Source organism: Aptenodytes forsteri, unplaced genomic scaffold, assembly GCF_000699145.1.
Source record: "Aptenodytes forsteri isolate BGI_AS27 unplaced genomic scaffold, ASM69914v1 Scaffold321, whole genome shotgun sequence".
Classification (NCBI taxonomy): domain Eukaryota; kingdom Metazoa; phylum Chordata; class Aves; order Sphenisciformes; family Spheniscidae; genus Aptenodytes; species Aptenodytes forsteri.
The window spans coordinates 1411221-1482439 of record NW_008795030.1 but is presented as its reverse complement, the minus strand read 5'-3'; the positions used below and the strand labels follow the sequence as shown (position 1 = coordinate 1482439).

General features: G+C 44.9%; 1 protein-coding gene across 1 annotated transcript; it reads left to right on the top strand.

The window, feature by feature from the left end:
* The first annotated feature begins 19906 nt into the window (after positions 1–19906).
* MAN1C1 (mannosidase alpha class 1C member 1) lies at positions 19907–62992 on the top strand. The gene is made up of 11 exons (XM_009276222.2): positions 19907–20003; positions 42759–42874; positions 45086–45166; positions 47385–47479; positions 51873–51996; positions 54512–54605; positions 57950–58065; positions 58219–58438; positions 60609–60781; positions 61618–61733; positions 62393–62992. Exons 1-11 carry the CDS (start codon positions 19907–19909, stop codon positions 62508–62510), a joined length of 1350 nt encoding a protein of 449 aa, XP_009274497.1. The 3' UTR covers positions 62511–62992.
* Positions 62993–71219: the final 8227 nt, after the last annotated feature.

Genomic DNA, 71219 nt, shown 5'->3' with positions numbered 1-71219 from the left:
GAGGAGGCGTGAGGCTGACTGTCCCTGTAAATCGTTTTGTCGCTTACTCCGGGTGAGCCTGGGTAGCACCATCGGCGGGGTTACAGGGGTGTAACGGAGGGGAGAATTTGGCCTGGTGCCTACAGTTTGTGCATAAAAGCCTGGCAGCCTCGCGAACGTTGCAGAGCAATCTGTGACCTAGTTAACCAAAAGCTATAGATTCTGTGTAGTATCCGATTGTGTGTTTGTCGTATCTTTTGCTGTGATGAATAACCAGCTTGGAGTGAATTTTGGTCTAGTAAGAGGTGCCAACAAGTAAAATGCCCAGATTTCATTAAGCAGAGGATAAATTTTGTGGGTTTGTTCTCTCACAGAGGTGTAGGCATTCAGTAAAATGCCCAGATTTCATTAAGCAGAGTATAAATTTCGTGGGTTTGTTCTCTCACAGAGGTGTAGCAAAGATGCTGCCCCAGGTTGAACAGAGAAGAAAGTCAAAGAATTAACACACCGAGGGCTTTCGTCTGCTGTAACCTGCATTTTAAAAACAGTTTTTTAAAGCTCCCCTCCTGATATCTCTCTGTCATTAAAACAAAAGCTACACCGCTGGTAAAATTCCAACTTCTCTGCCGGGCGACCAGACACAACACACCCAGGGGTGCTGGGTTTCTTTATGATCCCAGGCGTGATTGAGCCATCCTTTCGTTCTGCATCTCAGCTGCAGGGTATTCGGAATATTCCAGTACCTGTCCCTCTCGTGCGCTTGGAGTTGCGGAGCGTGTGTTTGAATATGCTGCAGACTCCTGCTTTCAAGGTATGCTAGGATAGCACGACATACCCATGAAAAACCCAGCTTCCACTCTGTACAAAGAAATCAAATTGGGAACCAAATTTATGAAAGCTAGTGGAATTCAGTCCTTTATTTGTAGTTAATTATTTTTTGAATGTAGGATTATTGCAAGTTATATGGATTCAGCCCCATCTGTTTATAACAGCCATAATCAGTGCTGGGTAGCAGAGTTAGATTTTTCAAGGATGAGAATCCATAAATACTAGTTTTACGCTGACAGCTAATTACTCTTCAAACAGAGCCCTTATTCCTTAAAAGTGTCTGCACTTATATTTATTCAGAAAGAGAGAGAGAGAAACAAATATGGTGCTGAGATATGAGACTGAACGTGCAAAACAAGGGATGGTGGTGCAGCTTGCAGAAGAGATGAGGTGTGTCCTTCTTTTGCGAATCAAAAAGACATGAGGAAAGCAAACCGAGAGAGGTTAAAAGACAAGTGCTGTATAAAAAGAAACATGGGTAAAAAAAAAAAAAATTGCAAGGAATAAATAAGTCAAGTCATGATACAGCGTTTGGGTTAGCAAATATTCTTCACATGATGTGAGAGATGCCAGCAGGGGCAGGTAGTGGGTTTGCTGGCTGTTTTAAGGTGTTGTGTGCAGAAGCAGCAAGTAGCTTTTCTCTCCTTCCAGAGCTGTAAGCCCTGTAATTTGCTAAAATGTGTTCCAAACTGTCCTGATACTTCCTCCCCCCCCCCTTAGACCATTCTTACAGGTCAGCACCTATATAACAGGGAGGATGGGTATGGATGGGATTTGTTGATATTTTTTTTTCCCCCCATCTGTCTGCCAGAGCCTAGATGAAAGCCAGGAGAAAGAACTGGTGCGTGATCAAAGACTGGGGCCGATGCCCAACCTAGAGACTTGGAACTTTCTATTTTCTCGTAGGACCCTTCAGTCTGAGCAGGGGTCCGAGCAGGCGTCTGCTCCTTCCCACCCAGCCTCTAAGCTGCTTGATGTTCCAGCCAAAGAAGAGGGTGTGTCGTTAGTTTCTTGGATGTTATGTGTGGAAAGTGTCGACTAATGTAGTCCTGCTAGACTTTTCCTGCTTAAAAGACAGTGTTGTCCAGAGTGTGAAACCCACCACTGTGGTGTCTCCCAGTTTACTGCTGTTTGGGAAAGCTCTGAGCAGTGCTAGGGGCGCCGGAGCTGTTTGCAGATTGAGGAGTCTGGCCGGGGGTATATCTGCCTCACTCGTGTGCTTTGAATGCTGCGTTTCCTAGTAGTGCAGAAAGGAAAAGAGGTGGATTAGCAAGTTGAAATGGCATGTAGAAGTCTGCTAAAAGAAGTAAGTACTGCAGTGAGCAGAGCTGACGTGTGCATGCAGATATTTTGCTTTGCGCTGGTGGGTAACTTTAGCAGAGTGGCAGACTTCTTCGGTTCGACTTACCTTTTAAAGGCAAGTCCAGAGTCAATAAACAGGTTTTTTTTCCTGAGAAGGAAAAAAGAGAGCACCTGTATTGCACAGAGTGCTTACTGCAGAAGGTCATTGGTCACCTGGAGAATTGCCTAGGATGTACTGCTGTGTGTTACTGTGGGCAGCTGAGTACTGTGGGCACTCTGACCTTTTGAAGAAAACTGCAATAAAACCAAATAACAATCTCCCTGTGCTACAGGTCAGGAAATTTAAAAGAGCCCGGGATTATTCATCTCTTAAACTGACCTCTGAAAAACGTATTAGTTCTGTAATTGATCAGTCATGGATGGCTTCAGGGAATAGCTAATTTTTCACATGTGCCAAATACTAATCACTGATGTTCAAAAAACAAAAAAAAAAAAAAGGAGGAAAAGTGGTTGTGGTCGGAAAGTGACTGCAGAAACGCCACAGTGGGATTCCATATTTATTTGCGCTCGACAATTTCCAGATCAAATTGGCTCAGTGAAAAGTCAAAATTATTTCCCTCCAACTGCCGCTACTGCAAACTCAGCCTCAGATCTGGGAAAATCAGACCGTGTGGTTTCTGCCTTTTGCATCATAACCAGTAATAAAGATTTTGCTGTTGGAGCTGAGCTGACAGTTTTGCTGATGATGGATAAAGCGAAACAGGCTGCTTCTTGCTGTACTGTTGCAGCGTTGGCTTCATGGATCTCATAGGTGGGGAAGCGATGGGGAGAGAGAACAGCATTTCTCTAAAGTATTTTTGTACCAACTCTACTAATGCCGTCCAGTGCTTAAGGACAACCACCGTAACCGGCTAGACCAGAAAGTGTCCATCAATGAAATTAAACTAGCTAGCTTACTTCCAGTCATGAGATGTGAGGAAAAATGTGAACAGTGGAAGAGATTTACTGGTTTTTCTTTTCCTCTTTGGGTACAAAAGGCAAGTTTCCTTGCCCGATGTCTGAGAATACCTAATACCTTAACCTGACAGTGTCCTTTGTCCCTTTCAAATAAGGGAATATGTCAAATTCAGGCAGGCTTTTAGTCCTCTGCTGGGGTTGTACCCTTGGGTTTGACACATGCATTCATTTCTTCCAGATTATAATACCAAAGCCTGTTTGTTTTACAGTGCAGTTCTCTTCATCCTGGCTTTTCTTCCTGTCTCCACCTTCATTTGCCTCACCTTGCTGTCTGCTGTCCTCTTTTAACACAGCTCTAAAAATGTATTTGCTTTTGAAAATCAGACCCCAGGGGGAAGAAGGCCATCAGAGTCCGTGTACACAGTTATCCTGCATCACTCTGCAGATTAGTAGGCGCCTATTAAGGTAGATCAGTCTTTTAAACACAAATATCTTGACAGTTTGTCACTAAAAGATAATTGGCAAGAAACAGGAATGTTATCAGGAGCTCAACTTTTGCGGAAAGTTACTTGGTGTTGGTTGCTGAGTTGCCGTTGTGTGATTTTTTGACTGTCCTGACCAGTGATCCCTTCCGCAATGAAAAAGCCCGTGTTGTTGGGGCAGAGCTGTGGAAGTGCTGCTTGTTCTCCTTCTGAATTTGTGCCGCAGCCCTGACCCCTGGTGGGAGAAGTGTCTGGTCAGACGCTCGTTCCGTCTCGCGCACCTTCGTGGAGGCAAGCCGTGGGTATTCTCAGGGGATTTTACACGGGTGCATAAGCACCGGGAACTGGGTTGTGATCACCAATTTATTGAAAGCAGGGCTCAGAACAGTTCTCGGTTTGAGTTACGATTGGCCTGTTGGTACAATGCTGTGAATCACATTATCGGTCGTCCCTGAGCCATCTCATTTCTGAAGCCAGCAGTAAAAAGGTTTCTTCCATTTGGAGAAAATGCCTTTTCTTTCTGTAATCTGGGGATGAACAGTACTACAAGTAAATAACGTAATCTGTCAGTGGCTTCAGTACGTGAGTTGCACCACGCACAGTTCTAGATGGAAGTGCACCTCCTCACGCACATCTTTCTCACTGAGACCCATGAAAAACATCTAATCCTTTGTGCTGGTCAAATGTAAATCCGGTGACTTCCAACAGACTTTAGATGCTGGGGCTAAAGACGACTGTTCTCAGTAAAATACTTACTATAATGGACTAGAATGATGATCTCAAACCAGTCAGGTATACTGCCATCAGATCATAATTCTTTCTCTGGGGTAGAAATACCTTTGCAATGAGAGAATTTCTCTGCAGTTTGAAACACTGGCTGGCTCCAGGCTTGCTGGAATTTTCCTTTGCTCCATGCTCCTTCTCATGCATTTATTTACTGAACCTGTGAAAAAGGGTACTATACTATAAATCCCACAAATGGTGCATACAGTGTATTTTTTGCTTCACTAGCCTCCGGTGGATTCAGGCAAGCAAAATTTAGACCTAACCTGTCTCAGCCTCTTTTGGCTGTAGGGTATACTTTTAATTGACTAAAAATATATTTGTTCTGTTGGCATAATGCATGAGTATAGAAAATACTTCACATGCTGTGGTGCGTGCTACCGCGCTGCTTGCCTTAGAGATGCCAGTGATACCTTAGTGCACACTATTACTGATATTACTCGAGCTGAGGGCATTTTGGAATTTGGAAGTAGTGTGCAATTTGAAGACACTTGTTCTTATCTACAAAATCTAGCACTGAAAGCACTTGTTCCACAACAACTAAATTTGGTGCGAGACTAGTTTATAAACTGTCACTTAAAGACAATGCACTATTCGCACAACAGCAAAATTGTTGGAGTGTGGACCTCTCCAGGCAGACTACAGATAATGACTGAATACAAGTGCTGGACATGGTGAAACGAGTTTCCAGGACACACACAAGCGTGTTGTGCAGAATGACCTACACCTTGCTGAATTACTTCAGTAAATACACATAAGCTCTTTGAAAGTTCTCAAAGACAAGGGGTTTAGGGCAGCAGGGCTGGAGCCTGGCTACAGCCTGTCGGTGACATCCTGCTGTAACCACATTCGTGTACCTTCAGGGAGCAGGACCGAATGTGGCCGTGGTCTAAGCGGGGGGGTCGTGTAGCTGGGGGGCTGTGCTAGGTGAGGTGGCCTACTGTGCCCTACTGTGTGGTACCAGGGGTGGGCCAAGCTCCTGTCACCCCCCCCTTCTGCCATCAGTCTGGGGACTGTGTATATGCAGTTGTGCATTATTTACTAAAAGGCAGTCACCTCTAAGATTCCATCTTTCCAGCCAAAATATTTATAGACTCCTGATTAACTTTTTAATCAACGATTAAATCTACCCCTTAATGGGAGAAAGATTTTTGTGTATAGTGTTCTTTCCTTTGGATCTGTATGCAAGGCTTTACCAGATGATGTTAATCAATCATGTTTGTTTTGCTCTATTAGTCTATTATTGTTTAGATTGTTTATCATTTTGTTTTGATGTTTTTGAATATGTTTTTCAACATTTAAAACAATTCAGGGCTTAGATGGGAGACTGAGAGGGGGAAAGGAGAATGTATCTTAGATCAGTCTGTCATTTAGTTCTGAATATAAAACTGACATGAAGCTGTCAAAAGGAGAAAGCAGGAAAGAGTATTCACGTCAGTGGTGGGAAAAGGAAATCTTGTGCTTGGAGCATTTTAATTTTTATACTTAGGAAAGAGACTAAATTTACATTCCCCCAAAAAAAGTACTTTTCACTGAATGCCGTGAATGGATTTGGCATGAGGAGCGAACACGCTCCCATGATTGCTGTCTTTACTGCGTATCCCCTTGGCGCTTCAGTTCATCATATGACACAATATTTTGGAAGGGCTCCAGAGAAGCTGTCATGTGCAGTGGTGTCAGTGATCCGTGCATAATGCAAGTGTATTGTGCATGATGGACCCAAACCATTGGAGGAAAGAGAGCACAGTGGGAACACTGAAGGACTGGATAATAAACGTCCTCTATTTATGGGACAGGGATGTTACTCATTTGTACTCTTACTAAAGGGGGCAGAGCATCTCCTGTTAATTAGAACAGGACACTTGGTCCTGTGTTCTGTTCCTGATGGCAGATTCATCATGTCGCTGTAAGGATCCAGTATGCACCTCTGTAAAATGGGCATAATTTTTTTTATCCCTAATCCGGTGAGCTAATATGAGGCAAAACTGTTTTCTCTCAGGCACTTCGGCATTCCCTGGGAGGACACTGCAGTGTAAGTAATGGTGAGAGGTTGGACTAAACTGAAGTGATTTTAGTGCTTCCCTTTTGCATCTCATTATCTTGACAGCAGAGATGCAGAGCCCCTTGTGCATGTATCTGCTGCGTACTAGAATCAAAGGAGAGACCTCGACGGTGTTTAAAAAGGGAAAGTGTGCTCTTAACGCTTGCTTCTTCCCTTAGCAGAAAGGTAATGGAGCCTGGAGCCTGGCTTTCTAGGAATGAGTCCTGTGTGCTGAAACCCCCATATGTCCTTAGATCCCCCTCACGCAGTTTGTGACTTCCCCCATCCCTTCGTTTGTAGTTCCTTCTGTGTCGCCCACCCCTGCCCAACAGTACCTGTTGCTCTTCCCAGTGTTCCCCCTCGGCTGTGTGGGCCAGAGGCAATGATCCAGCTGCGGGTGCTTGGTACCCATAGCTGCCCGCTGCTCAGCGGGCTGTGGCTGAACAGAGCAAGAGCTTGTGCTGCTCGCCTGCCTTTAGTGGGGCACTCTGTGGGTCTGTCCTCCAGTCTGCTGGCAATTTGCACTGAACCTTAGTTTCTTTGTGACCTTTACCCTCTGTCAAACCTGATTGAAGTTTTCCAGCTCAGAAGTTACTGGGGAGGATGGGCAGACGACAGCTGAGCTGAAAACAGTTCTCGGGCTTATTTGAGCTAATCGTTCTGATGGTTGTGATTGAGTGGGAGCCAGGAACTCATTAGTTCTAATCTGGCCTCCAACACTACTATTGCACGGCCATAGAGCTGCTGTTATATTTCTCTCATAGTTTATTAGTGGGTAGAACGATATCCTAAGAGTAAGGCTGCAAAGAATAATGAATGCAAGAGATTTAGAAATTCTGCAGCATCTCGTTGTGCCAACAGCACTTGCACAGGATGATGATATACAGTGAAGCTGTATGTTCAGTACATCCTAGAGAATGTCTCTTCTCTAAGAGCTGGTACTTGCTTCAGAGGAAGTCAGCGACAGAACTCCCACTGATTTATGGAGCAAGATGGCTCTGAAGACTGTCTGTACTGAGAATTGGAACCATGTTAGTAACGTCCGAGCAAACCGTGTTTAAAACAGGGTTCTTGCTCTAATTGTGTTAACGTGATTTCCCTGGGCAGTAAAGAAAGTGCATAACCATGTACTTTGCAAAGTAACAAAAGATAATTATAATGTAATCACATTTCATCCATCCTGAAACCCTCCTGCTGTCTGGGTTAGCCAGCCCAGCTCACAAATAAAATGCTTCCAGTGGAAATGTGGATGTGGCTCTTCCATCTGAGCCTCCGTTTTCCATCTGGAGTTATCTAGGAAGGACACATATTTTTGTTGGTAGTTCCGCATTGTGCTAGATGAACCCAAACAAATCCTTGGCTGATGTCTGGTGCTGTTTTGGTTTTCTTGAAGGCCTTCCCCCAGTACTGATACCATGTTAGGATTCCTCAGTCCTGAAACATCATGGTTGTATTTGATTATCTCATCCATCAGACATTTGTTCTGCGTGTTCGTGAGCCCTCCAACAACCAGAACATTGTCGCTGCTGGGTGTGGATCTGCCCACTCTCATCAGTGGCAGCACAGTAGAATAAGTCAAAAGATTGATTTTTTGAAAGGCAACTCCTTGGCTGGTGTAGGATAAAGCAGTAGACAGCTGTCTTCTGGTTCTTTCATTTCTGGATTTCAAAGACCTGAGGAAATAAAATTGAGTTGAACATTAGGGTGAAATTTGGTAAGTGGAACAGAGTGGAAGCTTTTTGCTTAGGTCTTGAAAGGAAGCACGGCCAGAGCAGTACTGTGGGAGCCACTTCTGCATTGGCAGGGACATGGAGTCTGTGACCTAGGAGGTGCCTTCTGTCTCTAATTTCGATGAATCTTTATGGTCCTTTTCTTTAGTTTATTATCCAGATGTCCTAACTTTCCATTTCTTGCTTTATTCTTTCAGCAGTTCATTAATCTTCGTTGTATGATGACTGTCTAGTGCAGTGCTGGAATGATGCCTGGGCCAAGCCCTGGTCCATCTCATGATGGGAGGTCAGGCTAAATGAAAGCAAGTCCCCTTCATCCTGCCAGCTGAATTCTAAGTGTTCTAACATCCACTCCACCAACTTCATTTCTGTTAAAGATCCAGTATTTGCAACCTGATTTGTATGATTTATTGTTGACTGAGGGACTCTTCGAAGAGTTTATCAGCCTCTGGCTAATAAATTTGCTACTGTGGTCCAAGAATTTCTTGTAACACTTTTGTAAGGTGACAACTCTGACATGAGGCTCTAGGAAGGCTGTGAGCAAGTTTCTTGTGTCTGTTATTAGCTATTACCTTTGATAAATTATTGGACTAATCTCTGCTGACTACTTAATGCTTGAGAATTGCTCTGCTCCTCTCTTCAGAAGTTCAAATCACAAGTAACTCTTGAAAGGGGAGAGGACAGCAACACTCCAATCTGTCCCTCCAAGCAAGGACTACAAAGACAGATGGGCAGCAGGTGAACCAGCAAGAAATCATTAAACTAAACTCATCCTCCCAGATCTCTCCTGTTAAGCCATCCAAGTGTGAGATAAAGCACGAGGTGTGCTGGCAGTTCTCGACTTCCCTCTTTTCTCCTGTTCCAGCATTTGGACTGAGACAAAGACAGTTTCCAAACAGATGTTTCTTCTGCTCCCTAAGTCTGTTCTCACTGTGCAAAACAGGAGCGATGCAGGGTAACTCTTGGCCTGTATTTACATCTCCTCTCCTCTTCCCTCCCTCCCTCGCCCTCCCCCCCTTCAGTTATCCCATCTGCTTATGACTGCTTTTTGGACCCTTGAGCCATCCATGTGTCAAAAGCAATTCACGCTTTGCCGGTGCTGGGAGGAAAGAAGCAGATCGGATGCATGGTCCTGAAATGGAAAGAGTGAGACGTGTATATTGAGCCGCTGAGTGAACCTGTGACCGTGCTAAGTTTTTCTTCCAATGTGAAAGGACTCCTTTCATATCTTACAGTGTGGGTCCTATTCAGAGCTGTGATTCCCTTTTCCAGATTCAAGGGCCTAACAGAGGCCTGTTCAGTCTGTTTAGGTTGTCATTAGCCAAGATTGTACCTCGAGCCATGGTGTGAATCAGTTCAGTTTATCCACCTGGCTCCCTGTGCTGACTTAGCAGCTCCGAGTCACTCATGTTCCAAAGCATCTTGCGGTGTCCCAGGCTGAGAAATCTCTTCTTCCCAAAAGAGAATGTGGCTGATTGTAAGGGTGGTCTTCACTTTTTATATCTGAAAACCCTTTGGAAGTGTTTCTTTGGCTGAACTAGAGCTCTTCAGCTGTCCAGCTTGGGCTGCTGGCTTCAGAGCCTTACACAGAACGCCGGCCTTCTGGTGCATCATGATTTCCATAACCATGCTTCATGGTGACTGTCAGGATATTTCTGCTCTGGGCAAGGAAGGCTTTATTTACTTGCCTCAGGACAGCTCCGTGACAGATTTACGCACAGAGACTTTGGCCCCTGTTTAGTTTTTCACTTCCATACCCACAGAGCATTCCTGCTATGGTCCCGCATCCAAGGCTCAGGAGTACAAGGCCTCATGTCTTCTCTGTTTTGTTTCTTTTCATAATTGATCTGTTTGACGTCTGTCCCACAGGCTGCCACACAGGTAGGCCTAATAGGAAAAAAAAGCCTCTGGAACCTTTTATTCTTATTATTTTCCTTGAAAAAGAAAAGAAAAATATCCCCACACTTTTTTGTTTTTTCCTTTGTCTGCCCATTTTTGGTTAGTTATCGCTACAGCTTCTTTTAGAGCATCCCCTTGGGCTCCGGCTCTCCAGGAATGAGAATCCTTTGCAGACAGTATCTTCAGGGAAAAAGAAAATGACTTACCTTGTCACAATGCAGGTCTGGAAAAACAATCTTTCTCAGTGTTTGTGTTTCCATCCACCTTCCCTTTTAACGTGGGGGTATTATGGTGAGGAGCTGATGGATTCTGGCCTGGGTGTTTAACTGATCGTCGTACATCATTCACCTGGAATGGTGGTCACTTTTAAGGAGAATTTGTAGTCTTTGTGTGTAATTAGGGATTTAGGAAGACCGTGTGCTGTACATGCTTGAAGGGACGTAGTTGAAATGTAAGAGCTCTCAAGGCAGCCTGTAGGTATGTCACAGTGCCCAAAATCTTAAGAGCTAGGGGAATTTCCTGCATGATTTATGCTGCAAGCACAAAGCTCAGGAGGGGGACTCTGAGGTGACATTTGAAGAAGCACAATTACTAGGTAAGTAATTTTTTCCACTTTCTTTCCTCAAAGCATGCTGGAATAAAATAGTAGTCACTAAGGAAAGCCATTACCAGACTGTCCAACCTAGAGTTAAAAGGACTTGAAAAATCCAAATAATAGTGTCACACAGTGTATTGCTTGCTTTCTGCGTCCGCCTGCCATCCTTTGTGCATGCAACCCCTGGCAGTAGCTGTAGAAAGAGTTGTTGCGTGTTTGACAGACATCTCCTAATATGCAACTTTGTTAGCAAAAGTAATCTTGTGAAGTGAACCATTACATTAGAAGGTAAAGGTAATGATTTGTGACACCGCAGTAGTGTTGGGGAAAATACTTGCTTGATATGCCTCTTTGTGCGTGAAAGTCTGTATATATGTGTTTGGATATATGGTACCTTTTCACGTCCAAAGTGCAGCACATATAATAATTCCTGAAACTAGCATCATGGTAAAGTATAGCACAGTGTGATGTAGTTCATAGGTATATTTTAATACTTTTAAGTATCTAATATTCTAATATTAGAATATTATTATCTAGTATTCCCATATTTTACGAAAAGATTGATTTCCTATCTTCCGTTGTTACTTGAACACATTCTGATATCTTCTACTTTGAAAGCACTTTTAAGTACTACAGATATATATACCCACAGCTTAAATTTCCGTTTAAGAAAGCAGTTTTGGGTGGGAAATCTGAATGCATGGAAGCAGTAAACCAGAGCTAAGTTCAAATTCTGCACAGTATCAAAAAAACCTCCAATGTTTTGTAAGGACCTTAAATTTCTTTTCTGATTTCCTCATACTTACAAGACGTTGCTCAAAGAGCTACCTCTGCCTTCGTTCTGTGGTAATAACAAGGGAGATCATAATTATTCCCATGGTTTTAAGCTCATCTTTCTTGAAGTGTCCTCTCTTCAATTTTTAATCGTTCCTGTATCTCGCTAGTCGCTTTCTGTATGTTTGCTGGCACATCATCTTCACTTTCATCTGCATCACACAAGCTATAGTTTGATTTGCTCTTCGACACTGACCCCAATTTTTTTGCAGCATGCCAAATTGCCTTTTGAGTATCCATCTATGGAAGAAATCATCCCCCAAATTTAATAGGGTCGGTTCCTCTGGCTAAGACTGCCGGGTGCAAACTGGTCATCATGGATTGCCTTTTTGTGCAAGTTCTCTAAACCTCATGACAGCAAGTGTTTGAACAGCAGTTAGAGGTAACAAGCTTAGGACCAGAAGAATCTTCATTGTTTTTATTGCTGGACTTGTACAGCATCAGCTTCGGTCGTGCTCTGGAATATCATGTGTTTGATCAGTTATAGAGGCTCGGAGGAAATACGAAGCTGACACCATTAGGGTGGCTGAGAACACAAATACCTTTTATTTCTATTAGAATTTTCCACAAGCTTTGATTCTGGGAAGCAAAGGAGATGAGACTACAGCTTTTTCTTGTCTCTCTATTAAATCACCCTGTGCTTTGGTCTAGACTTGCAAATTTGTTCTCAAAACCATTGTCCTCTTACAGGCTAGCATCTCATTAAGAAACTAACTGCAAAATCAACTGCTCTTGCTGACATGTTTCCTGATTTAGATGCAGCTGGATCCAGCTGGGTCTTAATGTCTGAGATAGTCCTATCGAAGGACTTTTTTTTTTTCTTCTTCCCTCCCCTCTTGACACGGTTAAATCTAGTTGCATTAGGAATTTAATTAGGAGTTAGTTTAATTGTGTTTTGAGCTGTTCTTCCTCCCATTCAGCTTTCCTAGTAGGGGCTGTGAATCAGGAAGACTCTTGAGTTCTATTTCTGTCCTTGTCACTAACACTAACAACCTTGGACTACTCCGTGCTGGTTTTTTGTTTGTTTTTTTTTTTTTCTTTTCCCCCAGTGCAAATCAGGCTTCTAGTCCTGCTTTTTTCCTGATTGTGGTGGGTGAGAGTGCTTACCTCTGCAGATCTGAGCTGAATAGTTCTCCTTTACTCAGCTGGACTGTCTGTCTGGGAACAGCAAGCAGAAGTTGAAACTTTTTTTTCTATTGCAGCTTGTTGGAAGGTGCCTTGTGGCTGTGTGATGGAAGGTGATTTCTTCTGACTTTCATAAAGAATTCCTCCATCGCTTCCAGTGATGGAGATCAGTTTTCTGAGCAATGGTCTGCTGTGTCTTTGGCTATTGCGCAAGCGAGAGTGAGCTGTGATAGTAACTGATGTCATAAAAAAAAATACCCATGCAAGTTTGAAAACAAGCTGCCAAGACTTTGCCAGAAAAATCTGAAGCAAAGCCCCACTCACCTGTTGCTTGAATTATTGTTATATGTACTTCTAGATAAAGCGACACGTAGCAAGTAATTCACAGTATCTACCTACCATCTAACACTAAACAATCAGCTGACATATTTACAGTCAGTAGGCTGACAAGGTTTCAAATTTTGTTTTAGAACCCGTTATAAAGAGCCGGAGCGCATGGGAGGAGTTGTGTACTCGGGCTGGTGCTTCGGGCATGGAAACAGGAGCCTTTATGTTGCGTTTAAGGAAAAATTGGATGGAACAGTGGCAAAGGCAGCTGTCAAAGAGCTGAGGCTTTCCTGAGCTTTGGGCATCGTTCCAAAGGGTGTGTTTGCAGAAATTTGCTTTTGAGGAAATGGCTTTGCGGCAGGAATCAGTCTTGTGTTATCTGGGAGGCTAATCAACCTCCTGCCCCGTTACGGTTGTGCATATAATCCCAGTGTTCGCTCCCACAGATCACCTCTTTGACTAAGAGGTATGTTACCGTGTTGATGCAGCTGCAGCAGAGTAATTTATACTCTCCTGAGTCAGGGACCTTGCCCAGGTACATGCACTTCTCGCTGCCATATTAAGTCATCACTGACGCCAGGTGCATGTAGACAGGCATCGAGTTTTGACCCTGAATCTGCCACTGCCATCTCGCGCAAAATGATTCTGGGTCTGCAAGATCATTGGGCGAAAGAATATTGAGCACAAATTCACCGAGTGAACTCAGTCCCACACCGTTTAATACACTTTGGTTATTTCTAAAAGCCTGGTGCTCTTAGAAGAAAAGGATGAGGTCTGCGTTATAGATGGGCGAGCTGAGGCACACAGTAGTGGAAGTTGCCCAGCGGGTGTATGAGAAGGGTCAGGAATGGAAAGCAGAGAGGAAATACCGGTCCTGTTGGAGTCCATGAGATTGTGTTCACTTGGTTTTGCCAGGGCTTTCATTTGGTAGTAACAGACTCAGGTTTTACATGCAGTCACCCCTTTCCCATCAGTTAAAAGAAGAATGATACTTTATAAAGTTAGAGAAATGAGGTGACGTTAGATTAACACTTACCAAGGTGAGACTGTAATGGTTATCAGTTGTTTTGAAGGCCTGTTAAATGAAAATCTCTGCAATTCATTTAACGTTTTATTCAAAGACAGACACTAACATGGACGCTATAAAACAGGCAGGTTAGCTAGCGTGTCTCTAAATTGCTCAAGTTCCTGTTGGGATCTATTGGATTTACTGTAATCTTTAATTATAAAATGTAATTACTTTAGAATGGATTATCAATGTTGGTGTCCGTTTCTGTGGGTTGCTTGGTAACGTCTTTCATGTGCTGAAGCACTATCTGTTCGGTGAGTAACAGGCTTTTAAACCCATGAAGTAAAAGCCTGTAGATATTAGTGTCTGCCTAAATGGAACTTTTCAATCAACTGGACTTAACATGCAGCTTTTTTGTTGTTGTTTTGCTATTACGTAAAAACATTTCTAAGGGCAATGTCTCAGAGAACATTGTCATAGCCTGAGAAGTTGCTCAGCTTTATATTAAAGATTTTCAACTAAATTCTAGCCTTGTTATAACATTCTGCCATGGTGTTTGTATGGATATTTATATCTCTGTGTGATAATATTAAAAACACCAACAGATAATAAACATCGTACTGTTTCATTACCTTTCCCGCAGTCAATCCTGAATTATACAAGTGTATGCAAGTCTGATTAGAAAAAAATACCATCCATTATTCCAAATATAAATGGCTTATCCTGATGTGTTCAGGCAGACTTTCTTCTGTCTGCAAGACTGACAGTTGGTTCCTTTTTTCTCTGCATCCTGTCATCTGGCAAATCATTTTTTACATAGCTGGGGAAAATACGTGGCATTATATTGCAGGTTAAAAATCCAAACTAGAACAGGGCTATTTTGGGGTAGCAAGAAGGTTAGACATGGGAAAGAACAGGTCCTAGTTTTGAAACTGATATGACAACTAATCTTCCTCCGACTGCAGAGAAAGGAAGAGAAACCTATCTGGTAATTTGAGGTGGGAAAAACCAAGTAAGAAATACAATAGGGAAAGAAATATTTAAAATTACGCCCACCCACCCCCTTTTTTTTGCTTTTGTTTGGGGGGTTTTTTTTGAAAACCCAAACTGGGAATTTCTTAGATAGCTTAATAGTTAAATATTTGAAGGTGAGTTGAAGAAAGGAGGCAAAAGAGCCACAAAAGTGGTTATCTTGTGAAGATAATGGCTTTGTGTAATGTTCCTTGGAAGTTCTTGAAGGGGGCTGATTGGTTGGTATATTTAGATTTCATCTTTTAAGCTTTTACTAATTATCCCAGCCTAGATGGATAAAACTAATCAAATAGCTGTTTGGGAATGCTCTGCATTTTGAAATCTTCCCTGGTAACAAAAGGAGGGCAAGTGATAGTGGGGGGGGATTTTTTTCTTTTTTCTCTCATCTCTCTGCTTTTTGCAAGCACATAAACCCAGGGATTTTCAGTGGTTTAGTTATTACATATATTAAAGAACATCAGATCTGCACATCTCTTCAGAGTGAAAACTCTTCCTTGGTCAAGTTTTTATCCTGAGCCCTGTTTCTTCCTTATCTGGATCACAGAACTTGCTAAATGCCTTTTTGTTCTCAATTCTTCCCAACTGCCTTTCCAGTGGAGTCTGATTTTTTTCCATAACCTCAGGTTCCCTGAAAATCAGTAAAGTGGCGGCACTCTGAAAATCAAGACTGTAGTACACGTGGGCAGAAATTGTAAATCCCAACGGTTCACTATCTCCCGCGTTACAGCCTGGGTGGCGTCATAAAAGCACTGCCGGACCAGGGAGCAGAGGTGCCCTCCTGTAGTATGTCATGTAGTGTGTGCAGAGAGGGAGGGTCATCAACTTTGTTGACGCTTTTATTTACTGAGTCTGGAGTGGTGATTTTTATCGTGGTGTTTGGCATATTTGATGTCAGAAAATGTAAGAATTCTTGCTGAGTTAAGACATGTCAAGGGCAAACAAATGAGAGAATGGGCAAAGCTGTGGTAGCAGTGTAGGTGCTGTTGTGTGCTTCTTAGGCTTAGCAGATGGAGAAGTTTGGGGTATCAGTGAAAGCGTTAAATACTTGTATGATTTCCTGCTGCAGTATTTGAAGGGACACAAGCACTTAGTGTTTGGCCCAGTATTTTAAAGGAGAGTATTTATAAAGCTGACTTCCAAATAAAAACATTTCCATGCACTGAATAAAAAAAACCGCACTGAAAGCAATTTTAACCCAGCCTTGTTCCGCAGTGTTTTTGTGCGATCTAAATACTGCGGTGTTGTGAACCTGCAAAGTTGTAGACAAAGACCCTGAACCAGCAAACAGCTCGGTGCAGGACTTTGCACTCAGCGCCTGGCCCTGCGTGACCGCAGGCTGCTGCCCGTATGAAAAACACGTGGGCTTGAGAGAGGGGTCTTTTTTTGGGTTTGGATGGAGCAAAGCGCAAGAAAAGGTAATGGCCTAAATGATGAAAGCGATAATGCGGGTTTTCAGAATTCAGTTTAGTTACTTGTAGCTGATTTGAATATATAATCGTCTAGCTGGGTAGCTGAAACCCTCGAAAGTAAAAAAAGTGACTTACAGATTATAGAAAAGAGAAAGCAATCTGACAAACTTGATTAGGAATTTGGAAGTCTCTCCTATAAATCAGCTGAAAGCCAGGGTGATTAGAATTTCATGGCCAAATAGATAATTGTCTGTTAGATGGCAGACGGCACACTGGTAAGAACAAAATCTAAAATTATGGATCTATTTCCATAATTTTGGGGGTTCTGGTGCCATTTTTCAAATCTAAAATGGCGTAATGTTAATGCTGACATATTGTGATCTGTCATGACTGGAATGGCATAAAATATTCAGTTCTAACCCTGGCGTCTCATCAGAAAGCGGACTTAAACACCTTACTATGCGAATTGCCGTTTTGCACCTCTCGGCTCCCTCCCCTTTTGTTTCAACCCAGTGTTTGGAACCTCTGTCGGAGACAGCTCCTGAAAGCTCCATCTCAGTCCTCCGTACGGTATATAAATGTGGAGTCCCCACTTTTAGAAACTTGATGAATCTCTTCAGTGGTTTGGAAGTTGTACTGCTAAATTTGGATTGGAAAGACAGCTGCAGAAAGCCAGAGTGGGCAGAATGGTGCAGATGCTTTTGGCTTTTAAACTTTTCCAGTTGCTGCTTTTGGACCCATCGTTAGAGAGAAGAAAGCGTGATCTTGGAAAATGAAAGGGTACCGCATGATGCATCTTGCCTCCCAAATATAGAGGGTTTAAAAGCAGTGAGCAAAATTTTGTTCACGTAAAGGAAAACTGACAACCCTTTAGTATGACGAGGCAGCATGTCCAATCTCATCCGTCCTCTGTCTGCCTGATTATCAGCTCAGGACAGAACAGAGAAGGAGAGTTTAAGACACTGCAGCCAGCACAGCCCAAGAAATCATTTTGTAGTGGAACTTTTTGCAACACCGTGACAAATGCAGCTTAAATGGTTGAATAGGCAAATTAAGAATAAACATATTTATTTGAATAGCACTTGGGAGTCCTGTATGAAGTGAGTCACTTTGGGGTGTCTGTCGGCAGGTCTCATGCAGTCCCTCCTCATGTGAGAAGGCAGAAGGAGAGGAGGAGATATATCCTTGTAGGATATAAGCGGCTGTTGAAAGGAAACCCAGGGTAGTTTTCTTGCCTGTGATGGAGGTGTCAGCGAACTCTGGATCCCAGACAGCCATCTGCACCAGTGTGGCAGAGATGCCTAGGTTTGTCACATGCTTTGAAGAAGAAACTTCGGACCTTCTGGAATGGAGGGGTTAAAAATTTGAGGGAAGGAAATAACTTTAAAATTCATACTCAGCTTAAAATGAGGCTGATTCAGAATTACAACGTTAGGAGTTTTATGCAACAAAATAGAGTCATTTCCACATCCTCTCCATGTCCAGGCTCTCTATGTGCCAGAAGGGTGGGTCCTCCTTCCTCAGCTCTTGATTTAGAAGAGAAATGAACCGAATGGATTGTCTAGCTGTTTCCTTTCTGGTGCACGAGCCCTGTCGCTCGCTGTGGGAAAGCTGTCTTCATGGAAGCACCATCTTTCCTGCAGTAAGTTTCAGGATCAAGCTCTGAGACATAAAAGCATTCGCTCGGTACTGTCAGAGAGAGTCTAGAGTTCCTCAAAGATTTGCCCTGTTACGTTAATGAAGAATGAGAACTTCCCATTTAGAATAATAGTGCCACTGGAAAAAAACCCAGAGATCTAGTGAAAATAAAATGAAGACCCTGAGTCATATGCTTGAGGCACGTTTGAGTGAATTTTGTGCAGGGTTTCTCCCCCCCCCGCCCCCAGTCATTATTTAGTTTCCTCGGAGCAGAGCGCTCCAGTGACTAATTCATCCCACACTGAGTTTTTAAAACCCAAGTTGACTTTATTTGTCCAACATTCCTTCTCCTGGTGGTGTTAGAGTCTGAATGTTATCAATCAGTTCAGCAAATGTTTATCCTCGTCCATATGACCAGCTCTGTGAAACTTTACTTTGGAAGCTTGACGTTTAAAAAGTAGAGGGGGTGGAAATCTGGTGATGTGGCTTTTTGTGTGTGTGCTAATTAAGGAGGATACTGCCAGAGGCTTGCAATGTTGGGTTTGTGAAACACACAGCTGGAGGGAAGGACAAAAGTAAGAACTGAAATGACAGTAGGAATTTCGTACCAAAGTAACCTGCATATTCTGATCCTGAAATAGAGCAGTAGATGCTGTTGCAGACACTAGACAGGGGCACTCTGTGGAGGAATGATTTGTTTTAAACTGTCATTTTCTCTCAAATGTCTTGTTTGAGTGAAGCACTTTGAAGACTTTGAAGATCTTTGTTGAGCGGCGGTGGAGAATATTGTTGATTCTCTGAAGCCGCCGCCTTCCCCTTTGTTATCTGACTTTTTTCCAAGGATTGAATCAAAGAATGTGCAGGTCACTGCGATGCTGGGGCTGAAACTGCTCAGAGCCAGGCTGTGTGGATTATAAAAGGGAGCTTTATTTAAAGCACTCCTTAGTAGCTGACAAGTCCTAGTCTCTCCTAGCTGCAGAGAGGACACTTGTAGGTTTAATTTTTCCTAACAGCTGGAGCCAAAGGGGCAGGAGGACAGAAAAAGCTGTGCTGGTGGGTGTGTGTGTGTGTTGGAACTCGCACAAACCCGCTGCCTTGCAGCCCTCAGGGAAAGGTTAATGTGCTGAGCCCAGGCAGGACAGTTCAAATGTCCCAAAAGGAATTGTTTGAGTTGGAAGGGGTTTCTCGGAAATCACCCAGCCCATCTGTAGGACTCTCTTAAGAAAGCACTTTGAGTTTTGATACGAAGATATCAAAATGTCATGGATCTCCCTTTCTCCTTTATGAAGGTATTCTGTTAATAAATAGAAAGAAAACTTCTGTGCGGTCCTTAAACAAAGACCAATTTCTTCCTTTTCTCACCGCAGTATTAAGTGCGTTGTGTACCTCTGTGGTTGCTGCTTTGCCAAAGTATGTGTAACTGCTGCAAGGTGGGCAGATGGTGGGTGGTTTAGCAGTTGGATCAAGTTTCATTATTGCTATCATAAAGAAAAGCGAAAACTCAGAAGGTAACATCCCTATACTTAGGAATATATCAGCTTTGGCCTTACATTTTTAGCCCATTTTAATTACCATTCTGAAATACTGATACTCCTCGAAAAAGGTGAGGAATTCAGAGATGGAGGCATCTTTCTAAAATTCCCACTTGGTTTGCACAGCCCAGGGGAAAAGTGGACTCTCAGTGTGTTGGATACTGTGATACTTCTGAAACATGTCAGCCCCAAGTTCTGCACCAGGAGTGATGAGCTTGAGACTTTAGCAAACTGCTGAATGCAGCCCCATTCATAATGTTCAGTGCGAATTAAGATTTTATAATTAATGGGCCATTGGTTGCCGGGTTTAGCAGTGAATGGGAAACTCCCATTCGTTCCCAGAGCTGAAGTTCAGAAAACTTTTGGTTCTGTTAAGCGCTTTCATTCAATTTTTCTTTTTACAGATGATGAAATTCGCTTGGGATAACTACAAACAATATGCACTTGGAAAAAATGAACTGCGACCGCTGACTAAGAACGGCCACATCGGTAACATGTTTGGTGAGTTCTGAATCAATTTTAGTGCAATTTTGTTGCATTTTTTTTAAAGGTCATGTGTCCATGTCAGTTCCTTTCTCTGCAATGCAGTGAGGTATCTGTAACAGCTTTGATCTCTTTTCTCTTTCCATTTTTATGAAGTGAGACTTTCAGCACAGCTCCTAGGGGTTGCCTACTGATATTCCATTGCTGGCAATCTCATTCCTACAGGCATCTCTCAATGCCCAGCCTGTATCACCTCTGTGTACAGATCTAGCACCAAACGTGTCTGAGAACAATGCTAAAACCAACCAGTGTCTTTATTAAAACATGAAGTCAGTCCAAACCTGACAATGCTGTTATTTGTCTAAGCTTGTAGACGTCAGGACCTGACCAAACTGAGCATTTTCTCTCTCGTTTCTCCACTGTTGAGCAAGATGTGAATTCCATGAAATATTGAGTGAGTGAATCAATATTAAAGGCTCTTTATACTATGTGCTTACTGGCTTGTATAATTTTACTCTTTAGCAGATTACCTTTTTTCATGTGAGTCACTTACATAATTTCAATGCTATTTCCCTGCTTGTTCTGGTGGGATACTTGTTGACTTTCTGGGATATAAATTGCCTTTTTCCTCATTTGCACTCAAAGCATTTCCCTGCTCTGCTCACTCTGCCCTAGCTTGGCCTTGCCTGCACAGGTTGTGCCATGGTGAGAAGGTGCAGAAGATGGAGGAAAGCCAGCAGAACCTGCTTTAGCAGCCCTTTCCTACCCCTCCTTCGGGAAGACTTGCTGTACAGAGGTCTCTCGGCTTCTTTCCACAGGACTCTGTTTTGCAGAGATTATCTCCCAGAGTCCCTTGCCCAGATTAGGGTGGAATAGAGTTCTTCAGTGGGCAAATTATCTGTGAGCTTTATTTCCTCAGGGCAAAGGGATTGGACTAATACAGCATGAAGAAACACTCCCATTCCTGTTTTTTGCACTCTCTAAGTGTCCCAGTCCTCCTCTACATCAGATACATGACATGGGTGTGATCTTTCAGACAGTAGATGTGGAGATCTTCTGCTTTGTGTGGAGAGGCCTCCTACGCAGGCCTTGTTAGCTTTGGGGAGCTGTGAGAGGTATGTGAAAGTGAAGGTTTGAAGGTGGAAATAGCATCATGTGTCTTCTAGGATGGCCAAAACCTTGAAGAGCAGCAGCCCTGTTTGGCCTCTGGACTGCAAGGGCAGATGGCCCTGACGGAGGCGGCAGAGGAAGGGCTGGCCTTTAGTTTAGCCACAGCACGGGGAGAAACCTCTGTGTTCTGCTTGTGGTACCACCATCAAGTCCTTTTATTGCCGCAGATGAGGCACTTGTCTCTTTAGTTCCTGCAGAAGTACCAGGAGCGTTAGCTCACATCTGGTTGTGCAATACTGTAAGTTGCATGGAAGCTGCGTTAGCGATGGCTGGGCTATCTGGAGGAAGCAGTTTTGGAAGTGTGCCTTGCACTAGCACAGGCTGTGTATGACCAGCCACTGCTCTTGCCCAGTCTCACTTTGTCAGGAGCAGTGATTTGGGTTTGTTTGTTCTTTGCCTTCCTCTTTCGCCGCCCCAAGAATACCCAGGTTTCTTACTTGAGAATTTGCATTAACTTCAGCACTAAGTTAAGCATTTTGCAACTTTTCCATTCTGGCAAGCTTGTCAAAATTCCTCAAGGAGTGTGCCTGTAAACAGACAAAAATATTGAAAAGCTTCTAAATGCATTTATCATGCTAAAACAATTGGCAGTACTTAGTGTGTTTGTAGCGTGCCTGTGAGCACTCTCAAGGAAAATGCTTTGGAGCACAAGGATTTGCAGACAATTGCAGAAAAGAAGCTACATGGTACATTTCAGCCTCTTAATAGGCTTTTCCTCCTTTTAACTGTGGCTGGTAAAGAATAGAAGCATTAGGCAATCCATTGCTGCAGCCCTCTGTCCCTCTTGTCTTCAGAGACTTTTAGGAATTAGAACAGGGCACTGTTCGCCCTCTTCATTGTTGTCCATTCCCCCTCCTGTCACATCATGCATCTTTTTATTCCAAACTACAGATGTAATGGAGGCAAATCGGGTACTCTCCAGGCTGGAGGTGTCAATATTAAGCCGAGATTTCTCTGCAGCTGCTTCCATGTGGGAGGGAAGAAATCTCTTTCAGGCTATTTTCAAGTATGTTTGTGTGCATGAGAAGCAATCGAGTTCTTGAAGGGTGATACATTTTCCTGTTGTGGATGTGATGCTCACTTGTAGCCTAGCCTTCAGTTTAGCAGCCTCACCCTGGGGGAAGCAGGGGAGCTGCTCTTTATCAAATATTCTCTCTAATCAAAGTAGAAATACAAAGTAAACATTCACCTTCTGCTCCTACATAGCATTCTGCTTCTCTTAACAGCCATGAGCTACCATCCCTCCCCAGTGTCTGCCCCGATGGCAGGAAAATCACAGGCAGAAAAACTCTTGTATCTCCACCCTAGTTCATCTCCTTTCTCCTCTGCCTTGGAAGGTGGCAGCTCGCATCTGGGAGAGTGTCTGTACAGTTTCCATACTTCTTCATACGCAGAGATCAGACTTGCCCGCTACCCAAGTAAGTGCTAGGCTGCTACACACACTGGAAGGCAGCGTTCCCACCCACTTGGACTTTGGTCTGGTGACTTGGTCTTACGTTCCTGCTTGTGATTGATGCTCTCCAGATCCTACTCCTAGGGCATCAATTTCATCAAGATTCTCCTGTGTTCTGGACGTAGCTTATTTGTACAGAAGTCCTCTGCTTGCTGTCATTTATAATCATTGCAACTTGAAAGCCTTTTCCTTAAACCCACTAGCTGTGGTTCTTTCATAAGCATTATTTATTCATCTGTGATGCTTGTGATAAGGTGTGCCATGCTAAACATCCCATCCCATGCCCTCCAGTGGGGTAAACATGTTTTAGACTTGCAGCCATTTCAGATGTGTGATGATTTCCCTGGAAATTATGCCATGGAAATGGGCAAAGCACACTACTAGGGTGGAAGGATGATCTCTGTTAGAATAAAACCTGCACCACAAGGTTCTAACGTGAATGACTGCGCAACTGCGGGGTTTTCAGAATTATCTGCAAAATTTCTCTCTGCACTTAAGCTAACTCAAGAAGACCTGCAGAGCATCTGGCCACTGTTAGAATCAGGCCCAAAACATGCTTGTTTAGGAGAACTATTTAAGAAAAATGGCGCAGCTGGGATTGTGGCTAAGGGTGAAGGCTAGAGATCTTCAGGTATGTATTCTGTTCCCAGTGCTGACCTAGTTATTTTAACCCTTCTTAACCCAGCATCTCAGCATTCCTGTCTTTGGTGTTGTGAGCATTAAATTAATTGATGTTTGCAAAGCACGTTGAATTCCTTGGAGTGAGGCTGCTGGAGAGGGCAACCGTATTATGTAGCGCAGCACTTGAAATGCACCTGTCACTGTGATACCCAGCATTAGATAGCTGAATTATTATTCAGCCCACTCCCTGGGTCTGTCATAGCCACTTATTTTTCTGACAAAATGTTTTTAAAATCCTGTTAGCTTTACAGAGTTTCTCTAGCTATGGGAGAGTGAGCTGGCATCTATTTCTGCTCATGCATCAGCTGAATTGTCAGTTACATTTTGATTGCACAGTCTTTTAACAATGATAAGGTAAGAAGCCCGATTTTCAGATATCTCTTGAAGTGTGCAGTGCTGGCAGCAGAAGAATCCTTCTTTGACTTATAACCTGAGCCAATTTGCTCTGAAATCAGTGACAACAAGTAAATACGGAACCTTGCTGTGCTGTTGCACAGTCATTTTTCACCACCTAACTGCACATTAGTATGTTAATTTTAGTAAAAATATAGCAATCCTTAACTAGTTTTCCCCCCTTTTTTCCTCTCTCCCCACTTGAAACCACACCTAAAATTGTGAATTGCCATGTCACAGCCATCGCTTCTCTCAGCATATGCTGCATTTGTGCGTCACTGTGAGGCTCTGTAGCTTTATCTGATGTGAATCCATGTGACAACTGTCACATCTAGGACACAGCCAGGTCACCAGAACTGGATGGCAAAGATCTGACAGCAGCTGGATCTGAAAGATACAAGGCGTTTAGTGTTTGTCCTGGTGTAGGGCCCTCCATGTTGTTCCACTTCTGATTGCTTGGTGACAGAGTACACAGGGCTATCTGCACAGGCTGGATAAATTGGTGGCTGCTTAGGCTGTGTTTGTGTACTCAGCTCAGACCTTGGCCTGAACTGTCCTGACTGTTTGTTTTTAAGACAGGAGGTCATTGGTCTCAGTTGCCTGGAAATAGTGCTATTTTGGCTTTCCAGGATAAAAAAAGGGTTTGAAGTGGCTGGGGAAGAAAAGCAGTGGCCACAGGAATATATACAGAGAGGCCTCTAAAAAGTACCAACTTGATTTTCCTGAGATTCAGAAACCTTCAGGTTTTTTCTCCCTGGCAAATGCAGTGCAATCCTACCGGACTTTCTCACTGCACTGTGACCTGCCCAGTCTCTGATCTGGATGGAGATTCAAGTAACGTCTCTCCACTGGACTTACACCACCAAGCTCCTTTCACAGGAACTTTTGGCAGCAGCTAGAGTGCTCTTTGACCGCCACCTCAGGTGCTGGGCCCAATTGGACACAAAAGGCTCCACGTCCCAGAATTAGTCCCTTCAACCATCCAGTCTTGCCTGTTGAGCCAAACATTTTCCAAATAGCTGCTTCCTTCATCAGTGATTTAGGTAGGAAACCATGAAGCAGGCACGAAATGTGCCCACCTCAGTTAGAAGCAACAGGAGTTGATGTATGAATATTTAACATGGGAAAGGTAATTGGATGAAAATACTAATTTAGCAGCATTCTAACTAACAGAAGAGAAATAGTAACCTCCAATTGTGCAATCACTTGATGCTGCTTTTCTGTTCTGCCTATGAGTCTCTTTCCCTGTGATCACAAAATTACAAAACCTTGGAGTGTCCTTTTATGTGATTAAAATAATAATAATAACAACTGCTCTCTGAATTTGTATGCTGGATTATTCCTGCTGCCTATTGCATATGACACTACATGGTTGGCCCCATGGGCTCTTTAAAGAAAAAAATATATTGTAATGAAGGTGTTGCTGGAACACTGTTGCTCCCTGGCATCATCTTTTTTTTTTTTATGTATAATGTTACCCAGTTGAGTATTATTTTCAGGAAGGGCATTCTGAGCTGACGTTGGCTTTTGCTGTCACTGAAATCTGTAGCAACAAACATATTTCCTGTCAGCAGGAAGCAGTGAATCAGGATATCCTCCAAACATCAAACTCGTCGGAGATTGGTTGCATGATTCATGTTAGAGCTGACATTTATCCCTGTTATTCCCCCCCCCTCCCCGCTTTCCACCTGCCAAAGATCACTCCTTCCAGACACCAAGGTTGTCATTAATACTGCAGGAGATCCGTTCCCGCTCTGCTCTCACCTTGGGTCATGCTGAGAATGGTGGCTTCCTTCAAATGTGCTGTTTCAAGCATTAGCTCAAACATCAGGGCTCCTCTGAACCCTAAACCTCACACAGAGAGATTAAAGCTTATTACAGTGGTTCAGCTGACAGGTAGTAACTTGTCAGCTTGAAATACTCATTTAAAAAGTTTAAACAGAAAAAAACCTATTAATGTCACATATAGTGGCCTAGGGCCGCCTTCAAACACCTTTGCTATCAAAGCCCTTATTCTGGGGCTGAGCTAGACCTGGTCAGCTCCGTTGTGGCAGCAATTCTTGAAAAAAATTTGGTTTGAACCAAATAGATTCATCTCCCCTCAGCTGAGCTTTACATCTTAGAAAACAAAAATCAAACTCAGAAAATTCAGTGGAGAACAGCCTTGGCCTAAGATGCAAAGAGAGATGCACATTGTGTTCAGCCCTGTAGATATGAGGACAGCTGCAAAGATTGGACTGGGCCTGTCTTCAGCAGGAAACCGGGCAAACTTCACATTATCTCAGTGTAAAAACCATTAATCATCCCAGGCTTCCTTATGAGTTCCATGAACTTTCCATTGACCCTGAACAGAGTTTTGAGTTTAATGAGGCCTAAAAGTAGGAGAGTGTCTTGGGATTCGTCAGAACTGCTTTGCACAGCAAAATGGAGGAGAAGGAAACAAAAAAAATTAGAAAAACAGCCATTAAAGTAGCAAATGAAAGCAGAAAAAGAAAGAAAACTGTGTTGACATGTTGTGACTAGAGAGCGTTCTTCGGGACCTCTTTTCAAGATCCTGAGGAGTAGAACATACACCGTTGTGGCGGAAGCAAGCCACGCATGAGCAGCCCCATTACCATGTAGACATGGGAACAATCCAGGCTGTAACTGTTGTTTTGGGTTTTTTTTCCTTTTTTCAGACTTGGGGGACTGTATTTCAGAATACAGTGAGTTTGTCTTTAAGCTTTTTTTCTTCTTTTTTTATGTTTTAATTTTTTTTTTAATCACCCCGTCATGGATGTTGTTTGTGCCTCATTCCGGACACTAATTATGCGGAAATGATTGTCTAATCTTCAGAGATATTGAGCGTGTGATTAAAAGGCAGCCAACTGAGAGTGGGTGTAGTTGGACTGCTCATCGATTCTTCTCTGGATTGCTGAGGCGTTGGTGGCAACTCCACAGCAAAAGCTGAGCTGGAGGTTTGGCACTTCCAGCTGGCTTGAACTAACATCCAGCATCCACTCCAAGGATCTTAATGGCACCCCTCTGTGTCGACTTGATAGTAACACAGGGTATACAGAGTTGAATACCAGACTTGAAGCGCCTGACTACACAGGTACCTCTGCTTTAGTCAGAATATACCAGACTTGAAGCGCCTGACTACACAGATACATTCTGACCAAAGCAGAGGTATCTTTCAGAAATGCTGAGGGCCGTTTGTCTTCTAGCCACCATTTGCAATCAGACCCTTTACGTAATTTCTGCTGCAGACGCAAACCCACCTGCTGACATGCACTACCAGAAACTACGTAAAAAAGCAGAGCAAGTTAAGAATCTTTAAGAGATGTACTTTTAGCCATGCCTTTTTATGTTGGAAATATCTTGAGACTTCTGGTTTTCTTATCTTTATCCCTCTGTATTTAGCTTTTCCTTGTTTATTCAGAGGAGATGGGTAGCTATAAGCTGTGTAGCAAAAACCCCACTTATCTTCTTTGTTTTTAATTCACTCCTTTTTCACTCTTGAAATTTCTGAAGAGATTAGGCAGGTTCAGAACTGGCTTTGCTGTGTTAGATTTCACATTTAGAACTTAACTGCTTTATCATCTCTTTTTTTGTGCTACTGCTGAAGTTTCTTGCCATCCTCATTATGTATCTCATTGGATATTCATCTGGATTAGTGTTAGATTTTGACATTTTTCTATTCACCTTCAGGAGATTGCATTTCAAATGGCTCCTGCTACAGAATTTCCTTTTCTATAATTTCTCCAGGTACTTGTTTCCAATATTTTTTTTCATCTCTGCTGCCTTTTGGGACTAGAGAAGTCTCTTATCTCACTTAATCAGTAGGTTTTAACATCATCCCATAGGACGTCAACTTTCAGATTTGTCACTGGTTTCAAGGTTGGATCTATGTGTTCAGAATACTGTGGTAGGCACTTGTCATTTGAAGACCTCTATACTTTTAAAAAATACTCTCTTTTAGCCTCTCAAGATTGTTCTTGTCTCTAGAGAGAATTTTTTGGAAGTTCAAGAAAACTTTAGCCTTCACTTGTCATTTGAAGACCTCTATACTTTTAAAAAATACTCTCTTTTAGCCTCTCAAGATTGTTCTTGTCTCTAGAGAGAATTTTTTGGAAGTTCAAGAAAATCCCTTAGCCTTTGCTTGAGGCATCAGTGTGAAAAATGGGGAGGATTTTTTTGGACTTACTAAAATTGTTCATCCTTCTTCTGATGTTTTATTCTCAAAAAATCTACTGCACCCTAACACACTTTATATGCAGCTCCCAAAAGAAAAAAGGAGAAGAAAAATCAGCGCAGGAAACTGAAGGTGTTTCAAGAGGAAGTTCTAAAGGCAGAGGTTGTTTCCATACCAGTTTCAATATACCCATAATATCCTTGCTCTGATACAAACTTGCAGTTAAGAACACTGAAGTTATGCCTATTTCTCACCACAGTGCTTTTACCTGAACACAGGATTACATAGGGATATCATTTCTTCACAGAGCTGGAGGACGGGAAAGCACAAATTATGTGAATACTGAAGTGTAGCGTGGTCCAAGATCACACATTCCCGGTGATGGTCTTCACAGCAGCCTTGATTTGTCTGTCTCACATCTTAATTTCCAAACTCAAATCTGTGCTGTGTTTCTGCAAGCAGGAGCAGATAATTCAGGAATGAAGAAACGGAGGATCAAGTTTTTCCTGTACATGAGAGCAGAGAGCTTTCATTGACTTCACCGAGGCCTTCTTCAGGCATCTGGAAGTGGAAGTTGCCTTCAGGCATTAAAATTAACACCTTTTGACTAGGCTAGAACGTTCCTTCTCTCTTGGCAGGCTGCATCCTGGTTGCTGTGGGAACCAGCATTTTTAATTTCCTGACTTCTGTGTACATCCAAAATTGTAACTGTGATGTACTCTGTCACTAAGGTAGCTTTGGGGGTTTGCAGGGAACTGAGCCATCAAGAAAGCATTTTATGTAGCACTTCCTTCCCTCAGAATCACTTTGGTGCACCTCCAAGGGGCATCTTCATGAGGCGTTTTGGAGACCTGCAATTCTCATTCATTGTAGTGAGTAATCACAGAATAAAAAAGGAACAGTGAGAGGTCATTTAGTCCTTCTCTTCTTAAGCTATCCCTAAGCTACCCCATGTTGGAAAGTCACCACAGGCATTCTGCTTCAGCGCTTTACGGTTTTAAAGCTTGTACTGGTGTCTGACCTTGCTCTCCTGCAGAAAGTTAAGCTGTGGCTTCTTGGCCTCTCCCCATGGATGTGGAGAATGGTTTACCATCTTATTCTTTGCAGCATCTCTCTGTGTCTTTGCAAAATGTTGCCAAGTTCCCTTTGATCTTCTCGCCTCAAGGCTGAGCAACCCCAGACCTTTCCAGCTTTAATTGTAGGTCACGAATATTCCGTGGCCTTCTCCTCAGTGCTGTGGCTCCCCTCTGAAGTCCCCAGATGAGCCAAATGCTTCTTGAAGTGGACTCTGTGTCCTGGCTGAGGCTTTGCCAGTGCGGAGTGGAGTGCGAGAGCCTTTTCATGTCTTGCATGTGACACACACTATTTACCCGTCCTGGGGTGGGGTTTGCTCCTTTTTGTAACATTACAACGTTGTTGATTTCAGCTGAATTTGTGATCTGCTGGAGCCTCGGTATCACTTTCTGCAGAGTGCTGTCTAGCCGTTTATTTCTTATGCTTCGTGGTTCGTTGTTCTTCCCTCAGGGTGAAATACGTTGTGTGTCCTTATTGAATTGCATCCTGGTTATTTCAGACTATTTTCCCAATTTGCTAAGATTATTTTGATACCTAATCCTGTCAAGCAGCATACTGGAGAGCATTTGGAGTCTTTCAGCCAGGGTCTTGTTGGTGCAACTTTAACAATATCGGAGAGAAAAGGAAGAATATGGACAGATGGTTCCAAGTGATGGAGCTACCATGGCTTAAAGTGTTCCTGCTCATCAGCCGAGACATGGTAATGGGCCATTTGCATTCTCCTGACCCATTGCATTCACAGATAAAATGTATTTAGATTCTTTAATCGTTGATTATTAGCTCAGCTCATGAGCAGTAACTTGAGTGCTTAGCAGTATCTGGATTGATAGCAGGTGTCCAGGCCCAGCACCTCCCATTCTGTTGCATACTGAACAGCATAATTAATCCTGTTAGCTTTATTTTGAGGCAAAGGGCAGTTTCATTCCTGTATCTCTGAATTCCCCTGCTCTCAGACCTGGGCTTGTGTTAAGGACCAGGTCGTTTCTGTGAACACGCTATGGGAGGTGCTGTTTGCTTGTCTGGACTATAGATAAAACCACGTCAGGGATGAGCGGTTTTATAACCCAAACTAGAATGCACTGTCTGTTCTGCAAAGCCCCTCCAGAGCGTATCTTATCTGCTGAGGGAAAAATACCGTCTAGAGTTACAAGCTGCATCTCTCTCCTGTGCTGTCATAACACATCTGCCACAGCCACTTTTTGGGAAGTGTGTTCGGAAGATAGAAGGGCACCTTCTTCCTGATTATTACAATGAAGCGTCTCTCCTTTGAATTCTGAGATGAATTAGCAGTCTCTGCTCATTAACTGCTACCTATATCTCTCGGAGTCCACGGATAATAGTTGCAGGTAGGATGTGTGCGTTTGTTTTAATAGGCCTGTTGGGACCCCTCACATTAAATGATGCAACTCCTCGAGAAGGTATGTGAAGGAGCAGTAAATAGCATATAATCAGATTAGCTTTAACCAGTCTAAAATTAATTTCAAACATCCAGAAGAGGAGAGACCAGCAGTATTTTGCCCCACCAGTATTGCTGCTGTTGTCTTCTGCTTAACCTTCTTGAACTGTTCCTCCCTGAATTACTCCTTGCTTGTCAAATTACCTATCTTTGCCAGAAGTAATCACCTCTGCCTCACTGACATCTGAGCCCTGTTGCCCAAACAAAGGAGAACCTCTTTCCCGAAGGAGCATTTGAACGATTATTGCTTTCAATTTTCCTCTGCGCTCTCCATAGCCGACATAGTCTGCCTGCAATAGAATCTGTGTCATGGGAAACGGATTGGGTACATGTGGAGAGTGGATTTGCAGTATCTCTCCTGTATCAAGGATTGTGTTCCTGAGGCTCAGTCAAACCGCTTCCTCCTCTATGACACTTTCGAATAGAAAGAGTTTGATTTGAGCTCCAGGAGGGTTGGAGTCATGCAGTGATGGGACGGTGCCTGTTGTTGGAGGATCGCTAAATGATGAAAGATGGTTGGAGAAACTGGGGAAAAGAGGATTAAACTGGGGAGCTGCTGCCAAGTATTAAATACTTAAAGAGTCAGTTGGCAATAGGTGCTTATCATATATCTTCTCTTCCCTTCCACTGAAGGAAGTAACTATCTGAAGGGCTGTTACTGTGACAAGCAATTCATTTTTATGCTGAACACCTTTCTTTTCTTTTTTTTTTTCCCCAGTGCATAATAAGAATATTGCTAACCTGTTCCCACCAGCCTGATCTCCTCCAGACACAGTCTACTTTGCCACATTCCTAAATGAGCATGAGCTCTCTTTCTCTCTCTCACCCATCACTTGTGCAGGGGAGAGCTGCCACTGCTAGTTCAGTTTGAATGATAGACTTAATTCTTCAGGGGAAATTGATATTTGAAAAACATGAGTGGTTTGTAATCCAAAAAAGCTATTTCTTCCCCAGCTGGAACACATTCTGTATTAAATTTGATCATAGCAACCTAAAAGCCAACACTTCAAGATGCTTCTCTATGATGCCAGATTTACCTAGAAACTGTGCAGCACATATGCTAACACCCTTTGTGTAGTGCAGGTGGAACTGTGATTCATTATCACTTCCCGTGAACTTGAAAGATTGTTCCTGCTGACAACAAAAAACAGACTGAGCTATCTTGTGGGCCAGATGTTTGGGTGATCTCCGTAATGCCAGTCTTCAAAATTCCTTGCCTTTAGGTGGGAGGTGGGTCATCCCTTGTTTGGCAGATGGCTCTTTCAAGGTGGTGTTACCTTTCGGTCTCTTTGCATGGTCTGATGTACCATAGGCTCTGCTGCTTCCAAGCCACATGCTCCAGGATGAGTTGCTCTCCTGTTTCTACGCATCTTCTCAGGGAATGCTCAGCACTTTGACCTTTCCTTAACTGGGGCAAGTGTGATGTTATCCACCCTACGGTGTATAGGACTAGGTTTTGAGCTGATTTAGGTATGAAGCTTATAGAGTGGCGGTAACCTCGGCATTGTCTTGAGTGATGCCCTGCATCTCGTAAAATGCATGGGTTCGTGATGGATCTGCTAAGTATTTCTTCCAGAACTGCAAGAAAATTAGCATCTCTGGGATCAGATAATTGATAGCTGACGAGGTTAGTAGCCAGCTGGTAGCTTACGAAGCAGGGTCATCACTCTGTCAGCTACCAGAGCTAAATCTATCAGCAATCATGAAGTGGAAGAGATCAGGCGTGGCACGTCAACATAAATTGAAATCAATCTTGGGGTGATGCAGGCTGGTTTGTTGGGATCTGTGGGGGCTTGGCACAGCCGCCCCCATGTCTGTTGCCCCTGCTGAACTGCTGACTTGCTGCAGGGCAGGACAAGCACCAGGGAGAGGCAGAATCTGAAGCCAACCAGAACTAGTGCGGTTAGTGAGCTGGGAGCCACGACAGCGCCCAGCGTGTTGCCCCAAGACTCTCCATCGATGACTGCTCACAGCTGAGGTTGGCAGGGGAGCAGAGGACAGGGCTGCCCATGGCATGTTGCTCGGTAGAGCTGCTAGTGAGCTGCTGGAGGCCCAGGGCTCTGTGAGGTGGGTTCTGCTCTTCTGCGTAGTCACCCCCTGCTCTGTACGTCAGGGGAGCATGCGTGGGGTGGAGAGTATTTGGTGTGTGACCTTTTGACCAATATCTGGAGAGGAGAGTGAGGAAGATTAATATGAAGAAGACAGTAAAATAACCTTGGATATGAAGTGTTTTCTGATGAAGTCCCTGAAGGGTAGGTGTAGTGGTTTATTTGGAAACCAAAGAAAAATGAGGTTGCTCAAAAGCTAATGGACTTTTTTTTTTCCTTCAGTCTGCAGGAGAATGTGCTGATAAGAAAAGAAATAGATCTCTTCTAATTCTTGGACTACTTTTTTGTCCCCTTTATCTCTCTCTACTGCTACCTTGTTGCTCAGATGTAATTTGTTTAGTTTACCTTAAATAAAGGGAATAAAGTTACTGTGTGTTACAACTATCAGGTTCACAGACAAAAACCTCAATAAATAAGACACAGTGGCAAGGCTGTAACTCAGGTCTGGTGGTGTTGGCTTTGCAGGCTTCATCTGCAGTATGTAGGTACCGTTCACAGGCAGCTGACGGACCGGGTTGTAATGAGACAATTGTGACGTCTTAACGGAGAAATTTTCTTTCTTCCTGAAAAGGCCTGCAACCTGTTTGCTAGTTTCATTTGGATTTTCTGTTTAATTTATGTCAGCTGAACAAATAGTACCAACCCTGTCCTAGAGATCACTGACAACTGGCTTGACTCTACTTGTAACGTGAGCAGATTGTCTTTCTACTTGAGAATATCTTCTGGAACTGGATTTTATCTTCCAGTACTGATACCTAGTGCAAGGTTTCCATGCTAGAGGACAATTATGAAAGGAAAAGTTAAAAAATAAACTGGTGGGAGTGTTTTTGCATGGCCAGCAGTGCCATTCCAGAGGGAAGATGAATGGCTAGTGCAAGGTGCTTAGGATGAGCAGAGACAGAAATACTGGGTCAGATGATGGTGGATAAACTAATGTGATCAACAGAGATGGCGAGGCAGCAGCTGACTAAGGAACAGGCCAGTACACAAGGGTCTGTTTGCTTAGCGTCAGAGGGGTAGCGTGTGCCTTGCTGTCTACTGACTCATTTCTTGTCTTGCTGTAACTGGTACTGAGTAGAACAGGCTAAAACTTTGGTCAGCATGCTCCATCGCTTTCCCTGAATGTGGATTTTGAAATCTTTTTATTTCTTTAACCAGCACGTTATCTTTATTTAAACCCTTTTTCTTTTTAAACTTGGAGGAAAATGCCTCCTGCTTTTTTGCTGGCAGAAGAAACTAAGGCCCAGACTGGGCAGGGAGCTCTGGCCTAAACCCAGATCCTATCTCAGGAGTTCCAGGCTCCCAACCACTTGTTCTGCCTGACCCAGAGCGCTCCGCAGAGAGGACTGGCAAATCTTCACTGCAAAGCAGATTTTTCAAGAGACTGTGCAGTGATTTTTCACAGTTTACTTTGTTGCCAAGATAATCCTGAGCTGTGGAAAAAGTCTCTGTGTAGACTTCCCCCAGAATTCGACAGTGTGCCACCACCCAGAAGCTGTCTGGTGACGTGGTCTCAGCCAGCTCCCAGGCTTCTCGCACAAATCTCTGGATAAATGTCAAAAGTTCAGTCTGGTCTCCAAGCAATATCAATGATAAAAAGAACCAAAAAGAACAAGAAAAGCAGCACTCAGAGATGGTTGCTTTTCAAACTCCTGTTTTAACAAGGCACTGATTTTAATCAAAGCCAGTTCAATCTTTTGAAGCCTTCAGTACCAGCATAACCAGAAGAAAGGATGTCAGTGTTTTCAGTTCTTGTTTTGCCCTGCGTCGCCTGTACCCCAAGAGGTGAAGATAAATAACCAGTAACAACTGGAGTCTTTTGTGCCTCAACAGTTAACAAGTTCATCATGTTTCATAGAAACTGCATCCTAATTTTTATTCCAAACAAGATTTCGGCACTAATTTTTGTTTTGACAAATATGACTTGACATAAGAACAGTGGGAGTCAAGACCTTTCATTTTTGATCTAGGTTTACATTGCGCTGATCTAAATTCCTCCCCCTTTCACTCTTGCCTTTCAATTGTAAACTTGGTTATTAAAGTTAGCAAAAAAACTATTTGAAATTCTCTGTTCTGGAGCATTTAAACAGTCCTGCTATATGCAAGAATAAGTATGATAGCCTCCTAATGACTTGTGCTGTTCATTTTAAGCATTGGCACAATGCATTACTATACAGATTTTTTAAATGGCTGTGTTGAAAATGAAGGATTTGGTTTCTGTTCACTGAGAAACTTCATAAAGGATTGCTTGCCAAATGGCAGGACCAGGCCCCCTGGGTCTTAGTCTCCATGACATTAGAGATGATATTCCTTAACCTCTCTCTTGCTCTAGTGCTTTGGCACTGCCTGCTGAATAGGTGTGTTGGTGAGGTTTAGTTTGGGCTTCCATCCATCTCTGTGACAGACAATTCATAACAGCAGCGTAATAGCAACAGCAGGGGTACGTGGCTCTCTAAATGCGGGTGATATGGCACAAAGAAGAATTTTATTTGAGCTAAACCCTGACATGAGGGAGATAGTGTTGAAAAGCTGGTGAAGGTATTTCCGTCTCCTGCTGCTTGGGAATCCTTGCACCATTTCCAGCGTTGCAAAGGCAATGCATCTAGGCACACGCTAAATTCATCATTGCTCCTTGCACCTAGATAGCAAAGCTGGTGAGAGTTGAGACAGGGAAACTGCCTCATTGCATGTGATGTATGTGCCATTTGGGCTTTGGAGCAGGGCAGCCGACCTTTAGATCACACACCTGCAAGCCATCGTGTTTAGTGGCTCCCCAGACACAGAGTGGCTGTGGGAGTAAGCAAAGCCATTGGTAAAAGGCATTTCTCCTTCCTGAGGAAGAGGGCTATTAAAGACCCCACTCTTAGCTACTCACTTGCTGAAGCATCACTTTTACAGCTTTTCTAAAGACTCTCAAGGGACAGGCTTGCAGCTGGGAGCCCTTCAAGTCTCATATCTGGCCTGTGATACTCCAAATTGGCTATTTTGGGAATAGGGGAGTGAGGGAAGGCGACTCTCTGTCCCTCCCATCACAGCTGCTCCACTTTGTCTAGAAAATCAAACATTTGCTGAGCTATGGAAGCTGAACGTGTCCTGGGGTTAGGCCACTTGTTTAGCCGTTGGGAGAAGCAAGTGTGGGTCTGTGTGCTAAGTCTGGTAGCAAAAGGACTTGAACAGGTAGATCCCCAGCCTGTGAATACCTCACCCCAAGGAGGTATTTTATTTTGGCCAACATTGCTTCCTAGAGCCTGAGTAACTTCTAACACAAAAAAAAAAACCCAACACAAAGCAAATCCCCCCCCAGAAAAACCAACATAAAACTGATTTTGACAAAGGGGTGCCTTTTGATCCCCAAAAGTGCACCTGAAGAGTGATACCTATCAGGTAGGAGAGCTGGTTGGACTTTGTAGGAATGGAGCCGGAGAAGCCAGAAGGAAGAGCGAGGGCTTGGCTCACCCGTGCAAGCGTGCGAGGGTGTTTTATGAGATTCTGGAGATTGGTCCTGAAATGCAAACTGCTGTACTGGCTGTCCCTTCTCTTTGGGCCTGCTATTCTGCATCCTACTTAATGCAAACCCTCTGAGGTAGGATGAAGGTAAATGAATCATGCTTTGTTACCAGTGAGTCACTCTGTTGCCTAACTATTGTCTCTGCTCTTGTCAGTGAGTCACTGACACCTTATTAGAGCAGCTGACAGACCCCAGGCCCAGTTCCCACTAGAAGGAGTGTGATGGGGCTTTGTTTCAATGGCAGCTGGATAGGCTGAAAAGATGGCATGAGGCTGAGGCTCCACGGCCCAGAAGGCTGACAGATTTCCTCTGTTACGGGCAGCACTTTAGCAGTTTGAACCGATAGAGCAGGGGCAGAGCAGGGGAAGACAGACCATTTTCTGAGCACAGCAAAAGTCACAATCTATCTTCTGGTGTCAAGGGAACGCATTGAAAATATCCTGGATGCTCTTGCAAGTGCTCTGCAGTCTTTTTGTTTTTCATTTTTCTTTCTTCATAGTCTGGTTCTGTCCCTTTTCCCTTTCCTTTCCTAATGTTTGTCCTTTCCTTCAGTCCCTGCTCACTCCTCAGTCATGTAATTGCTGTTAAGAGAAATCTACCCAGAACTGTGCATCTCAGCTTGCTATTGTCTGCCTGCAGGGTGCAGAGAGAGGGTGGAGGCAGAGGTTCTTTCAAGCTGAAGGTTTTACTTTGGCTGCAAGAAGCCATATGAAAAGTTGTGGCTTTCTCTGATGTGACTGTCTTCTGTTCTGTGTAGCTCCCATAGAGACTGAAGGAGAGCTAAACCCAGGATAATGTCACGGTCTCCTGATAAAAGACAGTTCTTTGGGGTGAAGACTATGTCTTTTGCTCAGTAGATCATCTTATTTCCTAGAAAATGTAATCCTGTCCTCTGGGCCCTTTCTAATGGGGGAGCTCAACTGTGCTATGTGAGCAATGCCTGGATCAATGTTCTAGCCCGATAAAACCTGTGGCCATCCCTTGTTGTTCCCAGGCAAACCTGGGTTGTAAATGTGAGCAGGTGCAAAGTGTTCACATCAGTTGAATTTCACATGTGGAATTGGTGGCTTATGAAAGCTTCAGCAAATCGGATGTAAACTCTTACTGCTCTACTAATGATCAAACGTGCAGTTTCTGTTGTGTACCTGATGCTGCTATGTTTGATTGGCCTGTTTCTGCCTGAATTGGTGGGTTTGATTTGCAGATAATGGGTAGCTAAAAGGAAGTTCACGGATGCAGCAGCAGTTCTGATTGTTACCACAATTATACTCAGTGCCTGCTTGGTGCTTTGCATTGCTTTTCAAACCTCGATTAGCCCTTACATGTTTGGCAGGTGGTAGGGTAGATATTCTCCACCTTTGATCAGCCCTCGTGGCCTCCCTTTAAACTATACATTGAGAAGAAAGCTGTTCCCTTTTCTCCTCCACACACTGGCTTGCCGGATGCTGAAGGAGAGCAGGGCCGTGCAACACGTGCAAATGGGTGAATCTTGTGCATGTGCCAGGGGGCCCCATCTGTTGCTCGTAGGTTCCCCACTCGCCTGACTTGGAGCTTTTCACCCTTTACAGTCCTTGTTCAGCTTGTGATCGGGACCACACACCTGCCACTTCTTGGCCGTAGTCCGTGGGCTCGTAGTCGATACAGATCTTTGTGTTGGGGTCAGAGGAGCCCCAGGCTGCGGTGGCAGCTCTTCTCTTCTGCCCTGTGCTCTGCAGCGGGTTCAGAGAGGGCTGCCCCTCACCTGGCAGGAGGAGCCTGCCTGGCGGCTCCCGGGTCGGTGCTGCAGTAGCCTTGGCAGGCTTTTGTACCTGTTAGTTTCTTTGGTTGTTGAGATTGGCATATGTCTTCCAAAGTGTTCCCCCTCTGGCCCAGTGAACACACATTAAACCTCCTAATGAGCCTTTGGAATTGTGTTTTGTCTTACAAACTCTTGCTGCAAGTGGCTTTAATGAACCCCTAAGCTAGCAGGGACGAGTCTTCTGCCCTGTGCTCTGCAGCGGGTTCAGAGAGGGCTGCCCCTCACCTGGCAGGAGGAGCCTGCCTGGCGGCTCCCGGGTCGGTGCTGCAGTAGCCTTGGCAGGCTTTTGTACCTGTTAGTTTCTTTGGTTGTTGAGATTGGCATATGTCTTCCAAAGTGTTCCCCCTCTGGCCCAGTGAACACACATTAAACCTCCTAATGAGCCTTTGGAATTGTGTTTTGTCTTACAAACTCTTGCTGCAAGTGGCTTTAATGAACCCCTAAGCTAGCAGGCAGCAGGGACGAGTCAGCGGTAGAAGAGGGTGAGCCCTTCTATGCAGATTATCTACCCCAGACTAGAACAAGCTGCTACGGGCTTTATCTGTGGTTTTTAGAGATAACACTACTATTAATGCCCATGAAGGCCCTTCTGAGACTGTATCACTTGAATGGTTTTGTTCCTCCAGACTGGCATTAAAGGACATTCCCACTGAGGCCGTGGGGGTGTGGTGTGCGTACAATGCCATCTCCTCTCCATGGAGTGCTCCATTCAGCACCTTTCACAAGCATTATGTTAATTAATGTAACGTTTGTTAGTGATTTCTGTGGCAGTGTTCACAAGCGAGCTGGTGGATGCTTGTTCCTCTGGGTGGGTGGAAGTAGGAACAGAGCAGCCTTGTTGCCTACATGGATGTCTCCATTCTTCTCAGGCACAAAAGAGTAAATACACTGTGGCTTGGGACGGGGTGGTACAGGCCCTCCTTCAGCTCAAGAAGAGATGAACTTTTGTATTGCTACCATGAGCTGCTGCTTCTGGTGTGCTGCTGCTCTCTCACAGATGAAACTCCAGGCAGAGACCCTGCCACTTGCTGTCACAAGAGCTGCCATGAAGTCCTTCGGTTAGAAATGCCCCTAGACAAGCATCCCTGCGTTCTGCCTGAGGTCCCAGTTCTTCCCACTGGTCCCAGTGGAGGGTTCCTCTTTCCCATTCAGAATGGCCATGGGCTCTCACTGGGCAGTGTAAGAGCTGGTGTGGATCCCAGAGCTGTGTCCAATAGACACACCTTCCCTTCTGGCCATCAGCGAAGTGACCTTGCCTCTCCCGAGCGAGGTCTATCTCCACTCCAAGCCAGTTTTGCTGCAGGATCGGGGGGGGCTTTTCGTAGCACACAGGGCCTTAGATTTGTGGAGACAGGTAGAATCTCAGACATGGAGTCCTGCTTAGAAGTCATTGCTACCATTTCTGGGTACTTTCAGAAGGGTTTCTTTTGAGGGTTTCTTGGTTTCTACTTTAAAACTCCCTCAGAGGGAGTACAATGAGGCTGAAACCAGTAATTTAGAGAGGGGAGCGTCAGCAAGAGTCAAAAGTGACAGAGTGGGTTTTGATTCCTTTTCCCTTTGAAGCTGCTTCCCCTTTGATTACATCCCTCACATTATAATGTGTAGATCTGGAAAGGTGATTATTTTTTAACATCTCTCAAAATAAGCAGCATGTCAAGCAGATATCACCACCTTTATAAATGGGTGGATATATATTGCAACAAACATGCTAGGGTATGTATAGCACCGTCTTTTGACAGCTGAGTATAATCGGAGCCATTGGACATTGTATCACGAGCTCTGTCATGGTCTGATGAAGCAAAGTCTGAGCAGGAAGGAATGAAGATGCTCCTGTAGCGAAGAAGTAACGTGCCAGTGTGCAAAGGGGTGTCAGGGTCCTTCTTAGATGTCCTCACTGTCCTGGCACGTGACAGAGACACAGCAGTGAAATCCTGATGCCTGGGTTTGCTCTCTGCATGGTTGTGAAGAGGAAGGAGGTTCTTTTTTATCATTCTCATGAGATGGCTGAAGCTGACATGGTAGCTCTTGGTATTGCGATAGACTCTGTTAGCTGCAGGAAAAAAAGTCAGCCATGCATTTTGCAATTGCTTCAAAGCTGGTGCAGAAGAAGGAAAACGTCAACAAGACCCTTGCACAAAACACACAGCCTGTGGTTCTTCAGATACAGAGTGTTTAGGGGAATATTTAAAACAAATGTTTAAAACGACACAAAGACAAACCAGCGGGGAAGCAAGGTTTGCCCTCCACTTTGTCAAATACAGGGGAGGAAAGCTAAGCAACTCCAAGCTGTGCTTTAGCGAAGATCCGAGCATGTTCCTAATCCCCGATGCATTTCAGGTATTTAAAGGCCTTACTTGCTAAAAACATAAAAGGCTCTGTAAATTCAAGCAATATTTTTCACTTCAATTAATCATCCCAGAAATTTGTAACTTTATTGTCTCTTTGTCTCTGTTTAGTTTGAGCAAATCCAACTTTTCTCATTGTCTCTCTGCAGATTATGAAAGGCTTTGTGGATTATATCATTAAATTAAATCAAGCCTGTTAGTGTTGCTCTCAGAATATCACAGTAATGGGCTGTGCCTCAGGCAGCATTGCCCTTCCTTCTCTTTTTAAAATGTTTTGCCTGCGTCCGTGTAGCTCTGAGCTGGTCTGTCTCTCCTTGCTAATAGGGAAGTGTATAAAAATCACATAATCATTAATATTGAGGAATCATTAAGGTTGATAAAAGCAACTCTGACTGCGATGATGTTGTTTTTCATGGTCACTGCTTTTGGAAAACATGCCATACAAACATCAGCTCGTTGTTTTTTAGAATCCACCAGTTGATCTAGTGGCTGTTTGACTCCATCTATTGCACTCTCAGAGATAGCTCCAGTTAGATGATCATTTCGCAAGCCTGCAGGAATAAATGGATTTCTAGAGGTTGTCTCTACTGCCTTCATCCCTTTTCCACAGCCGCTGTTTTTGATGCAGACAGCATCCGAAAGCCAGCAATCTGTAGTTGAGCAGTAAAGTCCTGGTTGAGTTTTTATTAGAGCAATGATGTGCTGACTGGCTGAAAAGTGTCAAAACTGCAATCTTGTAACATCAACAAAATAAGGCAGGATGCCTTTCTTACGGGAGAGGAATGCTGAAAGCATAAATGAGCCCTGCATGAAATTGGTGGATCTGAGCACTTCTCTGGGGAAAGGGTATGATGTACATCAGACACGGTCGCTTTTTTCCCCTAATAAGAAAAGACCAAAGTCTTCAGGTTCATGACACATGACTCACCTTTGCCTTCCTCTCCCCTCTGCAGTAGTTCCTCGACGGTGCATCCAGCTGGGTTTTCCTCTCTTAAGCAGAACTAGAATTGAAGTAACACTGAAGGTATTACAAAAGCGTCAAGCCAATCTGAGCATGCGATGAAAGGCTGGGAAAACTGGGGGAATTTGGGGTAGTATTTTAAAGTCTGTTAGCGAGAAGAAGGAACTGACCTGAGCCAAATAGAAATATGTCTCGGGAAAACCCCTGGGCATAAGCAGTGTATGTGAGTCTTTGTGGTTACACTGGAAAGGCAGATGATAGGGACAGAGCCGATACAAGCAGTTTCTCCTGCAGAAATGAAACGTGAACCTCATCCAAGCGTCTTTGCTGCCATTTGCTGCCAGAGACTCCAAGAGGTCTGACTGTCAGGGGGTGGGTAGGAACGTGGCTGCAACTGAGGAGTGTGTGCGTGCGGGCCTGCACATGCAGCTTGCTGACGGCAATACAGAGGCAGCTTCACGCCTGTGTCCCTGGTGTGTTACATCCACAGAGAGATGACTGATGATGATTCCAAACTGGAATCCTCCACGTGAGGATTTGTGTTTGCTGCGTTACCCGGGAAAGTGATGGCCTTTGTAATTAAAGCACAAAGGGTTTTGAGTCACAATGTGCTTCATACCCTCTGCTTTCCCGTGCTAGGAATAATTTTAGGGAACCCTAACAGAAATAAAACTCTAGCACTGAGATGTTCCAAACCCAGGGTTGTTAACATCTCTAGTCTCACTTGATCTCAACTGCTACAAGATTGTCTGCCTACGCAGAACTGTGTAGTTTTCTTGGCATGGCATGCCACGTCATTCTGTCTCACTGGAAGTTCTCCCATAGTCCATTTGCGTAAGACAACACTTAGCATGCTTTTTTTTTTACATGAATGACATGGTTGGTCCAAGTACTTGGTTGGCATTTGCTTCATCTGCATGTGTCCCATTGCCGTCTGCTGGAGAATGGTGAGCACGCTCACAGGGACTGTTCTGTTAGCCAAAGGAAGGGAGCTGTCCCTAAAGTCACCCACTCTCTGTTCAAGATTCATTGAGATTAGTTTTTGGTCTCTCTGCTGCCACATGAGGCTGTGTTTTGTATATATGCTGATAGTGGGAAACCCTGGGTCATGGCACGGTGCAAAAGTACTTTGTGCCCCAGATAACAAACACTGCACCATGGACAGAACGATCAAAGTCCGGTCTTGGATGCTCTTGCACAATAAAAATAAAATTCTCTTCCCTCACTTAGAAGAGGGTTATGCTTGTAACTGAGTTAGAAAGAGGCTGAATTTAGCTTTACAGCTGAACAAAGATTAGGGGTGGAGTTGCCTAACCACTTTGGCCAAGACAAGAACTGGAAAACAAGGCCAAGGCTTGCAGTCATGACTGGTGGCTTAAAGTGTGGACCTTGAGTTGTTCCTTGCAGGTATTTTTTCAGAAGAGTCAGGCCTTTGAAAAGTGGGCCTCTCCAAAGCAACCCATTTTGAGTAGCAGAGCTCACTAGTCCTGTTAGAAGATCTCAGCCTAGACCATGGCCAGTCTGGATCCCATCCTGACATCCCCAGTGTTGGGACTGGGAGCTGCTGCCTGTCCCAGCTCCTGCGGATTGATTTTGAGCTAAAGACGACTGCATGAATGGGGCTTCATCACGCTGTTCTGTTTGCAATGCAGGAGGCCTTCGAGGAGCTACGGTAGTAGATGCCTTAGATACTCTGTACATCATGGAACTCGAGGAGGAATTCCAAGAAGCAAAGAAGTGGGTGGAGAAGAGCTTTGACTTGAATGTGGTGAGTCAGTCACTGGGAATGCCTGTCTGTGTCACAGAAACGCTGTGTGTTTGGCCAGTTCTGATCACAGTCTTCTCTAAGAATCATCTGGGGAGGGGACCTATGAAGTCTGTGGGGGAAGAAACCACCCAACTCTGATTTGTTTTTTTAAGGCCAAAGGGACTACTATGATGATTCACCTCATCTTCTGCCTATACATGGCACAGGGTTCCAGCCAGGGGCCACCAGATCAGACTCGCAGTGTCTGCCTAAAAATGAGATTCAGTGTTTAATGTTCTTTGTGTTTTGGTCTGCGTTATAAAAACAGCTGTAATTATTAGATACTCCAAGGAAGTTTTACTCATCAAAGAACAAGTTCGGTTTCATCTCAGTTAAATGTCTGCCCGTGATAAGACAATTTTTCTTTTTACACGCTATAGATTAAGATTGAAAACGCTGATCTCCTTGACTGGGCCCTTTGTTGGTGTGTCATTGCTGGGACTTGCGCAGTGGGAGCGTGGCACCTTGGCAGCAAAGTGGGAGCACATAGTGAGCCTCGGTTAGAAAGGAAGCGTATCATCTATAAAAATGGCCAGAGATACGCTCTCTCTGTGGCCCCTGAAGCTTTCCTAGCCACTTCTTCTTAGAGCTAGTGTTAGACTTGCTGGGACTCTGGGTGCAACACATGCCTTGCAGTGCTGTCAAATGAAGGATGCTGTCCTTTATCTCACTTTGCGGCCAGGGCCCCTTGCTATAGCTCTGACTATTGGTCTCCAAGCCAGCTCTTGTATTTCTCGTGGGAGAGCTGATGGGATGTCATCAGTGGCATACGGAGAATGTTAAAACCAGAGTGCAGTTCAAACTTTTATTTTTTTAATGCCAGCCTAGTTGTCTGTTGTGAAAAATGGTTCTCCCCTTGGGAACAATGCATGCAGCTGCCTTTATAGAAAAGCATAATTTGGGAGGGCACGACTGGCATTCATATATTCATAAAAGGAAGACCACATCTGATAAATTTGGTGAATGCTCTCAGTACATTACTGAATCGATAAACAAGGGACAAAATCAACTGGGAGATAATTTATCTGGATTTCATAAAAGCTTTTAATCTTGGCCTGCAGAATAGATTGATCTGCAAAGACAAGAATGAATGCTATGGATTGATTGGTGGAGTCAGAAAGCACAGCAGAGGGAGAGAAGGAGGGAAATTAATTAAAAATTGGCTCCGTACAAGGAGCTCTAATAGTCCAGAAAAGTGAGGCAGGGATTCCAAGGCCCACAAACTCTGTTTGAAACTGGGTGCCGTGATCTGTCTCATGCAATTTCAGTCATCATCTCAAGAAGGCACTTGCCCTGATTTGTAACCTGCAGGTATTTGGAAAGGGCAGGCTAGTGCAGAGGTTCAAGTGCCCCTTTGCTCACTGAAGGTGCTGTGTTGGTGGAAGATCTTTCTGGTTTTTGGCTTTATGCATTTGCGTGAGAGTAGGAATCGTTTATCATGCAGATTCAACGGCCAGGAGCATGCATTTTTTAAAGGCACGTTTTGAATGCAATCGTTTCGACATTTGCTGATCATCAGCTGAGTAGGTAGAGCAAAACTTGTTCCAGGTGAGTGGGTTCTTGAGCAATTCAGTGAACCATATCCGTCTGTGTCTGCTGTCTGTGGTGGTGGGGCACAAGGACATCGTGCAGTTTGCCTCTCCATAAGCATGCCCGTGACAGGCACCCTGTGGGCTGTGGTCCTCTCTGAGCCTGCAGACTGGGGTGAGTCTTTGAATGACAGAAAATATCTACCTAATGCAGGAGGTGCATTACATCTATCTAATGCAGTGCCCTGTTCACAAGAAAATGGAGAAAGTAATTTTTCCATGTCGCTGTACAATTTTCTCTTTAAATAAAACATTTCAAGGGGCAAATTTTTGCCCTAAACTAACTCACAGCTTTTTGCAAGGCATAACCCAAGACAGGGTTGGATGGATGGACAATACATCTGCCCTAACTGATTTACATATTGTCAGCTGGTGATAAATGGGCAGTTTGGGTGTTTCTCTTCCCTTCAGGCTCCACCTGTCACTGTAGACCAAATAAAGTGCTGTGAGATCTTAGACAAAAAGCTGTGTTACGCTGTGGGTGAGGACCGGGAGACTTAAGTATCTGCCTACAATCTGTTCCCCTTAGCTGCCATTTGTGCGTGCAGACTTTGCAGTCAAGTATATCATTATGTATTTTCAGAACGGAGAAGCATCCTTGTTTGAGGTGAATATCCGCTATATTGGAGGACTGTTGGCCACATACTACTTAACTGGAGAAGAGGTTTGTTTCAGCAGCTCTGCATGTCTCACACAGTCACCAATAATGAACTGAAAGGGTTCTCCAGCAGCTTTTCTCTGAGCATCAGATAATCCCTCCATAACAACAGGCTAAACCTATCGTTTTTATGAATATCGAAATGCCACTAATGTTCTTTTAATTAAGTCTCGCATAATTACCTTGCACACACTGTGCATGGCTCATTTGCAAAGATCTTTTCTCCTGTGGGCAATTCTAGCAAGACATGTTTTCGGTTGGACACATTGCTCCCCAGTGAAATGCCATTTGCAGTGATCTTTGTCTTTGTACTTGTTCCTTTGTATTCTAAACATAGGCAATATTTCATCAAACATCATTCCAGATTCTGCCTCGGACTAAGGAGGGCAACTGATTAGTGGCAGGTGCTCCAAACTCTACCTGGACAGTCAATCTGTAGCAGTAGTTTCTAAGATAAAGTACCATGGGGTACAGGGAAGGAGGGTGGCAAACTGCCAGGGCAGGGTACCTGTATCCTGCCAACTCATGTGACAAAGTGATACAGCTCCACAAGATGTCCCCTTGCCCAGTAGGTGTGGGCTAGGCATCACAGCCCCTCCTGTAGCGTGGTGGATGTGGATGCTCCCATCCCCCAGGAGTCCTGGCTAAAGCAGGACGCTCTCACTTCCACTTTCCTTCTTTCTCTCCAGCCTGGCAGAGGCCAGAGCTTAATGCCATAATCTGTTTTGTAATGTGACTGGACTGGAATTTTACAGCTGGCTGTAGAGAGATGAAGAGATTATTCCTTTGCCCTGGAAGTCTTAGGCGAGCAGAAACTCCGATTCAAGGGGGAGTTTTGTGAGTGAAGGAGCTGGAAGACTGGCTCTTAAATGACAGCTTAGCTCTCATGCCATACACTGACCGTGGCTGGGTGCTGTCCACCATAATAGGATGGGATGGCTCATCACTGCATAGTGGCACCATTGATCCGTGGAGTCACAGGAGCAGCTCTGTTACTTTAGTTGCATTTTAAATGAGTTCCAGGAATGACTTCTCTGTGATTTCCCTCCAGGGAAAACTCTCAAAGACTCGGTGCCCCGACTCAGGGCCTGTCTCAGTCACAACTTCAACAGACTTCAGACCAACAGAGCAAAAAGAAACCACATTAAACCATAAAACTCCAGCAGCGACCTCTTGAAGTGCAGTCAGCAGCAATGCTCAGCAGCCAGGGCAGCGCCTGTCATATACCCAGTCAGTGTCACCAGGCTGAAAGGCAAAAATCAAGTCCCTGTCTCTTGCTTTCCCTTCTGAACCAAACCCCTACCTCCTTGTGAGTGTTTCAAAGGTCTACAAGCCCACAGGAGGGCTCAGGTTTCCTCAGTGCTGTATTTTTAGAGCAATAAATTCCTGCTTTCTGAGAACTACTATGACAGCTTGGGCTGGTATAGGGGGAGCTAGAGGTAAAAGGCTTGTGCTTTATCTCCTAAGTCACTTACAGGCTTCCCTTGATCAGGACTAATCTCTGGAGCAAAGATTAGTGCTTGTATCAGTTTGTCCTAAAATAATTGTGTATGGTGGCTTTGTGCTGCAAGCCACCATCAGCTATAATTTGATTTGAAAGCCCAAAACTCAGGCATTAAAAATGGAAAAGGAGCAGCTTAGCCATGAAACCATGAATCCTTCCTGGAAAAGAGTTGCAAGTAAAAGATTGTTCATTGGAAATCATGTTTTTTGCAACAGGAGATGACACAAGCTACACAAACCCGTGTTGTAAATCTAACAGTGCTTCACCCTGGAAAGATTTATTGTGATTTTAATTCAGTCATTTCACCTCCTTATGTCCTCTGCCACCCTGGGAAAAGGGAAGAATTTGTCCCCAAAGAGTACTCTTTGGATCAGTTCAGATCACTGAAATTTGCGGCTGAGGTATTTGGGGTGTTCTGAGCTCTGCAGCTCTGGCTGCTGTCATCCAGGCTGAGGGTTTGGCAGGGGACTTGGGACTGGTTTAGCGTAGATTTTTAGAGGACATTCAAATAGATACCGAAGTTCAGCATGACTTCTGGTTCAGATCTATCGTGCAGTGGAACTAGGGCAGCAGCATACCTGAAACGGTAGATTCTTATAGTGCAGTACTTTTAGTTTTTTTATAATGGTGTGTTTGAAAAAGGGGATTTGAAAGAATCCAGTGTGACTAGTATTCACAAGCTGTCCATCAAATATTTTTTCTCTCTTCTTCTTTTAACAGGTGTTCAAGAGTAAAGCTCTGGAACTTGGAGAGAAACTTTTGCCAGCTTTTAACACCCCCACTGGTATCCCACGTGGCGTCATAAATCTGGGCAGGCAAGACACACGTCCTTACAAGCATGTCATTTTATTACTGAATGTTTGTAAAAGACCAGGACTCAAGCAGAAACAGCAGCAGTTCCTCAGAGGTGCCCCCCTCTAGTGCAGATTCTTCGAGGTCATTTGTTTTGCCAACTCAAAACCAAGAGGTGCCTTGGCAGAGATCGCAGGTGACTCAAGTTAAACCCAGCTGTGTTTTATTAATTTTGGGCTATCTGCAGTTTCTTCCTCTACCTCTTGGCAGGGCTCCCTGCTGCAATAGCATTTTCCTCACTCTCATTTTCTTTGAAAGGTTATTTGTAGTCTGCACGTAGCATGCGGTGCTCTCTGTATTTTTGCAGTGTGCCCAACTAGATGCATGTGAATTTATCCAAGCTCCATGTTTGGAAAAATTGGGAAAGGAACTGGATGGTAATGGCTGACAGTTTTGCTGCTAGAAAGGGGGGAGTACACAGATCCTCTAGTTTTCTCCCTGCCGGCAGCACTTAGCCAGGTATGTATCCTTCACTTAGAGCCACCACATTTCATGTCAGGTAGGTGGTGTTCTCATGCTGGAGGGGAGCTTTGAGGCAGCTGGGTTAAACAGCTCACTGAAGGTCTCTCAGCAAACAGAGGCAAACCTGGAGACTGGACTCCCAGTCTCTGATTCTTGCTAGTAGACAGTGTTCTCTGCCAATAAGGGCTCATTGGCTCATTTTGATGCCTATAAACAAATCCCCCAGGGTAAAAGCTGCATGCCGGCTGAAACAGAGATAGCAGGAAATGTGGATTAACAAAAGCCTTTCATCCTCACCTCTTGCAAAACTCAGAGCAGCAGCCATGAAAATCATTATTCATCTCCTAGCCCAAATCTCCTGTTTGGCTTGCATCTCCGTGAAGTGCAAGACTTTCGAATGCTTGGCTCACGCTGATCCATTGCTCAGATATCACTGTCAGCCTTCAGTTGTCTTATCTGCACGTGATCCCAGTGAAAATTTGAGCTACTACCACGACTTTAATTGTCTCTTTTTACAGAAGAGACATTCTGCTTCCTCTGTGGCTGATAAAGAGTCGGCATAGACTAACCTTTCAGAGAAATGCCAAACCCTCCCCTGCCCTTTGTGAAGACAATTGAAACAGACTGTGTGTGCCTAGACATTCTCAAAATGTTTTGCTGATGACCTTGACTAAGAGCAAAGAAAATCAAAATAACAGTGAGCCCACAATCCAGAACCCATATTACTGGCTTGAGCTCTGGCTTCAGGGCCATGAAACTGCTGTGAGGACTCGGAGTATCAATTGATTTAGGAGCAAGGATGAAGTGAGCTGAATCCGTAGTCTGACTACCACAGGTGCATGATGAACAGCCAAAGGCTGTAAACCCAAAGGGGAAGGGAGTTATTCAGTGTGAGAGAGCATGTGGAAGTGGAAGCGGGGGAGCGTGAGGTGATGCTGTGAGAGCACGCTGACCCAAACGTCAGGGCCAAACCAAAGTTCGGAAGAAGAGTTTTGCAAGAAGGAATTCTCTCTCCAATTCTACTTTTGCAAGGATGTGCTAATTCCAGAGAGACCTCATCATCTCAAAAGGAAGAGAGTCTTGCAGCATGTGTAGGCTTTTGTTGGTGGTAGCTTGGGGGGATGGCTTAAGAATGACATTCAGAAATTTGAAACAAACAAAAGCTGGCATTAAGTGAATTCTGTGTATACGTTTTTGAGGACCCAAGGACAGACACACCCAACCTCCCCAGCTCTTCCCATAGCCAACTGGCTTTATCTCTTCCTATCACCTCACACCACCTTTTCCTCTTGTGTCCCCTCTCCGCTGATGTGCTTCCCTGTGGCCTTCTGTTTTCACACAGGCACTGTATCATATCTCACACAGGCTTGTTTTCCATCCTGCTGGTCCAACTGCCACGTTGTCTGCCAGGTCCTAGAGTACATTGTCTTCTCAAGCTGCTGCTCTGTGCTCTCTGTCTGTGTGTTGCACTGTGATTTCTCTACCCATGCCTCCTGTTCCAGGTCCCTGGCCGCTGCTTTCCTTCATGTCTCCCCTAAACCCTCTGCACCTCCAGATTTTTCATCATCATCCTCTCCTGGTCTCTCTCTTGACTTGGCACTGTTTTGCTGCTTCGGATCTCCGTGAGGGAAGGAGATGATATAGCCATTTTCAGTCCGTGCTTGCACTGGACAGTGTTTAAGGAAGACCCACTTATCTGGGGGATAAAGAGAGCTCAGGGCATTTCCTTCTGTCTGGAAGACCAAGGTCCTTTAAACGGTAGTTTCTTCTGAAATGTTATAAAACAGGGCAGCTGTGAAGACCCAGTTTGTCCAGTCTGCAATGCTGAAAAAATGTTTTCCTGCAGGGGGTCATTTCAGGCTGCTCTTTAACCCAGGGACACATTGCAGACATACTCTGTTTCCTCCAGACCACCTCTCCTTGAGTTTTACCGTGATTTGTAACCCGGGGCTGGGGTTCCCGGCAGCGCGGTCCTTGCAGGCAGTGCCTGGCTGTGCGTTTGGGACAGAAGTTCCCGGGGGAGGGTTGTGTCGGCCGCTGTGACCCCACATAGCCGCTGTCATAACAAACACAGCCCCATTTGGCTGCCTCCAAGCACTTCTCATTTGAACTAGCTCAGAAGGCAGTTTCTGTTTGTGAGATCGTATTTGTTACAATGTCCCTTCAGTGCAGTAAATAAAGAAAAAGTAATTGACTCTTTATAGATATGAGAACACCGTGGGATTGTTTAGCACACCCATCCCAGGGCCAGCTGCTGCCAGGTTCAGCAGATATGTCCAATGCGATATTAATACCAGCATTAACCCGGTCAGACTGGAGGGCCTTTCTGCCTGCACAGGGAGATTTCTGCCATAAACGCTCAATGTTATTGGGGTACCCGTTTTAGCTGCACAGAGTGTTTTCAAATGAAAAGCTGGTGATACAGCCTCCTGACAGTTTGCAGGGAAGGCTGACGTTTGGCAGTGACTGAGCAATTTGAAACAGCGTGAACATATTGCTTATCTAATGGCTCTTTTTGTCCGGAGGCGAAACAAACAGCTCTGGACCTGAAATGGTTTTCCGTATATCACATGAAGGGGAAACTTCCCCCCCACCACCCCCGATAGATCATTAGTTTTAGCCTCCTGTAAACAACAGAAACCCTTTTCTTCTAATAGCCAAGCTTTCAGGCGCCATCTAGTGTTATCCCCGCCCCCCCATCACTGGGAACCTCTTACCTCATCAGTATCAACCGCAAACAGCGCTCGCAAAGAGACGTGGAAATCAAAGCCACGCCACTTCTGAGATGGCTCAGCCAAGCTTCCCTGGGCCAGCACCTGCAGAGGCTGTGTTGGGACCAAGGCTTAAGGATATAGGACGTTTTCATGTCTGTGTGGATTTCAGAGAGGCGTGGAGCTGTAGTCTGTAGCAGGGAGATACAAGAAGGAAGTGGTCGAATGTAAAAGCAAATCCAATGGTGAGGCTGTTAGTGCTTGGAAGAGCCTCTGCCCTCCCATGACCTTTGGTTAGTTTTCTTTGAGATTTAAGAGAGAAGTGATGCCCTCCTCATCCCCAGAATCAACTCCTTGCTTTGCTTCAGTGCCGATTTCTCTCTTTGCATGGATTTGGCAGGGTGAGGGGAGACAAACAGAGACTGAGAAGGAATCCCAGTAGGTCAAAAGTAGGGGCGGAGGCACTTTGTATAACTGGCTTCTTCAGACAGTGTTTGCCACCTTCTGTAGTTTTGCAAGGCACATGAGATGAGCACCAGTGGGTGCTTTCAGAGTCAGATTTGTCCTGTGCAGATGTTAGGATTCCCCCTTTTTCTTTTTTTGCATTACAGTCAGGTTTGCCCAATGGCATCTTTCCCCTAGCATTGATGTTGCTGTATCCCCTTGCAAGGAAGCATACGCTGGGAATGGCAGTGTCAAGTATATGTAAAGAGTGTGAGATCTTGTTGAAACAAGGTGCTTAGGGACAGTCAGGATTCTCCATAAAATGGCAGACGACTTGGACTTCTGGGACATTCAAGATGCGAGAGTTCAGCCCAGGCTACTTTCAGACATGTTTTATCCCAAAGCGTCTTGTGTAGGGCAGGTTGTCAATGTTCTTCCAAAGTTTGCTTTAAGCTGATCTGTTTGGGAGGGATTACTCTCCCACAAAAACCGCAGTTTCCCAGCACGTGCAGTCAGTGTGTTTGCCCTATCCTAAACAATCCTGTGTAAAACCATTGCTTCATCCCGCTAGAACTACTCCTGTGAGAGTCCTAAAAATCTATGTATGTCCTTTACATGGCCCCTGCTGAGACCTGGTGTGCACTGAATGCACATAGCAAAGGCAGGATCTGCGGTGGGGGGACCTCAGGCTTTGGCTGTGTTTTCCTGGCAATGAAGGCTCCCTTTTCTCTCCTTGCAGTGGCATGAGTTGGAGTTGGGGTTGGGCATCTGCCGGAAGCAGCATCTTAGCAGAATTTGGTACCTTGCACTTAGAATTCCTGCACCTCTCGGAGCTCTCTGGCAACCCGGTGTTTGCAGAAAAGGCAAGTACTTTCCAATTTGGTCTTTAGTGAATTGGTCCCTTCATACTCCTGGGGTCAGTGCTGGAGCAGAGGAGCGCTTTGGTCTGCCTGCAGCAGACAACATGGCAGCAAAGTGGTCCTTCTCCCCAATACCAGTACAACTCATCAGAGGAGAAGCCTTACAGAGTGGGAGATGGGTTCAGAAGCCTGTGCCTTGCAGGCTGGAGAGGTCACCAGGCCTCAGACCATCCTATGCAACCAGCTCACTGAAACGGTCACAGCCAGCTCCTGTTGGAGATCCCGTCACACCACTAGGCCTTGGAAGGCAGCTACCCCAGTGTTTTCTTTGGCCATTTACATTTGCTGTAGCCCCTTCACCTGCCTCTCCATCACTTGCAGCCACTGAGGAGATGGGGATGTTTTTCCCAATGTCTCAGTTGTGTGAAGTTGTAGCAAAAACTTACTCAGACAAGGGCACAGCCAAAATTAAACCATCTGTTGGATGCAGACTGCAAAGATAATTGTTAATTCTGATATCCTAATAGTAGTACCTTGTACTTGCAGACCTTTTTACTCTAAACAGGCATTAAATGTTATGCTCCAGCCAGCAAGATTTCTGCTGAGGTTTCTTGTGTAGGAAAGGCCTGACAGTTGACATATTGGATTCCTTTTGTGTAACTTGTAACTGAAAATCTATTAATATTACACACTACCTTGAGCTTTTTTTTCCACAAGTGATCTTGTAGTGCATGTGAGAGCAACTTAATAAATATGCTGTTGGATACCAGCAAGTCATTAGCTTTCGCTGCACGTCCCTGAGGAACCAGCTTTGAGGGAGACAAATTGTTTCGGTTAGAATCCAGACTGCCCCCATGAGCCCAAAGGAAATGGGGCCTGTCCAGAGTCCCACAGTGGGGTGAAAACAGACAGTGGTTCTGGGATTGCCAATAAAAAGCTCAAAATGGTACTTTTCCAGGATATTTCCAGTGCAGGTCTGTCAGTTGTGAAACAGGAAGAGAATTTGGAGAAGAGACAGGAAGAAAGAGAAGGAAGAAGCTAGGAGAGCAAAATGGAGAATAGGATGGAGTGTATGGAAAGCAGTAAGGGTGGGGTGAGCAAGAGGAATGTCGCAGAGGGGTGAGCAGGAGAGAAAAGCGGAGGGTGAAGAAAAACTAGAAACCCAGGAAACTGTGTAGGGAAGATAAAGAAAGACTGGTGATTTGAAATAAAGGAGACAAGCTAAAGATTCCTGAGGACAGTGATAATGACAAATTGCGCAGAGGAAGAGGGGAGCTAAGAAAAGACCAGTAAAGGGAACAGAGGTACGGAAAGAAAATGTGTGCGAAGGAAATGAAGGCGGGGAAGAGAGATGAGCACTGAAAAAATAAGAGGAAGAAGATGCACTGTTAAAAACTAGAATTGCATCCATGTTCCAGGTTCAAACTGTGGCATTCTGAGCCAGGGTCAAGCCTCTGTCCCCAGCGTAACAAGTTTTCCTCTTTGCTTCCTAAGCCTGTAGAGGGATAAGGGCAGAACCTTTCTAATGGACTCTCCTGAGCTGAGCGTGCCTGGTGTGTGCCACAGAAAATGTATCACATTCATCCTAACACCCTCTGAGAGAAAAAATGTAGGACGATGTGGGCTCAAACAGCCCATCCTGTGGGAAATTACTTCAGAGGAACAGATCAACTCATTAATTTGCAGCTTGGGACTTGTGTGATTTTAGCAAGAATAAAGTCCATCTGTGTCTTTTATTCAAACATGACATTAATATGCCATGGTACTAAACTTCAGTAAATATGCAGCCTGACAACTTACTTGGAAGCACCGGCTTAAGTCTGTAGCCAGCCTTTGGCGTACAAATTGTCTAATTTTATAAAAGGTTTAGCGTGTATTAGCTGCTCTGTAGGTTATAATAGAATATTTATGCTGCATACCGTTTAACTTTGTCCCTTATGAGAAAGGCCTATTGGATTTAATGGGGGTGAAACCAAGGGAGGTTTTAGAGAATAAGTACAGCTGTTCTAGCATATTAAAGGAGCTATCTGTTGTTGAAATTAAAGGCCCCAATTCATCATGTTAAGTGACCACATGGTGAATTTAAGTACTGTGTGAGTCACTCATCCCTGCCACTCCTTTCCCTTTGGATCATGGAAAAAATCACCCTCCGCATCTCATATGTTTCTGCCCAGACCCCAAATCCTCAGGATTGCTTCTGGACCACTGTTAGCAACCTGCTTCCACTGCTTGCTGAACTGGGGCCTTGCAGGGTTTCTAGAATCATTTCTAAAATCCCACAGAGCTGGATAAAGATTGTGCTGAGGAGTCCAGCAGAAAAGTTTCTCCATAACAGCCGTCTCACCGGAGAGCCATGTCATTGGGTTCTGCTTGCATGATGATTCACAACGTTACAGGCTGCTGTGCTTGTTCAGCCAGGGATCAGCACTGATGAATTACAGACTTCTCAGCGACAGTGCAAAACAGTCGGCTTTTTCAGCAGAGATGTAACATAGTTCTTGTCTCTCGTCTCTCCTAGGTGATGAACATCCGCAAAGTCCTGAACAAAGTTGAGAAGCCAGAGGGCCTTTACCCCAACTTTCTCAGCCCGGTGACAGGGAACTGGGTGCAGCGTAGGTATCGCTCTGCGTTCAGTCCTGCCTGGAGCATTTCAGTCTTTCCGTTATTCTTTACGAAGCAATAGCAACTGTCAGAGCAGCAAGCCAAGGAAATGTCTTGTCAGGCAGCCTGTTATACATGTGATTAGATAATGCAACCCGATTTGTAAGATGCAATATAGTAATTGTACACTTATTCCATCAGCCTTGTTTCCAGCTGAGTGTCTCACCTCCAGAGAGAATTAGGGCCTCTCTTGCACAGGGGAGGATAATGGTACATGGTTCATCACACAGATATTAGAAATCAGCACATCTCTTTAAGACCTCATCCTGCAGTCATCACATAGCCCACAGACCTCCTTGGGAGTTGCACGTGAAGGCTGTGAGCAGAAGCACTATGAGATTTACTTCCTGAGTGTGCTGCAGCAAGTAAGGAACCACCTGGAGAGGCAGAGGGCTTACAGAGCCTCAGATCCCCCTAGGATCTAGTGATGCGTCCTCTTGTGTGCATTCGTGTACCTGCCCCTTCCTTACCCAGAGAGGAGACTGTACCCCTCTTTTTGTGCCACCGAAGGGCAGAAGCTTGCCCTCTGGTAGGAACATGAAAGGCTACTTCTGCTGCTGTGCCCCAGATCTCTGACCTCAACTTTCCGCTCTGTTAAGGATTTGCTTGTTTTGGCAAGGGAGAGTTGCTGGATTTCATGTTTCTCTGTCAAAGGAAAGAAAAGTCTCTTTTTGCAGAAGCTGTTTTTAACCTGTCAGTGGATTACGTTTATATCGTTTAAGCAGTTTTCTTGGAGTCATTGCATTACCTGGTGTCCCCATGTCTCGTTGCACTGTTTGCTCTGCTAGATCGCTCCAGACCTTTCTAACTACTGTATTAATAGCTCTGATTGTAACTGACAGGCAGTTGCATGGCTGCCATCACCTGAGACAGTGAGAGAGCACTAGCTGTGAGCAATCCCTGACCTTCACTGCCACATCAGCACCTCTAATGGTAATTGACAGGGCTTGGCTTGAAAGGTGTCCCAACAAAGCATCTTGGATGGTTGCAGTCGTCCCACTAAACCAGAGCTGTCCTTCGGTGCCATGAGGAAAGAAAATAGGCTTCTGTGTTTGTCCCATTAATTGATCTTCAAAGTTACCCAATCCCTTTGTAAGCAGTTCAGCTTCCCCTCCACAGTTGTCTCTGCAGAGGTGTTGCAGTATGTTCTCCTTGAAAAGCTAATCTCTCATCCCCTACCGCACCCCTGAGATGCCATTTTCTTTAGGTTATTCCCAACTGGCAGCCACACTGCACATTTTCCCAGACACAAGCATTAATTCTGCCTATTCATTGGTGCTGAGAGGAGAGGCGCCTGTCTGTTGCCATAACTGATCATTACAGAATCTTTGGGAAACTGAAGAGCTGCGCTGTTAATTCAGATGGTTAAAATACTCAGCTTGATACTCAGTATTCATCTCTTCTGCCACTAATTTAATTCTATTTATGTCTGCAAATTTTACTTCATTGTACTGACCTGCTCCCACCCCTTGCTGACATATAGAGGGGCCTGTTGCTGGTTCCTGGAGCTTATTAAAAGTAGCCTCTGACTACTTGTTCTGGGATAGGCTGATTTATGCAAAAGGACTAGAGAGCACCTCTCTCCTAGACTTCCACGTCATGAGGGCAACTCATGGCACAGGCTGTTTGTGGCAGTTGCTCATAATACGACCTTGTGGTCTGAAGCCGTATTCCAGTGAGGGAAAAGGCTGATCAGCCTCTTCTGCATCTCCAACACTGCTGGTGAGAAATAGATGAGGGCCAAAGTAAGGAGGCAGCTGCAGCCTGCCACAGAGATGTTCCCTGTAGGTGCCAGGCTCTCATTTTCTCTCCTGTCATTAAAGCTCTTTGCGGGAAGCTGTTTTTCTTGGAATTGCTGTGATTTTCTTAAAAGGTGTATCTTTGACCTGGCTGAATGAGTAGATCTTCTAAATGAAGAGGCAGTGCTGTACCTCTTCTGAGTGCAGTTGTTAACTTTAGAAAATTAAAGCGCGGTCCCCTGCTGAAACAAGAGATTTGTTTATGCAAAGTGCCTAGGAGGCAAATGCTGGCAAAGCTGATGCCATATGGAAAGCAATTATGAACCAGAGCTCCTGCTTTGGTGATTTTATGAATGACACACTTAGGATCACAGAGCTTCTCTTTAAAGACAGGCTGTGCAGCCGGTGTTTGCAAATAGCCTGTCCTCTTTTTTTCTGAATTCATGCATCTAATCTCATTGTTTTGCTATGGATTATTCCGTGGATCATTGGACACACTGATTCAGGGATATTTGCTCTTCAGGTCAGGAAAATGCATGGCTGTTGATCTCTTCTGTTGGTAGAATTTAGCATTTAGAATAAGCCTCAGGTCTTTATATATGTACAGTGAAAGGGAAAATAAAAATCTGAACAGCTAACTCCGAAAACCCTGCTGCATCTGCTTACGTTTAAAATGGGGACGCGTGCAGACACAGAGGTGGACACTGTTAATTAACAGGGATGGTTCAGTCCATGGTGGGTAGTTTGTCTTGCTCTTCTAAAAAGGGGAGTACTTGGCTGCTTGAAAGAATGAATGCTGCTTTTCCCCCTGTGGTATAGTTTAAAGATATAAATCCATCCAGCAGTTCCCCCCCAGGCAGGAACCTGCAGCTGTCATGCCCATTTCACAGTGCAATTCTTTAGCATCCTCCTCTCCAGTAAGGTCATAGCATTGTGTACTCTGAACAGATAGCCTTGAAAATCCGATTTCTGCAGAAGAAACTATTCAGTGCACATCCTTGTACTTGACTTTATCATTTTAATACGCCAACAACCTCAGCCTTCCCCAGGGCACAGAGTCCCACCATGGGCCAGGAATACAAATGGCACGATCGAGAGGTCCCTACAGCAGCCCCTTGCTGGCAGCTCTGTGTGATCCAGCGTGAGTTCTCCCTTTCCTAAGGCAGGGAGGCAGCACCCAGTGGCTTCATATAGTTAGAGATCTGTCAATACCTGCCATCGCTTTTGGTTTATGAGGCTGGGATTTATGATGATTGCTTCATAAACAGGAAGCATCTTCAAGTTGCAGTATAAATAACTGTTGCAAAATAAGACCTCTGAATAGTTTTGGTAAGGGATACTAATGCTTTGTAAAATGACAGAACATTTTTCTTCTGATTGCACTTTCCACCTTTCTTCCTTTTTGAAAAAGAAATGCTGCAAGCTCTCCCCAGGAAACTGGAAAGAGGAAGGAGAGAACAAGGGCATTAAATAGGACATGGTTGTTTGCTCTTTGTAAAGCAACTGCTCATTGTATATCATGAACCTGAAGTTCTTTTCTGGCTTTCCCACTACAGACCATGTCTCCATTGGGGGGCTTGGGGACAGCTTTTATGAATATCTCATCAAATCTTGGCTGATGTCAGACAAGAAAGACTCTGAAGCTAAAAAGATGTATGACGATGCACTAGAGGTAAGGAGCAGGTTGCTGCTCTATATTTTTTGTGTGGGACATTGTTCATCAGAATGTTTCAGGCAAAAATGTCTTAGAACTTTGGGTTTCCTTGGTATTTGCTCCTCACCCTGTCCACTAAGTATCCTGAAACCCTGATTTTCATCCCTTCAGGCAATAGAAAAGCATTTGGTCAAAAAGTCTGCTGGAGGATTGACCTACATTGCTGAATGGAGGGGTGGCATCTTGGATCACAAAATGGGCCACTTGGCTTGCTTCTCTGGGGGCATGATAGCACTTGGAGCTGAACACGCCGGAGAAGAGAGGAAGCAACATTATGTGGATCTCGCTGCAGAAATAACAAACACGTGTCACGAGTCTTATGCACGCTCAGGTAAACCGGTGGGCTGCCTAGAAAATGTTAGTAAGGGATAGCTTACAGCCTTAGGAGGCTCAGCTTTTGTGTGGCAGAGGTTTGCAGTAGGGTATTTTGTGCTTCAGCAGCATCCGCATCCCTGTGTATGATTTTCACTTGTCTTTTCTGGGATATCTAGGAGAGAAAGCAGTATGTTTTACACAGCGGACAGCTGGAGCAGAGGGACTGGCAGATGTGAGCTCCTGTGGCAGAGTTGGGAAATGAACCCAGAGCTGAATCATAGTCCTGCCTCCCAGTCGCAGAGCTAGCCTTCTCCCAACAAGACTGTAGTTTGAGTCTGTCCTTTCGCATCCCTTTGCAGACAAGAAGGGGAGATTAATTGCAGGGTGTCCCACTACATGGAGCAGAGCAGCTGAGAAGCCCGACAGGAAAGTGTTGGAGACCTGCAGCTGCTGGTAGGAACCAAAAAAATGAAGTTACTCAGCCTCTCCCGGCTGTCTAAGCAGAGGCTGACTAAGTCTTTCTATTTCACAAGTCCAGTAAAATTTGTTTCACCACCCAGTGTGCTTATCAGTCAGTGCTTTGGGAGAGCAGTGACTGGTGATGAATGAGAGACTGGGTTAGTTCTCTGCCCGCAGGGCCTTCAGCAAGATGAGCTTGCTTTTGACACCACTCCTTTCTTTGTAGGCACCTCTGTAGCTCTTCTGAGACTGCAGGCAGCAAAGCAGCAGTCTGTTTTCCGGGACCTTGTCAAGCACAGGTCTGTCTGCACTAACTATTCCCAAAGATTGTTTCACACCTTCACCACATCAGCAAGCCCATACTGGCAGCCAGTGTCCAGAATGTTTGCCCAATAAACTTCAAGCTAACCTGAAATGATGTTTGCAAATAACTCTTTTTTCCCCTAGCACTTACAGAACTAAAACAAGACACCCGAACTAATAACCCTCTGGTTGTGAGTGCCTGGAGCCAATTTTCACCTTCAGCAATATCCATCAGCACAGAAAGGACAGTAGCGAGCCTGCCTGCTCTGGTTACGGTGCTGTCATTTCAGCAAGCTCATTGTTTTGCAGAGAATGTGCGTGTCACCCTGGCTCTCAGCAAATAGTCCAACTAGCAAACACTGTTAGGTCTCCACACAGACAGGAGGGCCCAGGGAAGGTGCGCAAAATATTTAGAGAAATAAAGTGACTCCTTGAAATACAGCCTTGTGGTAGACACATGGGTGCAGCAAGAGAAACCTTGTGGCATGATCATAAGCAACCTCTGTGCTCAGTTTCCCTGTTTTTCGAATAGGGAGAGGGTTGGTGTTGAAAGTGGGGATGGGAGTGCTAGTTAATGCTTGCAAGAGATTGGGATTCTCATGTAAGGGACACTCAAAAAGACCAAGGTACTCTTATTAATGTTTTATTCATAAAATACCAGTGAAATTGATTAAGCCTTCCCCATCATCCTGATGTCTTCTTTTCAAAGAGGCTGCTAGCGGACCAGAAAGAAAGGCAGAAGAAGTGATTGCAGGTCCCAGGCACCACTTCTTACAGCCTCCCTGCCGCAGTGCAGGTGAAATGGCTCGGTCTGGTGGACTGGTAATTGTGAGACAAATCCCCTGCTTGGGAGCAGTGTATCAATACCTCTGTGATGGCAGGGTCAGCTGCATGGCTAGATTTTCCTTTGAATGTGTTTTCTCTTTGAGGCTTTAGGACAGGATCTGCCTCTCTGTTCTTTCTCTTCTGGGTTCTGAGTTTGTCTTCGGTGACGAACTCTGCTCTCAGGGTCAGGGGCAGTGCAATTCCTAGGAGCAAATACCAGCCCAGCAAAAGTGCTAGGACATGGGGGAGATTTGTACCTGCCCTCTCCACGCTCAAATCTGGTCCAAGTCTGTGTTTTGTCAGTTGTATGTACCCTCAGAAACACTTTATCCTCACCTGGATAGTACCCAGACATACCACAGAATGAGCAACACCTGGAGTGGCAGTGGGCACAGCTCATGCACTCTCTGGAGTTGCCCCTATTTTGACATCAGCTGTGGGGTTGATCTGATGATACACAAGCATGACTGATCTGCTCATCTGACCTCGTGCAAGCCTTAGTTAAATGTTGGCAGCCTGAGCAGCATAAAAGCACCTGGACAGTCTGTTTACTTGCTTTCTCCTCAAACTGATCATTGCATGTGGGTGATTTTGTCTAGATACCAAACTCGGCCCCGAAGCCTTTCGCTTTGATGCTGGAACTGAAGCCATGGCAACGAGACTCAGCGAGCGCTACTACATCCTACGTCCCGAAGTGGTAGAAAGCTACATGTACATGTGGCGGCTGACACACGATCCCAAGTACAGGCAGTGGGGCTGGGAGGTTGTGAAGGTATGGTTGGAAAATTTGCAGTAATAACTCTTACAGGCTGCTGGATTCTTAGAAAAATCTTTCCTTCAGTCAATAAAAAGAGCAGAAATTGTTTAAATTGTGTTAGACACTAAGACACATTTTCAATGGGGCAGGAATACACAATATAGCTCAATTTAGCGTGGTGTCTCTGTTGATCATTGTGAATGCTTTCTTCTCCCTTTTGGGCTACGCTAAAATCAATCAGTCAATCAAAACAGTGGAGGTTTATGGAGAGGAGTGCTGCAGACAGCAAAACCTGCTATTAATGTAACAGCCCTCTGCAGAAAGGAGTCAACCTTCTATTTGAAATATCTGGACTGCTCAGAACCGCTGGTTCGTAGTTGGCCAGGGAAAATCAGCAAACCTGCCTTTGCCCTTTGTCTTGTCTTCTTCCCACAAAGACCTCCCAGCCAGAAAGTCACTCACTTCTTTCTAGCTCATGCAATAGCCCGTTGGCTGCTGCCCTGCATCCTAGCAGGGGCTGTGTTTCAGTGGCAGAACTGTCATTTGTCTACTGCCCTGGAAAAGAGGCTCTGCAAACAGCTAGAGTTGCCACTTGAGATCTGGCTTTGCTATGTGTGTAACGCCAGGGTCAATCAATCAACTAGCTTAGGTGGTTTATGTCTCTCTCGCTATTTCATTAGAACTAGCTTTATTCCCGGAGTCTGGAGTAATCACCACGCTCTTCAGTGAGAGACAGAGGCTACTATAAACCTGGAATTTGATTTGTAAAGCTGACTTGTAATGCAGCTGATGATGATTAATGAGTTACTCCATGCTATTGTGTGTTACTGAGATTTCTTTTCCTTTCTCAGGCCCTGGAAAAACATTGTAGAGTAGAAGCTGGTTTTTCTGGCATCCGAGATGTTTACACCACAACCCCAACCCATGACAACATGCAACAGAGTTTTTTCCTCGCAGAGACTCTGAAGTAAGTCTAGTATCACAGAGGCCTTTCAGAGTAGCGTAATTCCTGCAGCATCAACACTCTTGTCTGCTTAATAAGTCTCTAATAATAAGGGGGAAGTGTCATCCTCTGTGGGGAAAACTGGGCAAGGCGATGGGTGCTGCAAAGCTTTCGTAGTTTGTTCCTGTAGAACCACTGCTGTCATTGGCACTCTCGAGGTTTCTGCTCACGTGCTGGATTTAAAGGACTCTTCCTGTGATTTACAGCTGCTCTAAGTGGGAGGCTCTGACTGCTGAGCTCCCTTGGATTTTGCTCTGATGGTTTAAGAGACAGCTGTCTCCTCTGCCAGGTTAATGTCCTGCAGACTATGGCCTGAGTTTGCTGCCCCTTGGTGCAGATCTGCCTTTGCTGGTAGCGTGAGCTAATGTTTGTGGGGTGGCTGAGCGCAGATGCCCATGCCATTTTGCCGCCTTTGCACCAGGAGTGGTAGTTTCCAGCAGGAGAGTGAGGCAGGCAGTTGGGAAATGTGTCAGCATAAACCGTGGCAGCTGAGGCCAATGGCAGCCCCCATCACAGTCCTGCTGACAGTGCTTACTCGTGCGTGCTTGGAGTCCCACTTGAGTTTCCTTTAATCTCCCTTTGTGTCCATCTTCTTCCCACCCGCCCTCGCCTTATGGCTCCAGGTACCTCTATCTTCTGTTCTGTGAAGATGACGTGCTGTCCCTGGACGACTGGGTGTTCAACACAGAGGCTCACCCCCTGCCAGTCAACCACACGAACTTTAAAGCAAGTGTGCAGTAGTGAGGCCGTTGCCCAGCGCCCAGCTTCTGCAGCGTCGGCGGGTTACTGCATTTCCTTTCCATTAAAGGAATTCGCGTTGTTCCTAAAATGGTATTTTGGGGCACTAGTCCAATTCCGGACAGTATTATATTGGGAAGATGAAACCGTGACATAAGCACCTTCTTTTCCTCTGTGAGGAGCTCTATTAGCCTGATAATGAGATGTTTATTCTGGGCCATATTGTACACAGTTCATAGACATTCCTTTATACAGAGAATTTATATGAAATCCACTGACTTTGCTTTATAGTGGCCAAAGGACTGGAAGTTTGCCATAAAATAGACTTCACACACACACACCCTCCTTTCATTTTTCTGTTTCATTTTTGCCTTTTATATACTCTTGGATTTATCACCTAATGAAGTGTTTTCAATATAGTGTGCTTTCTAGGTGGTAGGCTTTCTAGGCTCTTTAGGAAGGACAGGATAGGTGAAGGAGGAAGGGGAGTTGCCTTTTATGTGAGAGAGCAGCTGGAGTGCATGACGCTCTGCCTGGGGATGGATGAGGAGCTGACTGAGAGCTTATGGGTTAGGATTAAAGAGAGGACAGGTAAAGGTGACGTTATAGCAGGTGTCTGCTATAGGCCACCTGACCAGGAAGAACAAGAGGATCGGGCCCTCTACAGACAGACAGGAGCAGCCTCAGGTTTGAATTTGCAGGCCCTGGTCCTCATGGGGGACTTCAACCACCCTGATATCTGCTGGAGGGACAACACAGCAGGACCTAAGAAATCCAGGAGGTTTCTTGAGTGGATTGATGAAAACTTCCTCCTCCAAGTGACAGAGGAGCCAACAAAGAGAGGTGCTCTGCTGGACCTCATACTCACCAACAAGCAGGGTCTCGTTGGGGATGTGAAGATCAAAGGCAGCTTTGGCTGCAGTGACCATGAGATGGTGGAGTTCAGGATCCTGAGGGCAAGAAGGAGGGTGAAAAGCAAGCTCACAACCCTGGACTTCAGAAGAGCAGACTTTGGCCTCTTCAAAGATCTGCTTGGAAGAGTCCTGTGGGATAAGACCCTGGAGGGAAGAGGGGCCTGAGAAAGCCAGTTAACATTCAAGAATCATGTCCTCCAAGCTCAAGAGAGTTCCATTCCAATGAGCAGGAAGTCAGGCAAAAATGCCAGGAGGCCTGTGTGGATGAACAGAGAACTCCTAGCCAAACTCAAACACAAAAAGGAGAAGCATACAGAGGGTGGAAGCAAGGATGGCTAACCTGGGAGGACTACAGAAACATTGTCTGAGCATCCAGGGATGACATTAGGAATGCTAAAGCCCAAATAGAATTGAATTCAGCCAGGAATGTCAAAGACAACAAGGCTTCTATAAGAACATAGGCGACAAAAGGAAGACTAGGAAAATATGGGCCCACAGCTCAACAAGACAGGGGACCTGGTTACACAGGACATGGAAAAGGTTGAAATACCAAATGCCGCCTTTGGCTCAGTCCTTACTAGCGAGATTGGCCTTCAGGAATCCCAGGTTCCAGAGACCAGGCGGAAAGGCTGGAGCAAGGAATATGTACCCTTGGTGGAAGAGGATCAGGTCAGGGAATACTTAAGCAAACTGGACATACATAAGTCCATAGGCCCTGAAGGGATGCGCCCACAAGTGCTGAGAGAGCTGGCAAATGTCCTTGCAAGGCCACTCTCAATAATATTTGATCGATCATGGCGACTGGGAGAAGTGCCCGAAGACTGGAGGAAAGCAAATGTCACTCCTATCTTCAAGAAGGAAGACCCAGGGAACTATAGGCTCATCAGCCTCACCTCAACCCCTGGGAAGGTGATGGAGCAGCTAATCCTGGAAACCACTTCAAGGCACACGATGACAAAAAATTCTTCAGGAGTAGCCAGCATGGTTCACCAAGGGGAAGTCATACTTGACCAACTTGATAAACTTCTACAATGAAATGACTGGCCTGGTAGATGAGGGGAGAGCAGCAGATATTGTCTGCCTGGACTTCAGGAAGGCCTTTGACACTGTATCCGGTCAGATCTTCATAGACAAGCTGTTGATGTATGAGGAGGTTGGGCAGACAGTGAGGTGGGTTGAAAACTGGCTGAATGGTTGAGCGTAGAGGTGGTGATCAGTGGCATGAAGTCTAGTTAGAGGCCAGTAACTAGCGGTGTGCCCCAGGGGCCAATACTGGGTCCAGTCCTGTTTAACATCTTCATTAATGATCTGGATGATGTTGCAGCGTGTACTCTCACTTTGCTGATGACACAAAACTAGGAGGGGTGGCTGATACGCCAGAGGGTCATGCTGCCATCCAGAAGGACCTGGACAGGCTGGAGAAGTGGGCTGATAAGAACCTAATGAAGTTCAACAAGCAGAAGTGCAAAGCCCTGCTCCTGGGAAGGAACAACCCCATGCACCAATATGTGCTGGGGCACCCAGCTGGAAAGCAGCTTGGCAGAAAGGGACCTAGGGGTCCTGTGGACACCACATTGACCGTAAGCCAGCAACGTGCCCTTGCTGCAAAGAAGGCTAATGGTGTCCTGGGCTGCATTAGACAAAGTATTGCCAGAGGGTAGAGGGATCCCTCTCCTCTACTCAGCACTGGTGAGGCCACACCTGGAGTACTGTGTCCAGTTCTGGGCTCCTCAGTACGAGAGACATGGACGTACTGCAGAGAGTCCAACGAAGGGCCACAAAGTTCATTAAGGGACTGGAACATCTCTCCTGTGAGGAAAGGCTGAGAGAGCTGGGACTGTTTAGCCTAGAGAAGAGAAGGCTCAGGGGGGATCTTATTAATGTATATAAATACCTGAAGGGAGGGTGCAAAGAGGATGGAGCCAGGCTCTTTCCAGTGGTGCCCAGGGACAGGACCAGAGGCAAAGGGCACAAACTGAAACACAGGAGGGTCCCTCTGAACATGAGGAAACACTTTTCTGCTCCATCCTTGGAGATACTCAAAAGCCGCTGGGACACAGTCCTGGGCAACTGGCTCTAGGTAGCCCTGCTTGAGCAGGGGGTTGGACCAGATGACCTCCAGAGGTTCCTGCCAGCCTCAACCGTTCTGTGATTCTGTGATTGTGGTGTCAAAATTGTAACTAAATCAAAACCTGTCTGCAAAATTCTTGATCCTAATGTATTTTTATATACTTTTTCTGTGCTCTTAAAACACATTTACCACACATCACATCTCATTTAACTTTCCTTTATCGTTTCTGTGTTTTTCTACTTTTAGTTGGAACTAAATGTTATGAGTCACTTGTAATAATTTCACTGCTGTAATAGTCAAATCTGTGAAACAGAATAAAAGTCTTGTAAAATAAAAAGCATGTTTGGGTTGATCGTCTTTAAAGCCATCTGTCAAAGACCTGTTACATCATGCTTGGAAAAACTAGGTGACAATACTGGTTGATTTCAAGAATATTTCACAATAGATGTTGATTTCCAGAGTAATCTAGCCAGTGTATGGACAGCAATTCCCATCTGCACCAGGTCCCTTAAATTGCTTGTTCACCATTTGATATGGGTTAGCAGGAGTTCTACTACATGTCTTATTTTTCTAGCAAAAAATAAATAATCCCCAGCTAAGTTTGCTCTTTGGTGTACATTGTTTCTGGAATGAAGTAACAGAAGAAAAAGAAAGGAAAAGATTGAAGCCAGATTCTTCCATGCGTCTGGCCACTGAACTAGCAGTTTAGCCGGTGTGTCCTCTGTGACTCTAAGCAGGATGACCGTGCAGAGATGTTCACACACCGCTCCCGTTCTGACCCTGGCAGTCGTGAGTACCTGCTCAACAGTTCTTGCAACAGGGGCTGGATCTGGGATCAGCATCCTTTCTCCCAGCAGCCTTCCCTCTGGTCACTGCAAAGCTGCGTGGCCCTTGGTGATGGATCGTTTTGTTCGTTCTTGTGACATTCTCTTGATAATTGGTTCATTCAGGAACTTGGGAAGATAAAGTTGCTTTAGGCAAGTCGTGAAAACAAAAAATGTGTTTCTAAATTCATGCCTTTGTAATTCCTCTAGAGAAATAAGGTTGTCAGATGGGGACTTAGCATTATCCCGGGGATAAAGATACTGGCTGGTAAGCTTGGCCTAGAGGAATGGTCATTGGTAAATAAACACCTTGGGAGTGAGTTGTGTTATCCGAGAGATTTGGACACCGGGAAGCTGGTTTATCTCAGAGGATTTTTATAATGGATTAAGGGAATTCCATAAATAAAAATGTCCTGCTCTTGGAGGACACTTTGCCTGGCAAAATTTAAACCCCCAAAATAAATAGCATGGTTCTAGTTTCCTTTAGAAATAGATCCTTGGTGTTACATTAAAACTCTGCTCGTTTTCTCTTCCACACAAGTGAGCAAGAACAGTATTGGTAAAGTCACATACACTTCTAGAGGAGAGCTGCTGTTTTCCTGCGGTTCAGTGGCTGCACCACAAAATAGGGATTTTTTTCTAGTTGCCAGCATGCCTGACGATGTAAAGCTTATCGATAAGTTTGCTTACCAAGACACTCGTATGGAGCTTAGCACCAGTCACAACAAAAGCTTTTTGTTGCAAACAGCCATGCTTGAAAGTTTCCACTCTCGTAGACCACAATTCTGCAAATACTTCTGCCTGTGCTCGCAGATATCCACAGCTAAATCCCTGAGGCCAGTGGATTCATCACAGGCATCAAGGTAAGCATGCAAGTGTTTAGCAGGAGTAAAGATTTGTTCCAAGGATCAGCTTTGTTCCAAGGCCTGGCCCTGATCCACGACTGGGATTTTTCTGTCCTCCAGCAATGCAGGTAACAGGAATGTTTGCCCCGCTGGTGTCTTGAAACGCTTCTGCTCTTTCCTCGCTCCTCTGCACACCTCGAGCCTTGGCTGGATGCTCTTGCTCGAGCAGAGCCCTCAACTCCGTGAGCCCTGTGTGCGGAAGCAGGCTCTGGGATTTCACCTCTCTTATCTTGCACCCACCCTGTATACTTCCTGCTAGGTGGGGGTGGCGGGACTTCTTGTGTTCGTCCAGATGGGAACCCCTTTGTTTTCATACTTCGACTGAATAAATAAATGGGGTGTTATGCGTGAACCAGAGGTTTGGTTTTAAATGTCTAATGGAAAGGATCTGGGAAGATGTGTGTCTTTGAGCTGCTTTCCTGTCTTTCAGTCTCGGGCATGTGGGACACCAGTGGGAATTCTGTTGTTGATTTAGGATGGTTTTTTTTTCTATTTTTGAGTCACCTTACCAGGAAATGTGACCAGCCTAGGTTATTTCCCACTTCCCCTGTTACATTCAGGAGCCGTGAAGTTCACGTTAATTTTCACCATCAGAACATGTGGCCCTATTTTATGTCGGAAGGAATTTCCTGTAAATGAAGTTCTGATAAAAGAACGTTGCGTTAGTGGTAGAGATGAAAACTAGTAACTATCGGTTGTATAACGGCTGGCTGTTGTTGCCTGACCATACAAGGAGATAAGACAAAACTGTCCAGAAAACAAATGTATCTTTTTGTAACCCACACTTCATTTTTGCAGCGTTATTACATTCCCTTGGAAAGCTTTCAGCAGAATTGGTTATTGAATTCAAAAGCCTGGCAGCCATGGTATTTTTCCACATACATTTTGATCTGATCTATTTATCTGATCGTTTCAGATGTGATGCATCGAGTGCTGGCTCCCAGTGCTAGCAGTTTCAAAGTTCCAGCAGTTACTTCTGATCACGTTTGGGTCTTTGGCTTCATTCCCTGTGGAGCCTCAAACAGGTACAGTGCTGTAATTAGGAATCCTCTCAATAAAACATCCCTGCATTGTAAATGCGTTTGTTTAGTGAGAGCCAGCGAGTGTCAGAACTGTAAGTGACCCACCAGATTGGATTGCTTCCTCCTGAATAGGAAAGGCCAAGGGGGAGTTAGGAATGCAAGCCCACGGGAATTCGGTAGGCATTGGCTCTTGCTCTTCAACTAAATGGTCTACTTTGAAATGTCTCAACTTCATTTCACCCCGCAGCCTTTGCTGGCCATTCTTTTTCCGGGATGAGCTGCATGTTTTCCATGGCTGTGAAGCTTTGTCACAGTGCATCCCCGGAGCAGGACGCAAGCCCCTCTTCTGCAGCAAACACACCTCCGTTTTTCTTGTCCCCTTTGAAAAGCCCCATGTGAAACCAGACTTGGATACTCCATGTTCCTTACTGTTTTCCAGAAGATTAATGTTTTTGGGCCTCAGTCTGGTTGGGACTTGCTTCCTCGAGGGGTTTGTGTTTCCAGGCGCTTTCTCCATTTGTGCACAGAGCTCAGATTTTAATGCCGCCTCCCGTTACACCATGATCGCTTTGACTTTAAAACGGGCCAGGGTTTCAGGCTATGGGAACGGGGCCATCAATTTAAACGAGGACAGGGTTTCTCTGCTCTCGCAACGTGCCGCCCTGGAACGTGGAGTTACTGCGTGTCCTCTGACATATGGAAAACCCATCCCTCTGCTGCAAAAAAAGGTCACTCCAAGCTTTTCATCCCTGCTACCAATTTCTCGCTATTTTTCTTATTTTCAGCCAGACTCTCTCCCTGACGGCAAAGGGGAAATCTGGGATAGGTTTTCCTGCTGGGTGAGCTTTCTTGGTGGAAATCTTCCTTGTTATTTCTCCATCACGAGGATTTCCTTTGATACCAGTGTGCCTGGGCGGGCCACACAGCAGATGTCTGAATATTTAAAATTCTTCCTGAGTGCTGTAATCTGTAATCTCAAGAACCAGCAGTGTAGAGCCAGGAGTTGTTGGTTTTGTTCTCCTTTGAGGATTAGTTCCCAGCAGATGCTCTGAATTATTTCACCTTTTGTCTTTCATTCTTTTTCCTATCAAATAATTCATCCGTTTTTGTCATTTTATATGGTCGCTGGTGACACTGGAAATGGTTCAGATGTAAAATGAGCCCCTCTGCTTCTCATCTAAATGGTATCATTTTGGCTCTGCCAGCCACCCTGTCAGGTCTCCTTCTCCATCTAGGTGTCTGCAGGCTTTGTCATCTCCTATCACCTCTTGCTCTTGCTCATTTCCCAGACACCCAAGTACATTTATCCTGTTCCAAAGCTATCTCATCCTGTTACATTTTGTGCTCTAAAGGTACTTGCTAGGTTATTTGAGGTGAGCAAAAGCTCTCCACACCTCACTGCCCAACCTAATGAGTCCGGAAAGTTTTAAAGCACATCTGCTTAAAGTGCTTGAGTGCTTAACTCATTCACACCTGTCTCTGGTCCCAGACATTGTTTCAATGATCTAATTCAGTCCCTCCCATCTCCTCCCCACGGCCCAAGCACTGGTTCTTTGACGGTGGAGAGCAAAGGGCAGTGGTAGAGTTTCATGAACGTTTTCTTTTATGGTGGAGCTGGCAGAAGGAATCTTCTCCTTCCTCCCTTGGCCATGCAGATGTAACGACACTGATCTGAGTTACAAATAACCCAGTGTTTATTCTGTTGCTGGGCTCCCCAGGCTGGTCCCACTGCGTTGCCCAAGCTTGCACCGACACTGCAAGAGAAACATCAAGGGGATCTATGGCAGAGAGAGAGGAACAGTGCCCGAGTCCCAGGGAGAAGGCTGTACCTCCCCTTCACCGCCTGAGTCCTGCTCCCTCCAATCTTGCTTGCTGTGGTCTGCAAGAAAATGCACGGTGTGATTTTTTTATCTTGTCCCGGGACTTGCTCAAAACTCCACACGCTCCTGGCCTGCTCTTCCCCGGGATTTCAGCCTCTTCCTCCTTCCTTGATGCAGCTGCCACTGCTCTCTTAATGGCTTAGTCATGCTCTCCTCATCTCCAACCATAAAGCTCTTTAAACCTAAAACAAAAATGATTAGGCAGGCTTAGGAAACAGCAAAAGCTTCAAAGGATTAAATGCTAACGCTTCCTGCTACCCTTAGAGAGATCAAACATTCTGTGCTGTTAGCCCTGCAGCAGCAGAAAATGGTACTAAATCTTCCCCAGCAATCAGGGGATTTCGGTGGCGGTGCAGGATTGCGTGTAAGGAGGAGCAGGAGACTGATTTATGAGGAAAGATTTAAATGACTAAATATGTATCTCTTGGCCAAGCTACTGCTAAGGAGCAATGTGACAACCGTGCAGGAGAACCTGAAGGGCACAAAGAACACAGGGAGAGTGGAAAAGTTTGGGGTGTCGTAAAGATCCGCCATGGTAGAAATGACTCAAAATGTGGGGTGATGATAGAAATGACTCAAAATTTGGGGATCATGATGTGGTGGCAGGAGGCTGAGGCTCAGTGATGGCTGCAGACGAGCACCTTCGCCTCGTGGCTACGAAGTCATGCCCATCCCCTAATTCCCATCCCTGCAATCCCGGGGCTTAAACCCCAGTGAAATCACTGCAAGTGAAACCGCTAATACCTGGGGTTTTTTAAAAAATACCCATTTTGGTAAGCTGAAACCAAGTAGAAGAGCAGGCTACGGCTCTTTTTGGGAAATGCTGAATTAAGGACCAAAGACCACTTTGGAAATTCATGAGGGGAGGACACGCCACTCTCCCATCGATAATTAAAAGCAAAAACCATGGAAAGCAATGAGATTGCTGAAGAGGAGGGGGACGAATCTCCTCCAAGAGTCCCCGCAGCGGATAAATTTAAGGCCAAAAAGTGATTTTTTTCCTCCGGACTGCATGAAGGTCTCTACGGGGCCCCTCTCCCCCCGCTCCGGGCCCCGCGGGAAGGACGCAGGCTCCCGCCCGGCCCCGGCCCCTCCT

Coding starts and splice junctions, on each gene's coding strand:
- MAN1C1 (XM_009276222.2), top strand. CDS start 19,907: ATGATGAAATTCGCTTGGGATAACTACAAACAATATGCACTTGGAAAA. Junction 20,004..42,758: donor CCACATCGGTAACATGTTTG/GTGAGTTCTGAA, acceptor TTTGCAATGCAG/GAGGCCTTCGAGGAGCTACG. Junction 58,066..58,218: donor TGTATGACGATGCACTAGAG/GTAAGGAGCAGG, acceptor TCATCCCTTCAG/GCAATAGAAAAGCATTTGGT.